Source organism: Glycine max, chromosome 5 (genome assembly GCF_000004515.6).
Source record: "Glycine max cultivar Williams 82 chromosome 5, Glycine_max_v4.0, whole genome shotgun sequence".
Classification (NCBI taxonomy): Eukaryota; Viridiplantae; Streptophyta; class Magnoliopsida; order Fabales; family Fabaceae; genus Glycine; species Glycine max.
The window spans coordinates 6,936,236-6,996,832 of record NC_038241.2 but is presented as its reverse complement, the minus strand read 5'-3'; the positions used below and the strand labels follow the sequence as shown (position 1 = coordinate 6,996,832).

At 32.1% G+C, this 60,597-nt stretch overlaps 8 protein-coding genes and 2 long non-coding RNA genes across 12 annotated transcripts; 5 read left to right on the top strand and 5 right to left on the bottom strand.

Annotated features, from left to right (window-relative positions):
- Positions 1-1,246: 1,246 nt before the first annotated feature.
- LOC100814347 (uncharacterized) lies at positions 1,247-2,873 on the bottom strand. The gene is made up of 4 exons (XR_414232.3): positions 2,726-2,873; positions 2,503-2,594; positions 1,944-2,048; positions 1,247-1,866 (listed from the first exon to the last, which is right to left on the bottom strand). It is a non-coding gene; the product is annotated as an uncharacterized lncRNA (long non-coding RNA).
- Positions 2,874-12,948: 10,075 nt separating this feature from the next.
- On the top strand, positions 12,949-14,264 carry LOC102669349 (protein MAIN-LIKE 2-like). Its single transcript, XM_006580604.1, has 5 exons — positions 12,949-13,113; positions 13,218-13,298; positions 13,392-13,595; positions 13,705-13,836; positions 13,935-14,264. Exons 1-5 carry the CDS (start codon positions 12,949-12,951, stop codon positions 14,262-14,264), a joined length of 912 nt encoding a protein of 303 aa, XP_006580667.1.
- Positions 14,265-19,441: 5,177 nt separating this feature from the next.
- LOC100305403 (NAK-type protein kinase) lies at positions 19,442-22,045 on the bottom strand. The gene is made up of 4 exons (NM_001251752.1): positions 21,722-22,045; positions 20,681-20,941; positions 20,321-20,443; positions 19,442-19,867 (listed from the first exon to the last, which is right to left on the bottom strand). Exons 1-4 carry the CDS (start codon positions 22,043-22,045, stop codon positions 19,442-19,444), a joined length of 1,134 nt encoding a protein of 377 aa, NP_001238681.1.
- A 6,393-nt stretch (positions 22,046-28,438) lies between these two features.
- On the bottom strand, positions 28,439-37,311 carry LOC100796579 (novel plant SNARE 11-like). 3 transcript variants are annotated; one of them, NR_183197.1, is made up of 10 exons: positions 36,994-37,311; positions 36,806-36,898; positions 36,352-36,445; positions 36,197-36,234; positions 35,913-36,001; positions 31,294-31,373; positions 30,385-30,441; positions 30,204-30,288; positions 30,032-30,106; positions 28,439-29,287 (listed from the first exon to the last, which is right to left on the bottom strand). NR_183197.1 is itself a non-coding variant. In NM_001319728.2 (10 exons), exons 1-10 carry the CDS (start codon positions 37,068-37,070, stop codon positions 29,198-29,200), a joined length of 786 nt encoding a protein of 261 aa, NP_001306657.1. In that variant the 5' UTR covers positions 37,071-37,311; the 3' UTR covers positions 28,439-29,197. The 3 variants fall into 3 exon arrangements, 1 of the variants encoding a protein (NP_001306657.1); NR_183196.1 differs by having other exon boundaries at positions 30,196-30,284; NM_001319728.2 differs by having other exon boundaries at positions 30,196-30,288.
- On the bottom strand, positions 31,753-35,855 carry LOC102664891 (uncharacterized). Its single transcript, XM_006579595.4, has 3 exons — positions 35,191-35,855; positions 32,519-34,045; positions 31,753-32,433 (listed from the first exon to the last, which is right to left on the bottom strand). Exon 2 carries the CDS (start codon positions 34,041-34,043, stop codon positions 33,012-33,014), a length of 1,032 nt encoding a protein of 343 aa, XP_006579658.1. The 5' UTR covers positions 34,044-34,045; positions 35,191-35,855; the 3' UTR covers positions 31,753-32,433; positions 32,519-33,011.
- Positions 37,312-38,032: 721 nt separating the features above from the next.
- On the top strand, positions 38,033-41,787 carry LOC106798712 (uncharacterized). The gene is made up of 3 exons (XM_041015344.1): positions 38,033-38,349; positions 39,495-41,021; positions 41,107-41,787. Exon 2 carries the CDS (start codon positions 39,497-39,499, stop codon positions 40,526-40,528), a length of 1,032 nt encoding a protein of 343 aa, XP_040871278.1. The 5' UTR covers positions 38,033-38,349; positions 39,495-39,496; the 3' UTR covers positions 40,529-41,021; positions 41,107-41,787.
- Positions 40,666-41,680, top strand: LOC113001647 (uncharacterized). Its single transcript, XM_026128542.1, has 2 exons — positions 40,666-40,910; positions 41,107-41,680. Exons 1-2 carry the CDS (start codon positions 40,666-40,668, stop codon positions 41,678-41,680), a joined length of 819 nt encoding a protein of 272 aa, XP_025984327.1.
- Positions 41,788-41,964: 177 nt separating the features above from the next.
- On the bottom strand, positions 41,965-47,737 carry LOC106798766 (actin-46). Its single transcript, XM_014775938.1, has 4 exons — positions 47,639-47,737; positions 42,496-42,532; positions 42,355-42,418; positions 41,965-42,241 (listed from the first exon to the last, which is right to left on the bottom strand). Exons 1-4 carry the CDS (start codon positions 47,735-47,737, stop codon positions 41,965-41,967), a joined length of 477 nt encoding a protein of 158 aa, XP_014631424.1.
- Positions 47,738-51,772: 4,035 nt separating this feature from the next.
- On the top strand, positions 51,773-54,098 carry LOC102664807 (uncharacterized). The gene is made up of 2 exons (XR_414231.3): positions 51,773-52,333; positions 53,598-54,098. It is a non-coding gene; the product is annotated as an uncharacterized lncRNA (long non-coding RNA).
- A 3,737-nt stretch (positions 54,099-57,835) lies between these two features.
- On the top strand, positions 57,836-59,018 carry LOC100305661 (60S ribosomal protein L37a). The gene is made up of 5 exons (XM_003524211.5): positions 57,836-57,982; positions 58,081-58,120; positions 58,450-58,538; positions 58,662-58,744; positions 58,824-59,018. The coding sequence occupies exons 1-5, from the start codon at positions 57,980-57,982 to the stop codon at positions 58,885-58,887; spliced, it is 279 nt and encodes a 92-aa protein (XP_003524259.1). The 5' UTR covers positions 57,836-57,979; the 3' UTR covers positions 58,888-59,018.
- The last annotated feature ends 1,579 nt before the right edge of the window (positions 59,019-60,597 follow it).

Sequence of the window (60,597 nt, the reverse complement as noted above, 5' to 3'; positions counted from 1 at the left end):
AGCACGATTTTGGTTGGTGGAAGGCGACGAGTGGATCTCACACTCCAAGAGAGGCGACGTGGAGAAGTTGCGCGAAAGACGCCGTAGGGAAGCAACGCGTGGCAGACTTTTGGAACGCATGACATGCAGGGATAGGTCGCACTCACAGAGGCACACCAAACCCTGGTTTTGTCAGAGTTATAGCCAGTGGCGATGACAGACTGACAACGGACAATGGCACTAGTGATAATCAGGCAAAGCGAGATCATTCCCGCTTTAATACCAACTTGAATGTAACCGGAGATGATTGAATGGAAATCCTCTAGTGTGTTCGCCACACGTAGGCTTTATTATATTAGAAAACTTAGCTATAGAACATGTACAAGTATACAAATGACAAATAAAATGTAAGCTACTACTCTAGGTACATCATGACCTATTTTCCAACAAAAAAAAAAAAGTTGTAAATAATTTTATGACTTCAGTTAAAAAAATAAAAAGTCATAACAGATGGTGCGACTTCTAAGTTAGAAGTCGTAACACCTGTTACAACTTTCTCCATTTTGGGTAATTTTTTAAAATATACTATCCATTGAAAAATTGTTCAAATTTTTACTCCTATTTAGTAAAAAAGCCCTCACTAATGTCATTTGTTTCTTTTATTCTGTAACAGCTGTACAGAGCAAGTAAATGCCAAAATGCTCAAAAAGAAAAATATCTCAATAGCCAATTTTGTTTAAACATTACCTACAGTCGTCTTTTAAGATTCAATTCCCTGACGAAGATCTTTGCCACAACAAAGATAACATTATGCCAAGAAACCAGTAAAATAGCAAGAGTTTAACATAGGAGGAGGAGGAAAACCTTTTCCTAACTATTCAGTATTCAGGAAACAATTCATAATTGGTTTACCAACATTTTTGGGAAGACAATCAGATTAGTCCCAAGAAAAAATCCTATCGCATTGAATTTTCACGTGACATTATCTTATGAAAATTTTACAACTATCACCCTCGTACTAGATTTTAACAAATTTTAATAGGGCATTAAGGAGGGAAAAAATAAACATTTTTTACACAATCTTGTCATGTGAAAATCTCACACAAGAGAATCCATCTCAGGCATAATAACTGCGCCAGCCATTTCGTGTCCTTAAGATAAGAGGATATATGACCCTCTTGAAAACAAAGAAACACAATTTTTTAAATTATTTTTTTGTAATATAACTAATAATACATCTCATAACACATCATAGGAAGACCTTGCATAGTAAAATTTGCATCTTTTCCTCTGCAATGCAACCACATTAGGATAGAATCCATGAAAACCAACAACAGAAAAAAGAGTACATGAAGCAACAATTAGGTAAACAACCCTATCAAATTATCACTAAGCTGGAGTTATAAGATTGGTTTGGTGGTAAATGGAGATGCGAGGGAGAGAAAGGTAATGGATTCGATTCTCCCACTAACAAAAAAAAAAAACTAACCATTAACAACTAACATTTGCCGATTAAGACAATATTAGTGAGCCAAAGAGGTTTAATAAAAATTACAATCCGGGCATTAGTTTTTCTACCTGATTCTCTGAAAATGAGATAATTCAAAACCATAATACAAGGAAGCTGCATTGATCGAGCTAAAGAGTTGAGAAGCAACCTCAACTTCCAGATTACAAAATTGTTAGGGAAAAAGGAAATGGGTGGGGTTTGGAAGAGACATATTATAGTGTAAGTAACGATGTTAAAGAAATTGAAAGAGAAAGAGAAAGTTGGATTAAGAATGGGAGGAAGAGGAAGAGGGAGGGTTTCCGCCACCGTGACGGAGATCTTGGATTAGGTCAGAGAGTTCTTTGCGCGATGACTCTCTGCCAAACATGAACCCATACCTAAGCAGAGAATGAATGAATTAGGCACGTGACCACAATTATGATATAACTGAATTGAATCAAATGAATTGAATTACCAGAATGAAATGGCAGAGAAGACGCCAGCAGTGGCAATAGTCTGAACCAAAGTGATCTTCTTCTCCATTCCCTTTCTCACTCTGTCTTGTCTTTTTCAGTCACCTCTGCAAAATTTTATATCCCTAGTTCTAAAAATCGTATTTACATCAAAAATAAAAAACTCAGACATTCCAATCAAATTCCAAAAGAAGCAAGTTAAATTGATTTTATCTCAACTTTGCCAAAAAAAAATTATCCGCCAAAACGAGATATTTATTAAATTGGTACAAGCAATACCAAAAACAATCATATGCCAATAATGCAGTGTACGGTGTACTCCATGACAGCAAATGGATCATGATACAATCATTCCCAAAATAATCTCGCCACACCCTGTCAACCTTCTAATCCCAACTTTTCCAATGACCACAAAATCTTCATGTAGAACCTAAAATCCCCAAACTGAAATTGAAGTCTTGAAAGGCAAAATAAATTTGAACACGGTGTGCCAAAAACTAACGAAAACACAAAGTACAAAGATGTAGCTTTAAAGGCCCAGAAAAAGAGAGAAAAACTCACATTCCACGCAACAACAATCAGTTATTCCCCTTGATAGACAAATTTAATTTCAATACCACCAAGGTATCTCACTAACAACACTATTTCTGCCCCTGCAACAGCATTGGGAATTTTTCAGATAATGAAACAGAGCAAAAGTTGAAGTTTTTTTAACGGAACTGTTGAACCGGAAGAGATTTAACATGCACTCATGGAATTATGTTATTTGTATGGATTACTCTACCTTCAACGCTCGCGGCGGCATGGCTAATGGGTGAGGTGCTTGGGGGACGCAGAAGGAGAGAAGGAAGAGGAGTCGCTAGGGATTTGAGCGCAGGAACATTTATTGTTACCATGGGGTGCAGCAAGCGATAATAGGAGGTGCAGAATTCTGTCACACACATCAATCCTTCCACCTGGGCCTTCAACATTGTCAAGCCCAGCTTCATTTTCTCTAAATTCAAAAAAAGAAATAGAAAGACCATTGTTCAATACAGTGTCTCAAAAATTAATTTGCTGGGTTCTCACAAAAGATTGAATTCTGTTACCCGACAATAGTGTCTCTCATATAAGATTGTTTTTAAGGAAGTATAAAAGGAAAATTGTGTTTTTTTTCCTTAATTTTAAGTCAAACTTAATCTTGATTCTTGTACTTTTAAATTGATGAATTTAGTTTTCTAATTTTAAAACTATGTTAATTCAAATAGTCTCCTTAAATTCAAACATAACATTTAGTGACAATTTTTGTGAGTCACAAAGTCAAAGGAAGGACTAAATTCACTATTGAAAGCATAGAACCAAAACTAAGTTTGACCGAAAGTTTAAGAGGATTTGGTTTGTAAAATATTTTTATAAGTTTAACCGAAAGTGTGAGGGGAGTTGGTTTGAGATATTATTATTTTTTTTTATTTTCTATTTTTATTTTGCTGAAAACAATTTTCATTGTCAATTTTTTTATATTTAGAAAATAAGTTTAGTTTAGGCTTTTTTGTGTTTTTAAAAAAATGAAAATACTGAAACAAATAAATTCTTATTATTTATTATTAATATTAACATAAATAAGTAATATATAATATCAATACATTGAATATCAATATTATGTATTGCATTTTTATTCATAATACCTATAGAATTGTTTGCTTTTCATTCTCAAGATAAAAATCATATCAACAATAGTGATCTTAGTAACATTTTTTATATTTAATGAATTTTTTTATAGTGGTGATAGCTGTCAAATAGTCACAACGTTGCTTTCACGATAAATATGCTTAATATGAAATTATCAATCCTTCTCAATCCCGTGCATAATCCACTCTTATGTGGAAGATGTAAAATTTTAAAGGTTTTTTTTACTAACAATTATAAAAAATCAATTGAATCTTAAAATCTATGATTCTGACAAATAATAAATAAATAATGCGTACTTTTTTCCATAATAAGATTTCTCTCTGATGCACTTTGATTTCTTGGAAGAGGAGAAAAACAAAATTTCACTCCCTTGACTATTCTTTCTATCTCTCTATGTTTGTGATGGTAAGAGATTAGAGAGAATATTTTACTGTCAATAAGAGAACTTTGTTTTACATTAGTGGGTATTAATCACTTTTATAACCATTACTCTCATTAAGTAATAGTTACCTTTAAAAACTTCTCTTATTTAACCCAATTACAATTTAGTCACTAATTATTAATTATTTATTTATTAGTCCCTACATGAGTCACATGTCTCTCACATGAAACATTAATTCTAACATTCTCCCACTTGACTCATGTGACATTACTAAACATTATGGACTAAAAAAATAAATAGATTAAACTAACATAATATGTATTAAAATGACTAAAATGTTCTATACATTTGGTACATCATAATTTCATAATTAAGAATAGAAACCAATTCGAGTCATGGCGGTTGCACATCACTTAATCAACATAGTCCCTTCCATGTACTATAAATTAGTTTTCTCCTTAATATGATCATTAGTTAGGAGTACATAATCGATCCAACATAATGTCTTTATTCAAGACAAAACTTGTTAACATTACTTTAATACAAATATGCATGCAAACACAAAGAACAAGTAATAAGAAACATATCATAAATGAGCTAAGAGTGTCAATAAAATGAATAAGTTAAATTACACTTAATGATCATCAATAACAATAATGTTCATACTTTCAACATGTTCTATAAATGTCGTGGGCGGTAATCCCTTTGTCAAAGGGTCAACTATCATAAAGTTTGTGCTAATATGTTCTATTGAGACTTTGTTCATGAACTTCTTCCTTCACAACAAAGTACTTTAATTACATATGCTTAGTACCCTTGGAGTACTTGTCGTTCTTAGAGAAAAATACTGTTGCAAAGTTATCGCAATACATTTTCTAAGTCCTAAAATAAAGTTTTACAACTAATTTAGCTTGAATTATAATCTCAAAACATGCTACAAATTCTGCTTTCATGGTAGATGCAACAAAAACTGATGCATATAGAATTGCTTCCATTTGTTTTTGTTCCACATCATCTCTAGGATATTGTACAAGACTAAATTTGTCTCTTTTCTAAATTGGAACATGTGATGTTGAACACCTTTTCATCTTGAATCTCTCTAGTACTTTATTAATATATGCTTTCTGAGATAAGCCTAACAATCCTTGTGATCTATTACGGAATATTTCTATTCCTATCACATAGCTTACTTCACCCATATCTTTCACTTCAAAGTTGCTAGAAAGAAACTACTTAGTTTCATGAAGAAGACCAAGATCCTTAATTGTAAGCAAGATATCATCAACATACAGAATTAGAAAAATAACCTTAATCTCACCTACCTTCATATATATACATTGATCAACAATATTTTCCTTAAATCTAAACGAAACAATGATATCATTAAACCTCAAATACCATTGGCGGGAAGCTTGCTTAAGACTGTATATTGATTTCTTTAATTTGCACACTATGTATTCCTTTCCTTCAACTGAAAATCCCATTGGTTGGTCCATATAAACATTCTCCTCTAAATCTCCATTAAGAAAGGCAGTTTCACATTCATCTGATGTAGCTCCAAGTCATAATGAGCTATTAATGCCATGATAATACTGAAAGAATCTTTTCATGAGATTGGTGAAAATGTCTCTCAATGTTATCTTTTTGAGTAAATCCTTTAATAAGAAGTCTAGTATTGTAACATTCAAGGTTGCCATGAGAGTCATGTTTAGTCTTAAAGACCCACTTACAACCAACTCTCTTACAGCCCTTTGGCAATTCTACAAGGTCCTAAACACCATTATGTTTCATGAATTTTATTTCTTTTTTCATGGCATTTAACCACTTCTCAAAATTATCACAGCTTACAACTTGTGAAAACGAAACTGGATCATTACCATTAATGCTTAAGTCTATTTTTGTTTCATGTAGGTATACCACATAGTCATTTGAAATAGCTAGTCTCTTTTCTCTTTGAGACCTCCTTAATGCTACTTCTTGTGGCTCTTCCACAATAGGTTCATTATGTGTCATGAGTTCATTATTGTGTTACTCTTCTTTATTATTATTTTAAACAACAACAAAAGGAGCAATCACCTTACTGCTAGAGATACAAGTTAAAGGGAATTGTACTGTAACTTCTTTAATTTCCACATCTCGTGGGATTGTACTCCCACCGATTTCACCATTTTCAAGGAACTTTGCATTTCCAATTTCGACAATTCTCATACTATGATTAACACAATAAAACATATAGGACAATAAAACATATACCCTTTTGACTTTTCTGGATAACCAATGAAATATCCACTGATTGTTCTTACATCCAATTTTCTTTCTTGTGAATTATAAATCTTTATTTCTGCCTGGCAACCCTAAACATGCAGGTGCTTTATACTAGGTGTCTTATTCGTCCACAGTTCAAAATGTGTCTTTAGAACTATCTTACTAGGAACCCTATTCAACAAAAACACATGGCAGTTTTCAAGGCATACATCCACAAAGATACGGGTAAAGTTGAATTGCTTAACATACTCTTAACCATATCCATTAAAGTTCTATTGTGCCTTTCTGATACACCATTTTGTTTTGTTGTACCAGGCATTGTGTATTGTGCACAAATGCCACGTTTCTGAAGAAGTTTAGCAAATGGACCTGGGTGTTGTCTAGTTTTATCGTATCTTTCATAATACTCACCATCTCTATCAAATCTAATAACTTTCACCATTTTGTCTAATTGTCTTTCTACTTCATTCAAGTAAATTTCTAAGACATCTATTGCCTGAGATTTCTCATGCAGTAAATAGACATAACCGTAATGTGAATAGTCATTAATAAAGGTAATAAAGTATCTTTCCTTTCTGAAAGAATTAACATCAAAAGGTCCACAAATATCAATATGCACAATTTCAAGAAGCTGAATGCTTCTTGTAGCTCCTTTCATTATATGTTTTGTTTGTTTTCCCTTAATACAACTCACACAAATATTCAGATCCGTAAAATCTAGATCAAGAAGAATTTTATTCTCTATTAATCTTTCCATCCTTTCTCTAGAAATGAGACCTAAACGTTTATGCCACAAGATAACAGATCGTTCATTCATTAACCTGCATTTAGTTCTAGCATTATGATGCAGAGTTAAAACAGTTTCAACATACAAACCATCTAATTTCAATATATATATATATATATATATATATATTAAACCATCACAAAGAGCACCAATACCAATGAGATGATTATGCTTAACTAAATTGAAACATCCTTTACCAAAATTAAAATGATGCTAAATTCCAAGATACACTAGGTACATAAAGAGTTTCTAGTAAATCTAAATGATGCTAGTATTGAGTTTTAAACGATAACTCTTGACTGCTTCTAGGGGTGGAAATTGAATTGAATACGTAAGGCTTGAGCTTGACTCATTACCTGTCATAGGCTTTTTTTAAAGGCTCGGCTCGGCTTACATAAAAGCCTGGCTTGGCCCACGAGCCTATTTAAAAGCTTGTTTAAAGACGTCTTTGATTAATTAATTATTTTAAAACCTAGTGAAATACTAACTAAAAAAAGAAACTTATAAAATTTCGTATAAGTAATTTACAAATCCAAAAATAATTGATAAACAAAATCATATTGAATTCAAGTCGTTAAAGCACAAAGTATATCAAAAGAAAATAAAAAGAGCATAATATTAAAAAATGTATGGATTAGGTCCTCAGCCCCAAAGTTTACAAATTTATTTTAAGTCCAAGCCCATAAACGAAATAAAATAAAATCTGGATAAAATAAGATAAGATTTGATGAAATAAAATCTGGATGAAATAAAATCTAGATGGAATAAAATCTGGATAAAATAAAATCTAGATGGAATAAAATTTGGATAAGATAAGATTTGATAAAATAAAGTTATTATTATTATTATTATTATTATTATTATTATTATTATTATTATTATTATTGTTAGTTAAACAGGCCGGCTTGTCAAGCTTAACAAGCTTTTTTTATAGTTTGGGCTTGGCCTTTTTATCTAAAAAGGTTTTTTAAAAAGCTTGAGCTTAGCCTTTATAGTAAACAAGTCGAGCCGAGTCGAGCCTTACATAGGCCGAGCCAAAGGCCCTTGACAAGCTGCTCGACTCATTTCCACCCCTAACTGCTTCCACTGGAGCTTTCACTTTATTTCCTATAAAAATGAACTTCTCATTTGGGCTTATGGTTTGGATTGTAAGGAATCTCTGCATAGTATTAGAAACACGAGTTGTACATCAAAAATCAATTCACCATGTATTATCGGGAACTTCAGTTAAGTTTAATTCAAAACATACATGAACATTAAGCTCACTTTTCTTCTCGAACCAAGACTTATATTTTAGGCAATCCTTATGAAAGTGTCCAAATTCCCCATAAAAATTGGCAATTATTGTTGTTTGATACCTTCTTCTGGATTTGCAAAGAATCATCATTGATCTTTAATGACCCTTTGCCTTTATCATGCTTTTTCATAAATTTCTTTTCAACTTCTTGATTCCCTTGGTGGCTTACATAATGGACTGAGTGACTTCCTTGATTCTTAAGCTCTGTTTCTTCTTGAACTAACATATTGTACAATTCATGCACATTCCATTTACCTTTCATGGTATTATAGCTCATTTGGAACGGGTCATACTCAGACGATAATGAGTTCAAAATAAACTGAACAAGGAAGTTCTCATTCACAGTCATTCCAAGGTCTTAAGTCTTGCTGCAATGTTTGTCATCTCAATGACATGTTTATGCATAGTACATGAACCATCAAACTTCATGTTGGTCAATGTACTCATTAATGTCCCAGTAAGAGACTTATTAGCTGTTTGAGAGCATTCTCCCACTAACCCCATAAATTTTTTAGCACTTTCGATCTCTGGGAGAGTTTTCTTAATACTGTTTGCAACAGTCATTCTTGTGAACATTAGACTGAGTTTGTTAGATCTTTCTCAAGCTTTATAATAGACTTTCTCTTCATAATAAAATTCACATAAGTGTTTTGAGACATAAAACATATGTCATACATATGATTCGTTCAGTTAACAATCAATATATATCGGTGCTCTCCTTTGGGTGATACACCAACACACAACATACAAACATAACAATGTTAATAAAACTCTTAACATTATTTGACAATTAAATATGCACCAATTAATAGTACTTATTACCTTTGGGTATATAAATAAAACTAATGATACACACAAATCATCTACAATTATATTCATTAATTATAAGAACAACTAATCAACCTTTGAGCGATCCATAAATGCCTTATAACAATGAACTTCAATGTACCCATAAACCAATAATCATATAATTTAGTACTCATTATTCTATGAGTAATCGAAATAATCATTAATTTAGAATTAAATAATCTTATAGATTTAACCACTTTGGTGACTAACAAATCTATCATACACTTAATTCTAACCAAATATATGGTATGCACATACTTATTGCTATTAACAATTTATAACCATTTTATTAATTTTATTACATACCATAAAATAATATTCACATTTTATTTGCCTTTTGCATTCAAGCACGTTCAAGCAAATGTGTAGCATATAAATATTTATTGCTACCAACAATTTTAAAGTATTCACGTTAATTTAATTCCAGGACATAAACTTTAAATCCTTTAATGACATTCAACAATAATATTCAGGAAAAAAAATGAGCATGTGGGATTGAGAATATCAAAAAGTTGACTGAGAATAGCAATTCCAAAAGGATTCCTTTACCCCTAGATGAAATAGAGACATACATGTCGGTGGTAGAAGGAGGACTTTCACTTTTCATTTCGAGGATTCCTAATATTGACGTACAAGTCGGCTTTCGCTTTCTTTCTTTCAATTACCATAAAAAAACATACATGCTGATAGACTCCCGCTTTTCAAAGAATTGGAAATAAAAACTTATAGCAAATAAAGCATGATGGGTTCCACACGTGCAGCGGAAATTAGAGAGACATGCCAATTAAATTGTAAGATTCATACGTGCATCCAAAATAAAATCCCTTTTCTCCATTGAGACTTCTCTTCGGTGCACTTTGATGTCTCGGAAGAGAAGAGAAACAAGATTTCACTCCCTTAACTATTCTTTATGACTCTAAGTTTGTGATGACAAGAGAGATTAAGGAAGAAGACCTTATTTCATATTAGTGGGTATTAACCCCTTTTATAACCATTTAAAAAAATTTCCTTTTCAATCCAATTACAATTTAATTCTTAATTATTATTTATTAGTCCCTATATAAGTCACGTGCCTCTCAACCTTAATTCTGACAGAAGAAGAAAGGCCTGGTTCACCTTCCTAATATCAACCATCATGGCACAAATCCTAGCCATCACCACTTGCGTTGGAAGAAGGGTATATCATCAAACATCTTACTATTCCTACTCTTCCAAACATGTCAGATAGTCACCAAACGGAATGTTCCATTCTTTGGCACCCATATTCTCCCTAGTAGATGAAGATAGGTTAGTGGAGAACCAAACCTAGAGATTTCAATTGAAGAAGTCCATGGTTAACACTTGAACCCACAGAGCCCTAGGTTGGTCAATCAACCCCTACACTTATGCATTCTCTCCACCCTAATGCATGGGTTGGCACTTAAGGGTCACTCCCTCCATTGGGGTTGTACATTTTTTATATGGGTGTTGCTAGGTGCACTCACCCAACACTTTAAGCAAAAAGACTTAAATATCCATGTCTTATTTTTTTAAAAAAATGCTTCACTCTCTCTCCTTCCCGCTGCTTCTTCTTCCTCACCGGTTCCTCTTCTTCCTCACCCGCGTTTGGCATTCTGCTCTTCTTCCTCACCCGCGTTTTGCATTTTGCTTCTTCTTCCTCACCCGCGTTGCCATTTCTTCTTCTTCTTCACCAGCGCTTGAGTTTCCTCTTCTTCTTCACCCACCACCGTTGTCGTGAAGAGGTTTTCGTGAGGTGCATTGAGGAGGTTGCCGTGAAGAGCTTTGCCACATCCCACCGTCGAGGTAAGCGCCATTTCCCTTTTTGGTACTTCTGCCCCGCTGTAGATAGGTTGATCTGCTAGGGTATTTAGGTTGATCTGCATGCTCTGATGAACCGCAAATGATGACCCGCATTTGATTTTGGTGTACACAGATCAACTTGATTTGCGTGCTTCATGCGGAGCAAGCTTAAATTTAAAGATTTTAAGGCAATAAACACCACTTGCCATCTTTGTTTGTATGTTATCAAAGTTGCTCTGATGAATATTTTTTGAAAATTGCCATGTTTGTCTTTGACTCTTCTTTCTTGGATCTTGAGGAGCTATTTAGTTAGCTAGATATGAGTTTAGGAAACCTAACAAACAACACATAACTACTTCACTCACTTGTGTTTGAGCCTTTCCACCATCAAAATGTTGAGTGAAAGTTCCAACACTAAACCACATGCTAAATATAGGGTTATTGACAATAATCAAACTGAATTGAACTCACATATTCAAAGGTGTATAGAAACTAAACCAAATATTGAGATTGATATTATGGAGTTTATAGGAAATGGTTTTTCAACACATGTGATATATTACTCCCTAGAAACCAAATAAAGCATACAACTCTAAGTTGATAAGAGAATATCCTATAACCAAAGTCAGTCAATAATGTTTGCTATAATTTGCAACTATTTAAGATATTGACACAATAACCAACTGCCAAAGGTGTATAGAAACTAAATCAAATATTGAATGTTTGCTTCAATGGTCTTAGACAATTAACTTTGATCAACATTGTATTAGACAATTTTGATCAAGGTGGATAGAAACTAAATCAAATATTGAATGTTTGCTTTAATGGTCTTAGACAATTAACTTTGATCAACATTGTATTAGACAATTTTGATCAAGGTGGATAAAAACTAAACCAAATATTGGAACTAGCTATAAAAGAGAGCAACTTTGATCAACATTGTATTAGACAATTAACTTTAAAAAAACATGATATAGCATGAAAGCATCTTAGCATAACAAATGTAATACAAGGGCAATCCAATTAAAATATGTTAAAAATAGATAAAAATCTACACATAAATAAAATTTCTAAATTTCTAAATTTCTAAATTTGCAAATCATGGTTAAGACTATAGGATTAGGCCGTGCATTAGGTAGGGTTGGTGCCATAGGTCTGGGGAGAGGAGGGGATGGTGATGATACTGATGGTGCTCCCCAGCGCCAAAGGCCGACCGCATCAGCACGCAGGCGACGGGTACCAGTCATTCTTGACGATGATGTTTCTGTGGTACCTGCGGACTCGCCTGCGGTACTAGAGGCAGAGGCTGTTGTAGTTGGGGATGAGTGATGTGATCCTGACTAGGAACATATCGCTTGATACAGGCTACGGAGATTTGGATGACGCCACTTCCAGTGAAGGAAGATAAGTCAGGGTAGACGCCACAAGGATTACCTTGATAAGTCTGAAATTTGTTCAACAAGGAATCCAGAGAGAAGCTCTCACCAAATTTTATGAAAATGCCAAAAGTTCCTTTATTGAAAACAAAAACCAATACTTATAGTGTATCTGAACAAAAAGATAAAAATAGACATGAGCCTTCTAAACAGTTTGGGCCAAAATTACAATAAATAAAAATTATAACTAAAAAACATATTTAACTTGGACCTTCAAATTAGTTTGGGCCTTCAGCAACAATTAATAGTCTTGGTAGTGCCTCTGCCTCTGGGCCTTCATCTTTCTCCACTTGGGCCTTCAATCATCATCAATGGCAGCTATACAAATGACCAGCCTTGTCTCTATGACGTGTTGGGCCTGTTTAAGTCTGCCTCTGGTCATGGGTCCTTCAAGTGCTTCATGGTCCTTGCCCTTAGTTGTGTCCTCATCACTGTGTTGGGCCTGTTTAAGTCTGCCTCTGGTCATGGGCCCTTCAAGTGCTTCATGGTCCTTGCCCTTAGTTGTGTCCTCATCAATGAGCCCATGGTAGATGCTGCCGCACAAGACACCGGTGCAGAGACTGACGCACAGGATACCGGTGCAGAGACTGACGGGGACGAGTCTGTGGGATTTCCTGGTGGACCCAAGGACCCATCAGTGCTTACAGAGTATGCTGACCATGTTGCGGGCAGTATATGGTCTGGACAGGTATTTATAAGATTAAAGTTAGTTAACTTTTATTTTTTTTTAGTTTTTGGTTACTGATTGAAGTTATTTGAACAAATTGTGTGTTCCTTTGTACTTCAATTCAGAAACGTTCTGAGTTGAAGTTATGCTCCCATGGGAGGAAGGTGCATAAATTGGGCAGGCCTGTTCCTGTAATTGAGGACATGGTTATTGGGACAAGATTAAATCCTTTGATCGCGTGTTCGATAGACACCGGTGATCGAGGACTTATATCCTCCTTTGTGGAGAGGTGACACCAGGAGACTTCTAGTTTCCATCTTCCTGTGGGGAAGGTGTCGATCACGCTGGACGACATCGTGTCTCTTCTCCATTTGCCTATCATTGGCGCATTCCATGACTTCCAGCCTCTGCGCACCGACGAGGTGGTGGTGTTGTTGGTTGAGTTACTGATGGTCTTAGCAGAGGTGGTCTTGGCCGAGAGAGGCCAATATGGTGTACCATATGTACGCCTGCAGTTGCTGCAAAACATATACCAGCGCAGATGTCAGACGCAGCACTGGACAGTTGTCGCTCGCGCTTATCTTCTATATCTTTTGGGTCTCACACTTACAGGCGTTCCATGACCTCACTCTTGTTGGGAGGTATGCATGGGGAGCTGCTGGCCTCGTCCATATGTACGATCAACTTAATGATGCCAGCCTCAGCACCAGCCAACAGCTTGTTGGTTACATCACCTTGTTACAGGTAATTAACATGTATTTCATAATTTATTTACAACAATGTTTTAATGAGTGTATATTTAATTAACGTGTATGATTTTCGTGTAAACCCTGTAGTGTTAGATATACGAGCACTTTTCGTCAGTTGCAGAGTGCAATGCTGATCCGGACTATGATGAGGTGTCACCATGTGCGTGTCGATGCATTGCGACGAAGAAGACTGTGAAGAAGGTATCTACAGCGACGTACAGGCAGCGCCTGGATCGTCTGAGGATCCCAAATGTTTGCTGGATGTCATATGCGAAGCACCGACCTGTGCAGGACTTTCATCCAATTTCGTGCTTCTCGGGACAGCTCCCTTGGGGGCCTGTTGTTGTCAGATACAGACCAGAGAGGGTTATGCGTCAGTTCGGTTACGTCCAGTGCATTCCTACACAACCTGTCCATTCATAGGTGTCATATGATGACGTGGATGATACTTGGACGCACTACTCAGACCATCTGGCGGCAGCAGGTGATCTATGTGTTGTGTCAGGTTAGTGTGTGCCTGACTACATGGACTGGTTCTTCGTCATATCATATCCATTCATGACTGTGCCACAGACGGTTCCTCCTCGAGATGCATATGCGACGCAGCCCAGTCATATCCCTCATGAGGTAGCACTGGCATCGACACATGCGGATCCTGATGCGAACGAGCCTGGACATGCAGTGGTAAGTGTTACTATTTGGTTAGATGTATGTCATTTACTTCAATTATTTTAATACTAATTTGTACAATTCGTTTGTTTTCTATTTAACAAGAGGCTTGTCATGTGATCGTGGAGGCGTTGGAGCAGCATCTAAATGCGCCAGGCACATCCACACATGAAGAGGTCATCCAAAAATGTCTCAGGATTGCCAAGGGTGTCACAGAAGACGTGAGGTCTCGACGTAGGCGCCGCACGGATCAACAATAGTTTATTCACCCTTTAGATATCATTAGTTTTTGACGATGTATTTGACTTAACATTTTGTATATTTTAAGTTATTTTGATTAATAATATTAGTTTATAATATTAGGGTTATTTTGTCAATTATGTTTAAATTACTTGATCCAAAATTTATACCAAATTCATTCGAAATTCATCGACATATTATGAATGGAAGTAAGTAAATTAAAAATGTTAAACTAATATTACAAATGTCATTTAAAATTAAGTTTTAATAAAGTTAAACTTTTTTAAAAAAACTCAGTCTCCTACGAATCAAGTTGATCCGTATAATACTTGCAGATCAAGTTGATCCGTGGAAAACTCACGGATCAAGTTGATCCGTGTAATGCTTGCGGATCAAGTTGATCCGTGTTTGATCCACCTATGTCTCACGGATCAAGTTGATCCGCAGGAGTCTTTCCACGGATCAACTTGATCCGCACAATGAAACATTGAAGGGATATTTCTGGCATTTTTAAGTGATGTTGGGTACACCAGTAATAACGCTAAGTGCACCTAGCAACACCCTTTTTATATTCCTCCTACGAGTAATTTCCATTATGGTATAATTCGATAGGGAGTCAAGAGCTATATAAAGTATTAAACTATAATAAAATAGGATGGATATTGTGCCTTAATGGTAAGGAGAGGCTAATTTTGGGAGAAGAAAGGGTTAAATATCATAATACTAATTAAAGTATTTTTTTTACAATATTACTAATTAAAGTCAAGTCAAGAGGTTTACTGATTTAGTATAATTTATTAATTTATGGTAATCACAAAGACAAAACGCTTTATTTCATTACCTGATCTTCCCGTACACGTGAGATCTTAAATATTCATTTTTTGCATCTTGTGGTAACTGTGATGCACTATTAATTTCATGTGGGCAATCGTCAAAACTCAAAACTAGTGACGAGGGTCAGATCTACGGGATATTTAGATTAAAGTTGATTAATACTGTATTAATTTGATTGGGAGTTCGGGTTAGATCAATTTTTCCAAAAAAAGAAATCATAGTTCAAACCGAATCAACTTGGTTATATTAGAGTTAGATTGAGTTGGGTAATTGAGTCTATAGATAAATTAAAAAAAATAGAACAAATAAGAAACAAAAAATAATAATAAAAGAAAAGAAAATTGATAAATAATTTTAAAAGTCAAAATTATAACTTATACAACATTTTTTTTAAATAGTATAACTTTGGGTTGGTCCGATGAAGTCAATTTTTTATATATTTGGATCCAACATCCGAATTGCTATCATCGAATTTACAATGTTAAAATTTAAACCAAGGTGATAGTAAAACCAATTCAAAAGTTTCCCTTCAATTTAATTTGAAATTATGACATTGTATCCACGCACACGAGTGCCTACCCCAGCTAAGAAAATGGGAAAAGTGTAGGAGAGGCAAGGTCCACCACCTTACAGTTCAAGTGCGCATTAATGTTTCTTATCTGTGACTGTGATCTTCCCATCGGTCTATTTCAATTCAAGTCTCACATTCACATTACACTATAGTAGTGTGGATGACAAGAATGCTTCCTTTTGAATGACGTTGGCATCAGGGTATTGTAACATATATATTATTTGGATATGAAATAAGAATTTAGAAAAATAAAATGTGAATAAATTTTTTTATTTAATCAAAAAATAAAAAATAACTTATTTTTTTTCTCTTTTTTGAAAAAAAAACCTTCATTTCCTTTCCTCTTCACACCAAAGAGAGAGAGAGAGAGGATAGTTTGTAAGGGGTCTTCAAAATCAAACCAACCGTTTGTAAACCACCAAACTGATGCAAAAATCCAAAAATTGCAAAAATAAAAAATCTAAAAAATGACATGTTTTTTTAAGTTAGATTTGATTTTCAGATCTTATTATAAAAAATCTAATCAAACTGAATAGATCACATATTATAATTATATTGATTTTTATCATGATAATTAATGAAATATTAAATAATCTATTAGTTTTTCTTTGCTTTATAATGTATATTTTACTTTCATATTGATAATTGTTATGCATTCATAATTTGTATATTTAAATTACATAGCAATTATCTACTTTCCTCTCTTTTAATGCTTCTTTTGAGTTAAAAAGTTAGAAATTTAGTTTCTTCTAAGTTTTTATCCCATAGATGCTAAAGTTAGTTAATTTACCGTGTTTTGGATATTTTTTTTTTTGTAGAAAGTGGCATAGTAGGAGGCATGTAAGATGGTTGAAGAACTAGAGCAGTACGCTAAGCGCAAATGCCCTACTCAGCACGAGGAGTTATACTCAGCGTGAGAAGTCAACTTGAAAACCAAATGTCACGTGCAAGCGCGCATCTGGTGGCTTAGCGCGTGGTCACTTAAGCCAATTAAACTTTGCATGTGCGCTTAGTGCGCGCATGCAGGCTTAGTGCATAATCAATATCAAAAAATATGTTTGTGCATCATTTTGAAGATAAAAAGAGGGGATCACTGGGCTATTTTGTTTTTATCACCTAAAAACAAAGCTAAGGCACGAAGGGAAGAAGATCTCACTCATTTGGAGCATCATTCCTCCCATTTTCTTCCACTTTCTTCCATTTCTCTTGCCTCCTTTTGTATTTGTAAGCCTCTCATGACAATAAAAGGTTAAACCACCCATTATTGGGAGCTTAACAACCAAATACTCTTAATGTAATGATTCTCACTATTTATTTAATATTATTTTGATATTATTGTTTCTTTTCTGAGTTTATTGTCATGTTTGTGCCTTGATCATCCATGCACATGTAATGTTATAAGGTTTATTCATTGAAATATGTTTACATCCTAAGAACTTGAAAAAATCATCTAAGTAATCCATATCTAGAGATAAAATAATATTATTTAGCCTGAATTATGCATCTTTATTCTTAAAGCAAATTATTTGACGTAGCTCTTATGAGATTATGAGTGAAATTAAGTAATTTAAACAATTTCACATGACGAATCATGATTAGAGTAGGTTAGTGGATGAAGGTAATATTCAACATAATGTTAAATGACAAAAAAAAATTAATGTTGCGTCAAGAGTAACTAACTTCGATAGGCTGAGCCCCCAACATGTTTCATAATTCTACATCTACTGACAACCCACCTCTCCTAGTGTTTGTGTTCTCTTTCTTGCACATGCCTTGCTTCGTATTTTAAATTACTTTGAATTTATATTTATGCATTGCTGCTTAACAAATATCAATTTTAGTTTATTATTCGCTTAAAATTAGAAATATACAAACTCTGATTATAGTCAAAGTCTCTCTAGACTCGACACTTGAACTTATCTTTTTAATATTACTTTTACAAATTGATATACTTGTCAAGAAGTTAACACATATGTTAAAAAAGAATGTATTAATATTGTTAAATATCAAGTAATGCACAAATTATTATTATGTTACAAAAAGAGTTGATAATAATTTTTTATATTAATGCTAAATAAAAGTAAAAATAATATTTTTTTAAACTAAAATATGTTAAACAAAATTTAATAAAAATAGAATTTATTTTTAAAATAATATTGCATATATAATAATTATGTAAGTTTAGTTGATATATTTAAATTACGATAAAAGATTAAAAAATAAAAATTGCAAGATTAAATTAAATCAAATTATAAAAGATTAATTTGGTTTAGTTTAAATTTAATTTTATATTTAAATCAAATCAAAACGAACCACATGTTTGATTCCAATAACTTTTTGTCTAAAAATCAAATTAATCCTTAATAGGAAACACCAGTTTGTAAACTTGCCCAATAATATGTTTCAAAAACGAATTTGTTAACTAATTCCCCAACAATTTTTCTACGAACTAGACAACCATATAGATAATCCAATATTTTAATCATTCAAGTCAAAGTCGGTATGCCCCTTCAACACAATTTAATTTACTATTATATGTAGTACTTTTTTTTTCTTTAAGAAGCGAATAATTTATTCCATTAACGTCCACGGCTCCCCAATAATAATATTGTAATTGATTAGGACATAACTTCATTGATTAAGGCTCTAATTTTTTTCTAATGAAAAAGTTAAAAGGGTATAGTTAGACAATGAAAATCCTCACGCAGCATGCCAACCCCAGTTACACCTATTGTTATAAGGTGCTGTCATATCCAAATGGAATAGACTTTTCAACTGTATACCGTGTGTTGTATTGTATAGTAGTAGTTTTCTTAGTTTTTGCGAGAAATTTGAAAGGGACATAAAGATGAGAGAAATTTTCTTCATCTTCCTTTAAAATATTGTAATTTGATCTTACAAAACATTTTCTATTTATTATTAATTATAAATATATCACCTATTCAAATATTTTCTTTTCTAATTTAACTTGGGTAACAAAAAAAAAAAAATCAATTTCAGTTAGTCCTGCTCTTCCTTATGGGAATGGCCAATAGTTGAATAATTTAACTTAGAAGTAAAGAATAATTTTCTACAATGACATCTAAACTGTATTAAAAGCCAACAGTTGACAAAATAAATGACTTGGTTTTGTTTGAACTAGGCCAAACAAACAAGTAAAATCCTCAAAACTGACTTCCAAGATTGACCAGAAAACTACCTCAATGGAATACATAGATGATCTCATCAACTTATGCCTTAAACTGCTAAATTTCCCAAAAGTCCTTCAAAAATAAGAACTCAATATTTACTTTTTTCGGACCAATTTAGACCGAGATGAGGAGGAGGAGGAGGATTCAGCAATGTCTAGAGAAGTGTCTGAATATTGCAATGCTTGATTCAAGGATTCCACTATCTGACTCATGGAGGGTCTATCTTCTGGATTCTTCTTCAAGCAGCTATCAGCCAACTTGGCTATTTTGCGAGCTGCAGGAAGAGAATACTGGTTTCTGAGACGAGGGTCCATTATGATGACGAATCGGCTGGTGTCAGCAGGGTATTGTTTGACCCAATCTAGAAGCTTTTGTTCTGCTGTGGGACGGTTTCTTTCCAATGACCTCCTTCCTGTGAGGATCTCATATAGTACTACACCAAAACTCCACATGTCACTCTGAACTTTCAGGTGGCCCGTTTCAATGTACTCTGGTGCAGCATAACCCTGTGTTCCAACTACCTGGTAACAATTGGAATACAAAAATAGAAGAATAAATAATTGGTGTAAATAAACTCATGATTTCATAACTTCTATAATTGTTGTAATGAACAGATTGGACAATGTCTTAAAAGAACGGTGTGTGACCACAATTTTGACTACAATATAAAGGTTTATGGGGGTGTCTCAGGCCACAATTGTGGTCGCATGGGCTGTATTTGTCCACAATTTCTCGCAAAATCAAAAAACGCGACGAAACTCTGACCACGGCCACAATTTAAAACCTTGGATGGGATCATAGCAATGTTGCTAAATTCACAACTAAAGGGATTGGCCATGGTTAAATCATGAAAGTGGCTTTAGGAGTGGTGCATTATAGTAATGTATGCATGTGAAGTCCCTATGATTAGGTGCTTAAAAATATGAAAGAGACATTAAGTAGCAATTGAGAATATGTATGTGGCATGAACTTACCGCAGTAGATACATGAGTCTGATCACCCTGAGGTCCTTCTCTAGCTAGACCGAAATCTGAGAGCTTTGGGTGGAAATCCGCATCTAATAGAACGTTTGAAGATTTGAAATCTCGGTAGATCACCTTCCCAACATAAAAATGAAAAGGATTACCAACCAAAATTGGTATTCAAATTTCAAATACACAATTGAAGTTAACATAGGAAAATGCTAAATAAAAAATGACATGCACTAAAGCTAATTAATGATATATATATATATATATATATATATATATATATATATATATATGTATGTATGTATATGTATATACGGCAACAATTTCGTTTCAACTTCTGGAAAGTATGAACCTATGAGGTACCTGAATTTCCAGTCCCTCATGTAGATAAGCTAATCCTTGTGCAGCACCAAGCATGATCTCCAATCTTGTTTTCCAAGGCAGGGTTGGCAATTTTTTGTTGAAAAGGTGATCCTCCAAGCTCCTGTTGGGCATGAACTCATACACTAACAGCCGTTGGATTCCTCTTTCTCCATCCACAGAGCAGTATCCCAAAAGTTTAACCAAATTTGGGTGATTAACAATGCCGAGAAATTGAACCTCAGCAAGCCATTCTTTATGACCCTTTACAACAAAAGAGAACAACCATAAGATTGCAGGTATATTTTGACAATTCAGTGACAAACAAAAATAACAATGCCAAGAATTTGATGTGCTTCTGGATCATTTAAATCATACGCAGAAATGTAATAGTGAATAACTTCCGACATTTCTCATGCCCATTGAACAGAACTGTAAATTAGCCACTTAAGTAACTATCAATTATGGATCCCAAAGCATGAAATGTTTCCTTCACGAGATCAAAGTACTGGAAGACAAACAAACAATGAATACTATTTACCCGCGATCAATAAAATAAGCTTCACAATGGTCCAAAAGCAACAGTAACGATCATAGGAGCAGGAAATTTTCATCAAACAACTCCCAATGATTAATTTACGTTTATTTAACCGCAAAAAAGAAGAGAAATTGAAGAGGGAAAAAAAAGAAGCAAAACAAGTATATCATATATTACCTCCGTCCCTACTAATAAGACACAGTTGATTAATTTACGTTTATTAAGAAAGTTAATTAATTTAGTTTTTAAAATTAAATTTGTCAATAATTATACTCCAATCTTTAACTTTCCAAGAGTAATATTTTTTCAAATTTATCCTTAACTTTATTGACAACCTACTCATCTTCTTCAATCATCATAAGACGGAAAAAAAGACAATTTATGAAGTTTCAGTAAAAAAAAAAAAAATTAATAGAAGAGAAATAAAATGAAGTCTTATAACAGGGACAAAAAAATTTGTTGGGTATGTCTGTCTTATTATAAATAGGGACGGACGGAGTATATACCTGGAAGCCACGAGTGTTGAGCCTTTTGATAGCAACTGGAATTGGATCACCTTGGCCATCAAGTTGCGCAATGGATCCTTTATACACACTCCCGAAACCCCCTTCTCCAAGCTTGAGCATCCTATTGAAACCGTTGGTGGCATCTCTCAGCTCCTGCAAAGTGAAAACTCTGAAGCTGTGCTCTTTCTCTCTGTACAAGTCCTTCACGCTCTTCGGTGAAGACACTGAGCCGGTGGAGTTTGCGGCGCGGTTCACGGCGGGGGTTTTCTTCTTGTGCAGTTCCGGGGCGGATTTGCTCTTCTCCTTAAAGAAGAAACACTTCATTTTGCAACCATGAAATCAAGTTGCAACAACAACAAGGTGGAGAGAAACTCAGAGGGAAAAGCAATTAATTGGATAGAGAACAAGAGAGAGATGATTAAGTTGATGACCCAGATGAGAAAAATGGGACCTTGAATATATTTGTAGGGGGTAGTGAATTGTGAGGAACAGAGAAAGATGAAGAGAGAGAAGAGTTTTACGTTTCCATGAAGTGAAAGAAATATAAATTGAATGGGAACCCTTAAGAAGAAGAAGAAGGTGGTGTGAAAGTGAAAGATAATCAATCACAATTTCACAGTTTCACATAGCCGCGTGTGGGAAGAGAGAGAGAGTTGGAGAACAAAGACCAAAAGAAAACCAAGATGACCTTTCAAAGGTGTGAGCTGGATGGAGTATGTTGCTTTCACTGTTCACGAATATGTAGTAATATTTTTTCTGTTTCGTATAAAAAATATTTAATTATTTTTATTTATATTTTTTATAATATTAATTATATAACTAAAATAATTAATTATAATAAAATTAATTTTATAAAATTATTATTGTCTTTTATTAATTTATTGTTTTTTTCTTGATCTATATAAAAATAATTTAAGATTATAATTATAATAAGCATGAATAAGTATTTACTTATCCAAATCTTAATATCTCCAATAATTAGATTTTTTTTTCTCTTTTAAATTATAGGGATCTTTCACCGAGACAATTTTGTTCAAGTTAAAATGAAATGACTGTGACAATAAAATAAAATAAATATAATTATGACTTGAATTTGAGATTACTTATTATATTAAAATAATTTTATACAGTTTGATTCACCGTTGGATAGGGTTTTATCTTTTCTTGATATATGTATATATTTTTAAAAATAATTAAAATATACTGAAAGTATAAATTTGTTTTATATTAGTATAATCTAATAATAAATTATTAAATTATTTATTTTTATATTAATTACTTAAAAAGGTATATCTAAAAAAAATTATATTTTCTGTAAAAAAAATATTTTTTGAATAATTAACTCAACAAAACCTCTATACAGATAATGTATTCAAAGTAAACATTTTTCCAACCTTAATTACGAATAAGGGAATATGTTTCATACATAAAATTTGAATTACAAATCCAGATTTTATTCATTGTTCCACATATATTATTTGAAGCATAGAGTTTCCCTTATACTTCATTTCAATAAATAATTATTTTTTTTATTATTTAATGAAATTAAAGTAAATAATTTTCTTTAAAACGATTAAAAATTTCTTTTTAAATTAAAAATTTTCTTTATTGTCCTCCTTTCTTAAATTTTTTTCTTTAAATTAAGAATGAGTTAGGTTCTATTTGTATTGTGCAACGTTGAACAGGTGTGATTTTCAACGGCAGCGGTTGAATGGTGCACAACTTTCTATATACATGATGAATGAGAGCGATAATTTTTGGTTGCTTGGACATGGGAGAATCAATTTTGCATTTATATAAACGAAATCTGTGTGCATATTTGATACCGATATATAAATAAAAATAATTAAATTTATATTAATTAAGAAAATTAGTTTATATTATTTAATTTTAATAATATTAATTAAAAAAATAAGGTTATTTTTAAAATATTATTCATTAAAATTTGATATCATAAATAAAAAGAAATTATTGAAAATAAAATTAAAATTAAATGAAAAATATTTTAAAAATAATAACATTAAATAAGATAAAATTAATTAGATTTACTTATATTATTTAAGTTCCAAATATAAGATTATAAGACTATTTTTGAAAAATTATATTAGGAATCATAGTATTAAATAGGATAAATTTAATTAAATTTATTTATATTATTTAAGTTTTTTTAGGGTTATATATAATTCCAGAGAAAACATCACTTAAATTTAGATAAAATAACAAAATGGTGATAGACTCACACACAGGTTCTATTCAGGAAGTAGGGCATTGAAATTTTCATAGTATTATGGATGCCACGAGTGACTTTATTAGTAGAATTCAACTTCAACTATTTTATTATTTAAAAAACATTTGTGGATAGCAGCTGCACTGTTGGAGAATCAGTAAACAACATTTTCTGCCGCATAATAGTAGAGCATTATTAATGTTAACATTTTCAATTAATTGATTTATAAGAGTGAGTATATACTGCAAATTGCAATCTAAAACATAAATCCCATTGTTTTACTCTTTTTTTTAATAATTTTGATAATTGTTAGGGCAAATAAATTTGATATTAATTCTCTTTTAGCTATAAAGGGTGATACTATGCGAATTGATTTGGAATCATGTTATGAGGAAAGCTAACCAGGTAAGGGATGGCTTGGCAAAGCATGTGTTGGATCATTGGGATAGTTATCATGTGCTTGAGTTTGCCCCTAGCTGGGTGCTGTAAGAGTTTATTCAACTCACACTTTGTGTCCTAAGAGGCTTTTAGTCCTCCTTTAATATATTTCAAAAAATAATATTGCATACGATATTTAAAAATTACATATAATGAATTTTACATTATTAATGAACTAGTAAATAATACTACTTCCATTAAGTGTTATATTTTAAAAAAATTCAAAATAAGTATGATATTTGACTTTTTTTAAGTAACATTAATTTTTTTTCACAAATATTTCTAATAAATGTTATTTTAGATTTTAAATTTAATATTAATACCATTTTCTTTCGTCTATTTATTTAATAAGGTTAGTTTTATAAAATATCAATCTCTTTTATCATTTATTAGTTTTTCTTGTATAAAACAACCTAAAATAGACGGAAAAAATATTAATTTTGTAAAATTAAAATTAATATTAATGTTAGTTTTACCTTTTTATTGGTCTTCTTTCCATCTTGCTATACATGGACTTTTTTGTTTTACGAAGTTCCATCAAACTGAATTTTGGATGATCAGTTTGTACAAAATTAAGTTTTCAATATTTTTAAATAATTTTATAAAATAGTAATAAACAAAATATACATACTTTACTATTATTAATATTTACCAGTTTTTAATAATTAAGAAAATATTCCATTGTAGAATGATTCACGTTCAAAATAATAACAAAATTTGCTGGATTTTTTTTTTCACTTTTCAAGAATGCCGTGCACCTAAAAATAGCAAAGCCTTAGTATTCAGTCAGACAGCCATTGTTACGCTTTTTATTATTATTAAGGAATCATAGAGTATTTGATAGGCTTTTTGACGTCCTTATATATAACTGAACTTTTCGAGATATTTTTCTTTCATACGCGCATATAAATAAATAAATAAATAAAATACTAAATACGCAATATTTTTATATTAATAATACAAACATTAATTACATAAAAAAATCATTTTTAACTCCTTAATTTATACATTTAGTACACAAGATACAACAATTGTGTTGATGTTAAAAATTTATTTCGAGATTTCTAAGAGTTGAAACAAATTATCAATTTTTCCATTAAAGACATTTTTACTTTCAATGAGGTGTTGCTAGCAAAGTGGAAGTGAGCTTTCTTTCACCAAAAATATTTACTTTGGTGTAGAGAGGGTGGAGGTGGTTAGAGAGGTGTGAAGGGTCAATATATGTTTATTTAGAGAAGGGATTTGAAAAGCCTTTTTAGGGGGGAGGGAACTCGAGTTGTTGGTTTAATGAGAGGGAGATATGGGGAGTGGGAGTGGGAAACCCTATTAGCTTTTGGCATGACACTTGGGCGGGTGGAGAAACATTGGCACAAAAATATGAAAGGATATTCCTAATTAAACTCCAATTAAAAAAGATGATGTTTTGGTAACATGGGGTAGTGGGTGTATAGGTCATAGGTTTGGTCATTAAATTGGATAAGGTGTTGGTTTGCTTGGGAGGAAAATCTGGTTCAAGAATTTATGCAAGATATAAATAGGATGCAAATATTTTTTGATGAACTGGAAAGATGGATATGATCAGATGACTCCTCAGGCTCATGCAAGATATAAAGAGTATATTAAATATATAACTTAATATTCTATAACATATAATAGTATTAATTTAACAAAAAAATCCCGTGCTAAACTTTAAACCAATACTTAAATTCTGGTAACAAGATGAATGCTCGCAATTTCCAGTTCAATGACAAAGTAACGAGAGAAAAAAAAAAAAACAGATTCAATAAATTGGCTAATTTTATGTCTACCAAAATAGAAATAGACATAAATTAAATTTAAACATGACCTTATTATATTAACAAAACAGCACAAATCTATTCCATTTTATTGTACATTGAACCCCTCCGCTGTAGTTCCATTAGTTATGATAAATTCAATGTTACTTTTGGAGGTTAACAGTAAAAACCTAAAAGTAATAAAATTGTTAGACATTAATGGTTGGACACTTGAGTCTTTTAATTATGATTTGGGTTCAATTTTTGGCTTGACATGAAATCCCAACTAAAATACTACTTTACTCTAAAATGAACCAACATGGTGGGAGAAGATTAATTGGGTGTCAAATAAGAAATCCAAGATACCTCTTATTAAAAAAAATAAAAACTCGAAGGAAAAAAAGTCCCATCTAATTATTTATTTTGGTAGCCTTTTCTCATTATTAATGAAACTTTGCGTACTAGTCGTTAATTATTCGTGGAGAAAACAATTATGTTTCTCCAAAAATTTGGTTGAAATATTGTAAAATAATTTTTATATTATAAGTTTGAGTTTTTAATAGACTTTTTTATTATAGTTTTTTTTTCTCTTTGTAACATGTTACTTTGATGTTATTTAGCATTTTTTAATATTTTAAAAATTTACAGATTATTAAAAAAAATATTTTACTTTTGCACTGATATTTCTTTTTTTATAATTAAATATTCTTTTGTGCTAAAGTTTTAAATTCTCAAGTTTAAATTTTAATTATTTTTAAACTTTTGATCTTAAATCTTAACTATTTATACTTTAAATTTACTCTTTTCTATGTAAATTTAACTACTCAATTTTTTCACTCAAAATAAAAATTACTCATTTAATACAAAGAACACTTGTTGATACTGAAACAAATAGTTACCTGAATAGTTTGTTCAATCACTAAGTAGCTATGTAATTAATGTAGGTTACCTACAGAAATAGAATGATTTATACAAATACTATGTGTGTTTGTTTGGCGTCAGGTATATATGTTAATACTTAATTGGACGTCAAAATTTGGAAAAAAAGATGTACCGACAGTGGCAAATCTAACATCCGATAGTGGGAGAAAATTATTTTAAAAAACAAATCTAAGATATAAAAATGAGAAAATGATTCGGTATGAAAAAATAAGTGTAGAATATAAAATTTTAAAATAAATATTTATGATTTTATTAGAATAAGAGACTGTAGTTTGCTTACTCTCAAATGATAATAAGTTAGGGAGTTCAAACACATAAAATTAAGGATATAAAATATAAAATTTTAAGAAAAATACACATGAATTATTAAAATAACAGGATACATTTGTCTATCTTCAATCAGTCTGTGTCCGTACTGATGTTTGCCTTCACGTTTCATATACCCTTTAACATTACAAAAGGAATAAACATATGTTGAAGCAACAAATGGTAGCTTCTCTTGGACATGGATCCAATTCTTTTTGTTCTTACATTAGAAACATCAGGTTAAAGTAATCTTTTCACTTTTTCCTCTTCTTCTTTTTTCCTTTTTATTCATCCAAATCTTTTTATTCAAAAACATATCTAATTCATTTTATTCAAAAACAGCATGTGAAAAAAAAATGTAGTCAAGCACATTAAGAATAAGGGCGTTATTCCTGAGAAGTTTTCATACCAAAAAAGATTTATGATGAAGAATATGATGACATATTCCACATGGGTTGTAGGATCTGCTTGGTATTTAGTATGAAAACCCAGGGACTAAAGAAAAGGGACTTCAACGGAAAGAACCATTTAGGACCTGCACAATTTTCTATCAATACTATATTTTAGTAATTAAATTAATAATTAATAAAAGTATAATTATAAATATATATTATATTTTTAATTAAACTATTATACATATATAATAGGTGGGAGTATGGAGCAGATTGGATCCTATAATAAGTACTTATATCCTCACTCATCTCCCCTAACATTTGTAGATAAATATGACTATGGATCCATTTTGATCGAATGGGTATTAATCCTAGCTATTTGTGAATTTTTTGCATATAAACTCAGAATGTGGGATGTTGTTTCATGCACTCTTACTTTTGTTTCCTTTACTTATGATATTTCGAAAAGTCTATTCTAAAATATAAATTTGCATTTAGGAATCATGTTTTTGAAATGTAATAGGAAATACAAGAAATAATAGTAGAAATACAGAAAACAATTGCGAAGAATGTGGTTAGAGTTACCATCCCAATCGTATTAGGTTCCGAGAATATTACAGCTACCAAAAATGTAAGATTATATCACTTCATCTTTATTGCCAGCTTGAAACAACAACTAGCTCAATCACGAGTAGTTGGCACATGAATAAACACTCTTTACACGGTAAAATTTTTTGTCACCGTCTCTCCAAGAAAAAAGTTGTCCAACTCATGACCCCAAATGGACCACAGTCCACGGTCTCTAGTCCCTACAAGGATCCTCAGTCAACGTGGAAAATTACCATATACCTCTCAAAAAGTCATCCTAGGAGCCACTTTTCTTTAGTCCCTGCGTCGCCAATCATGGGGTAACGGGATCTCAACCAATATAAAATTATTTGTAAATTAAAACAACATAAACATGTGCTTATATTATAAATTGATAATACTCATGATACCAGGTAGATTTTAAGAACTGAAGGTTTACAGTAAAAGCGAGCGTATATTACAAAATTGACAACAAATAATCTCAGAGGGCTCTTTTGTTTGGCTTTCCCTATGATTCGATAGACGGAACCTATTTAGAAAAATGGTTCAGAAAAAATCAAATGTGCATGCTTAGAGACCCACGTTCTATATCATGCCTCAGGCCAACCAACCCTTCTCTTTTATGTAATAACAAACTCAATTGTTGGCAACCCTGTTTCTAGCAACAGCAGCAGCCAATGTCATCACCATCAAACCAAAGAGCATCAAATCAATTTGATGAAGTCATAAACATGTTCATTTTAATCTCTAGTGTCCCCAACGCATTTGTCATAAGCTCATCAGTCATCACTATGTTCATTTTAATTCCTCAATTGTGACTCCAAAGCAGTCTTCGGTTCTGAACTGGAGGAGCTAGTCCTGGAATGTCGCGAATGTCCTTGTTGTCTGGGTGCACAAGCTGAAATTTTGAAAAAGTTATTACAGTAAGTCATAATAATCCGAGCACTATCAGAAGATTTAATCAGTAAAAATAAACAGCTTGGCAATACGTAGCAAAGGCAGCTTCCAGAGCTTAGTTCTACTATGCTGTAAAACGAAACCTTATTACACAAGAAAAATGGCATTTATAACTGTCACATTCATAACTATATTCGATTTTTAGAACTTTCTTTCACCATCTGTTAAAAACCCCGAGGATATGTTCGTTTAAAATTTACAATGCCACTGGCATTTCGGAGGATGAAGTACGAAACTCCTTTCAAATAAAGTGCACTGGGACTAGTTTTTTTTTTTTTTTTTTTGCACTGTAGTGGTAAAAACAATCTTTTCCAAACATACTTCAAATAGATTTTGAGAGTAATTTCTTATGATAATTGTGACATGGCTGCATGGATCAATAACAAAAAAATGAACCTTGCATGACATCAAAAATACAAAAACTATGAAGCTATAGATCTGTAGAAAGGCATCAAAACCTGTATCCAGTGAAGACTTGGAAATGGAAATTTTGTTTTTCATGGTTAATCAATAAATACATATATTATGCTCAGTAAGCAACATAAATTTTAACATACTGTCAAGGAATTTCTACCATAAGAAAAAAAAATCACTTGGACCAATAAATTCACCTAGAAATACAACAACAATAGAGGATAAGAGTTCTGAACCAAACCATAAGAATTAAAAAGTAAACTTCTTGTACCTTTACAATAATGATTGCAATTACTCCAATGACGATAAGGAAAAGAAGCGCCATTATACACTTGTCAGTAGCAACCTATTACAAAAACACCTTTAAGTTAGATGAATGGTTCACAACTATTAACTATATTGCAATGGAATGATGTGGATTCTGTAGAAATCGACCTGCCTACCAATTTCCTTGACCAATTTAGAGGCTTTCTTCATAGAGAAATGGATTGAATCCAGCTCATTGACAACTCTACTCATTTGTTCTGTCTAGACATAGAAGAGTGTACCCTTAGTTCACATGGCAAATTCAAGCTTTTTTTCTCAGTTGATTCTGAGGTGTGGGACTAGGCATAAGATTCATACCTGAGCCTTAAGAGCTGCTGCAGTATCTGTACCAACATTTATTGTGTCTTGAACTACCTATTAATGCAAAGGGATACACAGCAATAAACTTTCTGTTAGCAAAATTTCCCTTTTTAACCAGAAGGGCAGCAAAAGTTAAATGTCCAGAAATCTTCAAATTAAACATCATCTAGAATGTTTCATTTCCCTTTCACAACTTCCAAAGGGCATGGGACAGAGAGTTCAATTGGAGCCATAACGTTAGTTACACATGAAATTCACATCTTTTCTATGTCAAATCCAACAATGTACGTGGATAACTTCGCTAATTGCTACACTTGGTCTAAGATACGTCATATAAAACCTTACAGCATCTTAAAGACAAAAAAGATATGCTTCTTTTGAACATGAAAAATGATTAATATTCTTTCTCCCCCACACTTTTTCTTCTTTCGTTTCATTGATCTTGTGATTTTACAATACCCTGAAGAACCAGAAGAATTCAAACAGAGAAGATGATAAAGAAAATGTGAATGGACAAAAGCAAGATTCAAGGCATAATGTCAATTTAAGACACCCAACAAATTCAGAATGCATATGTCAATTAAATTGAGAAAGAACATGTAGTGAAGATATTATAGGAAGCAAAATACCGAGCAAGTATCACATAAACATAAACAATAGGAAACAAACAAGACCACAGCAGGACAGAAAATAAGAACACAAAAGAAAGATGTAACAATGACTTAGTGTCCCAGTATTTTTCATAACTTTCTTCTAGTTATAAAGAAACATGTGGAACCTAGTCATTTCAATTTTCACTCTGGGTTCCTTTACTTCCTTGGACTAGAAAAATCAATAACAAACTATAAACAAATTTGTTGAACACTGCATATTTTAAAAGAAGTAATACTCAAGAAATAAGCCAACCTTTTTCCCCCTTTCAATGGCTTGATCTGTCTCATCCATCATCCGATTCCCATGATCCATTAGCTGTTCATTTGTCATTGCTGTAATAAGTCATAAATGGTCTACATTAACCACACCGGTAAAAAACTTAATTCTATTTGGTCATGCTATGAAATCCACAACAGCTTGTTTTTTATTTTACTTTCTTTATAAAAATGTTTTTGACGCTTTTTAGCTATGAAGCACCGACACCGACACGGACATCGGACACGACACGGACACAGACACGTGGACACCTGTAATGTCCAAAATGTAGGACACGGACACGGCTATATATATATATATATAAATTAAATAAAATAAAATTACATAAAATTAAATATGAGTGATATGCATAAAAGATCTAAATTAAAAATCAAGATTTATATATTCATCATCATCTAAAAAGAACTTTTCCTATGATAATGAGTCACAAAAAAATACTAAAAGACCTCATTATACAATTTGTACGCTTTGTTTCTTTACAAAAAAAAATTATAAAGCAAGATGATGAATTAGCAACTTCAAGTCTTCAAGAATTCCACAAACTAGCAATCATCATTGAAAAAGACACTTTCTAACTCTGGTTCATCTAAAGACAAACTAGCAATTTCAAGAATACCACAATCATTAAGTGATCCAAAATCATCTCTGGCTACATCCCACATTTTAGTTTCCTCTTGATGATATTGTGGAGTATTCCTTGAGAGAAGTCGTAAGTTGCTATGAACAAATACTAAATCTTCAGCTCTATGTGGTGCCATCTTGTTTCTCTTTAAAGAATGGATGAATGAATATGTACTCCAATTCCTTTCACAACATGAAGATGAACAAGGTTGCGCAAGTAGCTTAAGGGCAACCTTTTGAAGTATTGGAGCATTAATGCCATGAACTAGCCACCAAGCTTTTGGATCCATTTGACCTCTATCATTTAAAGAATCAAGATCATCAAAACCTTCTCTTCCATCCGAGAAGTTGGCAAACTCAATATTCACTTTCCTCCTTACATCCATATCAAGAAAGAACCTCTTGAAGCATTTTAATCTTTCACGAGTGAGTTCCAAGTCTTGATGTGGAGGAACTCGATTAGAATCTTCACTTATCCATTCATGACTATAATATCTATAAGTAAAAAGAAATATATACATGATTAAAATTTATGTAATTCTAAAAAAAAAGGTAAGTAAAAAAGTATAGAGTTAATTACCTTGGATTTAAGGAATGAGCTAAACAATGGAGAGGAGTGCTACTCTTAGTCCAACGGTCAATTAATATGGAGTGCACTACCTCATAAAAGGTTGATCCTTCACTCTCCTACTTTCTCTCATATTGATATATGACATTCTTTACCTTTTCAATCATTGAATCCCACATTTCATATACTAGATGGAGAGATGAAGCTTCTGTATCAGTTCTTCTAAGAACATCATAGATAGGGCTAGTGAAAGAAAGAATATAATCAACCTTATCCCACCATTTATCATCCAACAAAGTATCTTTTACAAATTTAGCCTTTGCAACATCATCTTCCTTATAAGAAGACCATTGGTCACTAATGACCATCTCTTGGAGTCCTTTCTTCAATTGCTTGAATCTCTTGAGCATTACAATAGTGGAGGAAAATCTTGTTGGAGCAATGGATAGTAATTTCAATGAATTGAAAATTGATAGTCTCATAGAGTGACTCATGACAAAATTTTTCACAAACATTGCATCATCCGCAATTTGGGTGATCCAAGAACATTCTTCATAAATAACATTGTTTTTTTTTCTGTATTCTTGGCTGCACATATGTTCTTCAAAGCAAGATTTAATGTGTGGACAACACATGGAGTCCAATAGATGGAAGGAAACTCAGCCTCAATTATTAAACCTGTTGCTTTATAAACGACTACATTATCCGTCACTATTTGCACAACATTTGAGTGACCAACCTCCATAATTACCTCCCTCGTAAGTTTGGCAATGAAATCATTGTCTTTGATCTCATTTGAACAATCGATGGCCTTTAAAAACATAGGTTCACTCTCTGTGACAGCCATGAAATTAATAAGAGATCTTCTTTGCGGGTCACTCCATCCATCACTAACAATGCTCACACCCTTCTGGCTCCATGCATTTTTAATTGGTTGTAACAAGTTCTCCACATGTCTCCTCTCATTTTGAAGTAATGTTGTCCTTAATTTATTATAACCTGGAGGTTGGTAACCACTAATCTGATTGTTGGCGGCATAGGCAAACGCCTTCCTATAATGAGGATTTCTTGCTAAATGAAAAGGCAGCCCCGAAGAGTAAAACATCCTAGCAATTTCATGATCAAGTGTCTCTCTAGCTTGCAAATTAAAGGCGTTTTCTACAATTGATGTCTTTCTCTTTTTTGGATCAACACCAAGAGTGTTTGTATCCATTTGGTGTTGAGTAGAAACCGGAGGCAATGATACAAATTTTGTTTTTGACTTCTCCACCCTTAATGTTGCCTCATTGTTTATCTTCTTTAAATCTATAAGTCTGTCAATTGTTACCTTTTGACAAACTCTAACTCCCTTTCCAGTCATCTTCAACAAGTGTGCCCTCACTCTAGTGTAAGATCCATTAAAGGTAAAATCACAAATATTGCATTTTATCTCATAATTTCCACCACCACCTACACTTTTTATCTTTGTAACATAGGTCCATAAAGGTTTGGTATCATCATCTTGTTCTTTAGCTTGACTAGGACTAGAAGCACTCATCTCTACAACAATTTAAAAAAATTAAAAATCAATGTAAACAATTTCTAAGTAAAAAACAAACAACAAAAGCAATTTCTAATCAATGTTGTTCTTGTCTTATTGGCCATGTTGTAGCTTAATTTTATTCAAAATAGGACTATTCAAAATAATTTTAGTTTTTGTAAATTATATTTGTTTTATTTTTTATTTTTAAACAATTTAGATACTTTTTTAGCAAATAATTTTTTTAAGAATAAATAAGAAAATAAAAAAATCACAAAACTCAAGGCTTTATTTTTTATTTGCTAACAAGCTACAATAAAATAATAAAAGTTAAGGTAGGGGAAACTGAATAGTATATTTCAATTGATGCCCCACACCTACTTGGACTTGTATAATAATAATCTTTGTGTTGTACTTTAAAGCTCCATTATTATTTGTGTTTTTATTTTCCATCTTCATTTATTATTTTTAATATTTTCTGTATAATTTTTTTAAAACCAAAAAACAGATTTAAACTAATGTGACAATTTTATAATTAAAAAGTAAATAAAAAAATAAAAACACAAGTAAACCCTTAAAATTTTAATTGAAGAAAAAGTAAAATTTCAATCCTACAAAAATATGTTAACATCCACCCATTTATTTTATTTAGAAAATATGATAATTGTTGTAAAGTGCTTGAGGCCACTTTTAAACGTTTGATTCAAATGGCACAACTTTTATTTAGAAAATATGATCATTGCTGTAACGTGCTTGAGGGCTGAGGCTACCTTTGAATTGAATTATTAAGATAACGCTAATAAAATGAAAAAGAATGATAAAAGAGGAACGTATTTACTATCTTCATAATTTATATCAAATGGCACAACAAAACAAAAAACTATCTAAATAAAATAATAAAAATAAACTCTCTTGTAACCAGTGCACATGGCATTGGGTATTGGGTACCACTGCACATGGAAAGAGAAAGGGAGAGAATACCATAAAATCAGAAACCATACAGCACAAAAGCATCAATTGAAATTAGAAATTTAGAAACCATAAAACCAGGCAAAAGCATCAATGGAACGGGGAAACAACAGAGGCTAGAGAGAAAACTCAGAAACATGGAGGCGATGGAGCAGATGAGATCATGAGAAAACTCAGAAAAGAAAGAAGGGCTTACCTGCAAAGGGGGAAACGGAGGCGGCGACGTGGAGGTTCGCTTGCGGCAAAGAGAAGACGTGATTTTCGTTTTAGGTAAGTATTTTTTAAATAAATAATAAAATATTTGGTTGGGCCGCGTTTGGACGCGCGTGTCCACTTTTTGGGCCGCGTCCGATCACGCGTTTTCTGCATCCAGCCGTGTCCGGCGACAGCGGCGGCAACGGACACCGCGTCGCACCGGAGTCGCACCCGTTTGTGTGTCCAGTGTGTCTCCGACGCGGGACGCGGCACTTCGGCGGCGTGTCCGTGCTTCATAGCTTTTTAGGCAGTTGACCAAAATATAGATGTGCTTTTTTGTGACAGAAAAGGCAAGAAAATATGCCATTAAAAGAGCAGCAAGAAATTAGTGCTTCTCTTGGGAAACAAAAGTACAAGCAAAAATGGTTGGGACATTTCTTTCTAATTATGCTTTCTATCAAAGCTTTGGAAAAACATTTATCAAAAAATGAAAAAGATCAAAGCAGGGCCAGACAGGAACAGAAAACATCTTCAGCCTAGAATAAGAACTATAAATATGTATTGGTTGACAAATCATATACTAAGGCTGTTCTATCAAGAATGTCCCAGTAAGTAAAACAAAAACAATTATTGACTTCCATTTATTTGACTGCAGAAAACGAGTTTAGAATTAAGATACATGAATACCAGCACAACCGATTATGAAGAAATCAGTATGCTTACAGGATGCTAGCAAGCCATTTTCTTCTGTGTAACCTTCATTGGGCCCCTCAAAGAGTTCAATTCGTTTATTCTCAATATTTGTAGCATACCTGCATTGCAATACAACACATTCAGTAATCGGTCAATGATATCAAGGAAAACATCCCACTCGTGCAAGAACATAATGATTTTGATTTGATGATAATTGACATGTTAAGGAAGCTGAAGGTATATAATACAAGCAAGAAATATCCACCCCTGACAAACAGGCAAAGATCGATAACTAATATGATGTTTTCACTTACTGCTTTTTCAAACCAACATATGAGTTCAACTCTTTGATCTGCAAAAATAATGGAAAATGCTTGTTAGTAAGGTTGATATGGAAACCAATAAACCTTAAAATATGAAGCAGCAGCAATTGAGATATCAACGGAGAAAACATCTATAAACATCTCACCATTGACTGCTTTTTCTCATTCAACATTTTGTTGGTTTCTCTATCAAAGCTATTCTCCAATGTTTTGACTTCTTTATCGAACTCCTTAATAAGCCTGCAAAATTAGATCCAACCAAACACACACTCGAGTTAGCAGTGACGGCAAAACCTCAAATCCGAGGTACGCTTCCAATGCCAAATGCTGTTCAGGAAGATCACATAACCAGGCTTTGAAACACAGATCAAAATCGCACACCATACAAAGGTTTCTGGTGACAAATTTTCATTACAGATCTGAAAATGGTGACACACGTTGACCAACCTACAAAACGAACAATCTACGGCTCTCTTGCACGTAATTTGCACCAATGGGACACAAAAACGCAATATCAATACGTGATTCATGAACAACAACATCGAAACTCGTTTATAATTTTGTTAAAATAAAATGTGGGATGTGAAAGGTGAGAATTACCGTTTACATTCTCGCAATTTCTCGGTGAGGTCTTCCAACTGCCTGGTCTGTCTATTGGAATCCTTAATTTTCTCCAACTTCTGAAATCCATTTCTGCAACCAACAACATTACACCGATCAGAAAACAACAACGTAGGAATGGAACATGAAAACGAAATGAATGAGAAGAAGAAGGTGAAGATTCTGACGATAGGGCGCGGAAATTGTCGGCGATGTGTCCGTCGATCTCGGCCAGGTCCTCGCTGATCGCCGACAACTGATCCATGTTCTCGAGGCGAGATCTGAGGCGGAGGGGTTGTTTGGATGACACAGAGGAATGCGGGTTAGATTTTGCGTTGGTACCAAACAGCGCGCTGCTGCTGCTGCTGCTGCGGCATTTGGTTTGGGTGAGAAGGATCTTCTTCCTGCACAGTTACTTACGGGGAACAAACCAAAAACATTGGGTCGTTTTCTCTTCTTCCCTCTTATTCCCTCGATTCGTGATTCGTGATTCGTGATTCGTGATTTTTTAATTTTTTTTACAGCAACAACTTTGTGAGTTGTTTTTTTCTAATTATTTTCTAATAATTGTTTTGTTAACGTGTTCTGTCACCTGTGATTGGTTCATTGCTGTTATTGCGGTGGGGGTGTTGATAAGGCTGGTTGTTGTTGTTGGGACATAAAAAAAAAATATATATATATATATATATATATATATATATATATATAAGTATTGGTTTTTGTCTTTATAGTCATTTTATAAATTAATTTTTATTTTATTGAAATGTAAAAAATAGTCATATCTTTATATTTGTTGTTCAAGTAAGTTTCTATTGTTAAAATTTAATTTACACTATTAGTCATGTGTTCATGTGACAAGTCTTTGTTGTCCCCGTAAATAAATCCATGTGACAAGAGATAACCAAGGAGAAAAGGATGCATCGCTGTTGCATTGGCTCCGAGACCTTGAGGTATGAATGTTTTTCAAACTATTTAGTTAATTTATCCATCATTGCATTTGTTAACAATACCATTCAAATGAAAAGTGTTCCGTTTGTTCAATATGCTCAGTAACGAGAGAAAAAGAAGTCCTTGTCCAAGGATTTTTTTTATTTCTTATGATGCTAAGCTGTTGTTGTTAGCTTGCTCTTTCATGTTTCTAGTCTGAAAGGTTGCAGCAGTATGTGCTAAGCAATTCATAGCTCTTTTCCATTGCAGAACAACTCTTAGTAGTCTCCATTTCTTGTTCAAAATCAAGGGCCACATACTATGAAGCACGGACACGCCGCCGAAGTGCCGCGTCCCGCGTCGGAGACACACTGGACACACAAACGGGTGCGACTCCGGTGCGACGCGGTGTCCGTTGCCGCCGCTGTCGCCGGACACGGCTGGATGCAGAAAACGCGTGATCGGACGCGGCCCAAAAAGTGGACACGCGCGTCCAAACGCGGTCCAACCAAATATTTTATTATTTATTTAAAAAATACTTACCTAAAACGAAAATCACGTCTTCTCTTTGCCGCAAGCGAACCTCCACGTCGCCGCCTCCGTTTCCCCCTTTGCAGGTAAGCCCTTCTTTCTTTTCTGAGTTTTCTCATGATCTCATCTGCTCCATCGCCTCCATGTTTCTGAGTTTTCTCTCTAGCCTCTGTTGTTTCCCCGTTCCATTGATGCTTTTGCCTGGTTTTATGGTTTCTAAATTTCTAATTTCAATTGATGCTTTTGTGCTGTATGGTTTCTGATTTTATGGTATTCTCTCCCTTTCTCTTTCCATGTGCAGTGGTACCCAATACCCAATGCCATGTGCACTGGTTACAAGAGAGTTTATTTTTATTATTTTATTTAGATAGTTTTTTGTTTTGTTGTGCCATTTGATATAAATTATGAAGATAGTAAATACGTTCCTCTTTTATCATTCTTTTTCATTTTATTAGCGTTATCTTAATAATTCAATTCAAAGGTAGCCTCAGCCCTCAAGCACGTTACAGCAATGATCATATTTTCTAAATAAAAGTTGTGCCATTTGAATCAAACGTTTAAAAGTGGCCTCAAGCACTTTACAACAATTATCATATTTTCTAAATAAAATAAATGGGTGGATGTTAACATATTTTTGTAGGATTGAAATTTTACTTTTTCTTCAATTAAAATTTTAAGGGTTTACTTGTGTTTTTATTTTTTTATTTACTTTTTAATTATAAAATTGTCACATTAGTTTAAATCTGTTTTTTGGTTTTAAAAAAATTATACAGAAAATATTAAAAATAATAAATGAAGATGGAAAATAAAAACACAAATAATAATGGAGCTTTAAAGTACAACACAAAGATTATTATTATACAAGTCCAAGTAGGTGTGGGGCATCAATTGAAATATACTATTCAGTTTCCCCTACCTTAACTTTTATTATTTTATTGTAGCTTGTTAGCAAATAAAAAATAAAGCCTTGAGTTTTGTGATTTTTTTATTTTCTTATTTATTCTTAAAAAAATTATTTGCTAAAAAAGTATCTAAATTGTTTAAAAATAAAAAATAAAACAAATATAATTTACAAAAACTAAAATTATTTTGAATAGTCCTATTTTGAATAAAATTAAGCTACAACATGGCCAATAAGACAAGAACAACATTGATTAGAAATTGCTTTTGTTGTTTGTTTTTTACTTAGAAATTGTTTACATTGATTTTTAATTTTTTTAAATTGTTGTAGAGATGAGTGCTTCTAGTCCTAGTCAAGCTAAAGAACAAGATGATGATACCAAACCTTTATGGACCTATGTTACAAAGATAAAAAGTGTAGGTGGTGGTGGAAATTATGAGATAAAATGCAATATTTGTGATTTTACCTTTAATGGATCTTACACTAGAGTGAGGGCACACTTGTTGAAGATGACTGGAAAGGGAGTTAGAGTTTGTCAAAAGGTAACAATTGACAGACTTATAGATTTAAAGAAGATAAACAATGAGGCAACATTAAGGGTGGAGAAGTCAAAAACAAAATTTGTATCATTGCCTCCGGTTTCTACTCAACACCAAATGGATACAAACACTCTTGGTGTTGATCCAAAAAAGAGAAAGACATCAATTGTAGAAAACGCCTTTAATTTGCAAGCTAGAGAGACACTTGATCATGAAATTGCTAGGATGTTTTACTCTTCGGGGCTGCCTTTTCATTTAGCAAGAAATCCTCATTATAGGAAGGCGTTTGCCTATGCCGCCAACAATCAGATTAGTGGTTACCAACCTCCAGGTTATAATAAATTAAGGACAACATTACTTCAAAATGAGAGGAGACATGTGGAGAACTTGTTACAACCAATTAAAAATGCATGGAGCCAGAAGGGTGTGAGCATTGTTAGTGATGGATGGAGTGACCCGCAAAGAAGATCTCTTATTAATTTCATGGCTGTCACAGAGAGTGAACCTATGTTTTTAAAGGCCATCGATTGTTCAAATGAGATCAAAGACAATGATTTCATTGCCAAACTTACGAGGGAGGTAATTATGGAGGTTGGTCACTCAAATGTTGTGCAAATAGTGACGGATAATGTAGTCGTTTATAAAGCAACAGGTTTAATAATTGAGGCTGAGTTTCCTTCCATCTATTGGACTCCATGTGTTGTCCACACATTAAATCTTGCTTTGAAGAACATATGTGCAGCCAAGAATACAGAAAAAAAAACAATGTTATTTATGAAGAATGTTCTTGGATCACCCAAATTGCGGATGATGCAATGTTTGTGAAAAATTTTGTCATGAGTCACTCTATGAGACTATCAATTTTCAATTCATTGAAATTACTATCCATTGCTCCAACAAGATTTTCCTCCACTATTGTAATGCTCAAGAGATTCAAGCAATTGAAGAAAGGACTCCAAGAGATGGTCATTAGTGACCAATGGTCTTCTTATAAGGAAGATGATGTTGCAAAGGCTAAATTTGTAAAAGATACTTTGTTGGATGATAAATGGTGGGATAAGGTTGATTATATTCTTTCTTTCACTAGCCCTATCTATGATGTTCTTAGAAGAACTGATACAGAAGCTTCATCTCTCCATCTAGTATATGAAATGTGGGATTCAATGATTGAAAAGGTAAAGAATGTCATATATCAATATGAGAGAAAGTAGGAGAGTGAAGGATCAACCTTTTATGAGGTAGTGCACTCCATATTAATTGACCGTTGGACTAAGAGTAGCACTCCTCTCCATTGTTTAGCTCATTCCTTAAATCCAAGGTAATTAACTCTATACTTTTTTACTTACCTTTTTTTTTAGAATTACATAAATTTTAATCATGTATATATTTCTTTTTACTTATAGATATTATAGTCATGAATGGATAAGTGAAGATTCTAATCGAGTTCCTCCACATCAAGACTTGGAACTCACTCGTGAAAGATTAAAATGCTTCAAGAGGTTCTTTCTTGATATGGATGTAAGGAGGAAAGTGAATATTGAGTTTGCCAACTTCTCGGATGGAAGAGAAGGTTTTGATGATCTTGATTCTTTAAATGATAGAGGTCAAATGGATCCAAAAGCTTGGTGGCTAGTTCATGGCATTAATGCTCCAATACTTCAAAAGGTTGCCCTTAAGCTACTTGCGCAACCTTGTTCATCTTCATGTTGTGAAAGGAATTGGAGTACATATTCATTCATCCATTCTTTAAAGAGAAACAAGATGGCACCACATAGAGCTGAAGATTTAGTATTTGTTCATAGCAACTTACGACTTCTCTCAAGGAATACTCCACAATATCATCAAGAGGAAACTAAAATGTGGGATGTAGCCAGAGATGATTTTGGATCACTTAATGATTGTGGTATTCTTGAAATTGCTAGTTTGTCTTTAGATGAACCAGAGTTAGAAAGTGTCTTTTTCAATGATGATTGCTAGTTTGTGGAATTCTTGAAGACTTGAAGTTGCTAATTCATCATCTTGCTTTATAATTTTTTTTTGTAAAGAAACAAAGCGTACAAATTGTATAATGAGGTCTTTTAGTATTTTTTTGTGACTCATTATCATAGGAAAAGTTCTTTTTAGATGATGATGAATATATAAATCTTGATTTTTAATTTAGATCTTTTATGCATATCACTCATATTTAATTTTATGTAATTTTATTTTATTTAATTATATATATATATATATAGCCGTGTCCGTGTCCTACATTTTGGACATTACAGGTGTCCACGTGTCTGTGTCCGTGTCGTGTCCGATGTCCGTGTCGGTGTCGGTGCTTCATAGGCCACATATGCCAATTTCTCCTTCATATCACGAACAATTTCCTTTTCGGCAGAGGTGCTAAAGGAGTATCCTCTCTCAGTAAGGATTTTCACCAAGTACTCTGTTAAATCACGGCCAGCAAGGTCCAACCGAAGAATTGCACGAGGAAGAACATACCCTTCATATATTGGAACCGTGTGGCTCACACCATCACCAAAATCAAGCACAAAACTTGTTTAATGTCAACATAACAAAGACAAGAAAATAAGGAAATAATACCGATCGTTAAGAATTAATGTGGAAATACATGTATATCCCACTCATGTATATGTGCCACATATAACCTTGAACACTGTCTCAAATCAAACCAGAACTCAGCCAACATATAACATTTATTCAAATAATAAGCTGACCCAATCCAATTGAAATCACATGACCACAGTATAGTAAAAATGGTAAATCCAAGATCAATCACAAAAACAAACCTGTAGTTCGTCCACTGGCATACAGAGACAAGACAACCTGAATTGCAACATATATGATAGGCACATTGAAAGTCTCAAACATAATTTGGGTCATTTTCTCTATGTTCGTTGTTTGATGTCCGAAAGAGACCATTTAATTTCTTTTCTTTCCCAACATTTTCCACAATAGTCTCGCATTGCGTGGGATAGGTTTATCCCGAAACCAAACGCACCCTAAACGGCGTTGTCCAAGTCGAAAGTTCATTTGCATTTGAGTTTCATTTCACTCTCATTTAGCTCTCTTCATTGAATATAAAAAGCTTCCTTCTTCACTGATGCTCTTTCACGAAACACTCTCCTTGTTGCCGTTGCTCCACAACCTAATCACTTCCCCTATAAAATTGCGTTTCGTTCGCGCAAGGTGCGTTTCGTTCACCGATTCTGCGATTTGCATTTTCGTCTGATTTGTTTGGATGAATTTTTGTGCTGCGGATAAATTTCAAGAGATGACTGCTTTGGCTTTGTTTAATAGCGGAGATTCAAATGTCCCAGGCAAGGAACCAAGGTTTCTTTACGGAGGACGGGGCAAGAGAATCTTCCTCGGAGCATATAAAAGTTGCATATGAGTTGGCACAAAAGGAGTACGAGAAAGCATAAATGAGATAGTCGTGGCACTAATGGCAAGGACTATTTTGCAACACTTATGTAAAGATAGAGACTATTTTTTTACATTTCAAAAAGATATATACTAATTTGCAAAATGGGTATAAAGACACGGACCAAAATGCCTATTCACTCAAAAAAAACTCAAAAGGTTTAAGGTGTGCAATCCAGTGCGCTATATTTCGGAACGAAGATTTTCTATAAAATAAAAATGAATATTCTTTTAACAAGAAAATCAAGTATTTAATATCAAGTTATTTCATAAATAAAAATTAGGCAAAATTCTAATTTTAGTTTGTTCTAATTTTAAATCCATAATTTTGATGATCCTATTTTTAAATCAAGTTATTTAATTTTTTTATTTCATCTTACCAGTTGACCATTCAAAGTAAAATATATATGACGTGTTAATGTATTGACGCTGACATAATGTTACACTTATGCAGGTCACTGATATTATACTTAGGTGATAAGAGATTAAATAAAGTGAAAAAAATAAAAAAAATGATTAATTTTATAAATCACTAAGACACTTAATTTATTTAGTTAATTTTATGAATACTATTTTACATGTATCATTAATCAAAAGTTATTAATTTTTTGGAATAATAAAAATTTATAAATTAAAATAATATATTTAATATTTAACTTTACATGTATTTAATATAATATTTAACTTTACATGTATTTAATTTATATTATAAAAATGTATTTTAATATAAATTAATAATTATTATATATAAATTTTTTCTTATTTTATTATAATTTTAAAAACATATAAAATGATATAAAATAAAATTAAAAAGATTTATATTTTAAATATTTTTAATTTATAAATTTTTATAATTTAAAAATAAAATAATAACTCTTAACCAGTTATACATATAAAATAGTGTTTATATAATTAACTAAAGAAAATAAAAATTTATTTCATTATCCTTAAATAAAAGGTCATGAGTAACTCCATCATAGGAACAAAATTACAAATTTAACCTAAAAATTACTATCATTTATTAATAAGATTAGTTAATATTATATACTTACTTAATAAGTTATAATTTGACTTTTTCTAAATTATTTTTAAGAAAAATTAATAAATTAAAAGCAAAAATAGTTATTAAAGATTATAAGGTTTATTATTTTTTATCCATGATTTTTTTTGAATTTATGTCTTTAGTCTTTAATATAAATTTTGACCCCTTAAAATTCTTGAACTTTTTCTCAACATATTTTTTGTTACTACTTTTTAGGGGTGAAAATAGGTCAGACCAGACTTTGAAAGACCTGAGCCTAGTCTACGATTGATTTTTGAGGCCTGAGTCTAGCCTATCAAAGGCTTTTATTTTGGTTCGATCTGGTCTTTTTAAAAGCTTAGTTTGACCTGATAACCTTTTTAAAAGTTTTCTTTACATTAAATATTTAATACTCCTTTGCTCTGGAGTAGGAACGTAATAGGAAAGTTAAAGGAAAAGAAAAGCCAATAAAAACAATAAGAAATATAAAAGGGCACATGACTCACACATAAATTGTAATTAAAGTCTTACTTGATTATAGGAATAGAAGTTATGTTGGACAAGTGGCCTCAGATATCTTAAGAAGGGGGGGTTGAATTAAGATATTACAAATTATTTTCACAATTAAAAATTCTATTTAACTTTCTATTCAAGTTATAAATTCCCTTAATAATGAATTTCTTAAATGTTGATTCAAATAGAACAATTTGAATATGAATATAAAACAATAATAAATAAAGGAGTTTAAGGGAAGAGAAAGTGCAAACTCAGATTTATACTGGTTCAGCCACACCCTTGTGCCTACGTCCAGTCCCCAAGCAACCCGCTTGAGAGTTCCACTATCTTGTAAATTCCTTTTACAAGTTCTAAACACACAAGGACAATCCTTCCTTTGTGTTTAGAATTCTTTCACAACAAGAGACCCTCGGTCTCCTAATCCCTTTTCAGAATGAAGAAGAAGAAAAGAAGAAATCTCTCTTGAAAGAAATAGATTAAACAATTTGAGCACTCAATTAATTCCTTATTGAATCACAAGTGTTTTGGCCAAGAAATTTGTAAGAGGATAAAACAATTTTGCTTGTTAAGAGGATAAGACCTTTTTGTTCTTCAAAACTCTTGTCAAATTCGTATCTCAAGTCACATATATATAGGCCTTTGATAGCCATTCAAGAACCACACAAAAAGATGTGACTGTTGAAAATGTTTTCTGAAAATCTCCTCTGGTAATCGATTACAGTATGTGTGTAATCGATTACACGCTTTAAAATTTGAATTAAAATGTTCAGAAACTGCTGGTAATCGATTACACAGTGCAAATTTTGAATTCAAATTTTAATAGCTGTTGTAAATCAGTTTTGGTCACTGGTAATCGATTACATCCTCTGGTAATCGATTACCAGAGAGTAAATTTATTGTAAAAGACTTTTTAACTTAAATTTCTTGGTCAAACCTTTTGCTACTTCAATTGGAATTCCCCTCCTATTTAATATACCCTTTCTAAGACTAGAGACTTGTCTTGATCATTCATCTTGAATATCTTTAATTTCTCTGTCTTGAATAAAGCTTTGAGACACATGTGAACCTTTGGCATCATCAAAACATTCAGCTTGATCCTTCGTCTACAAGTTATGGAGCAATAATGTGTAACCAAGTCTAATAGTTTCAAAAAAAAATTAATTGTACCCAAAAAATAATATAAGTATATATATATATATATAGGCCGACCTATAAGACTTATAAGGCTTTTTAATAAGCCTAAGTCTGGTCTATTTAATTTAATAGGCTTTTAAAAAAGTCTGAGTCTAACCTTTTAATTAAATAGGCCAATTCAGGTCAGGCTTATGTAGGCTAGGTCGTAGGCCCCTATAGACCGGCCTGACCTATTCCCACCCCTACTACTTTTGGTCCTTACATTTAAGTAGGAAGTACAGTCACATTTTACTTTTTGGACAGAATGTGTTTTTAATCATACTAATTGAAAATGTTGAATTAATGGCAAATTATTTATCAAAAAATTATATATGACTATCTTATTAAATTTTTTGATGACTTAAAAAGTTATTGGACTATCAACATTATTTTTACATCATTTGTTAATATTGTTACTTAAATGAAGAAATTAAAGGAAAAAAATTAAAGGCCTTTAGAAGATTAAAATTTAAACTAGAGACTAAAAGCACAAAAATCCAAAATAGTTTAGGAATAAAAATGAAGTAAACCTTTAATTATAATATTTAATATTCCTAAAATAGACTAAAATACTTAATATAATAAAATGATATAAAACATTAGTTATACATTATTAAGAAAGAGTCTAATGCTCTATTGCTGAACCCAAGCACCCAACTTATATTTGATGAACAACTAGATTTCAGGCAAAAGTTGATGGGGATTAGGTTAGTTGAACAATTCACCCATAGTGGAGAAATGTTGCTCTTCCATTTCTATATCAGACAACAAAGTTATGAAATTTGGTTCGGTCATTGATTCGGTCTAGATAGTGAATCAGTGGTTTAACCGGTGAGTTAGTAGTTAATCCGATTTAACCCGATATATATTAAAAAATTCAAAATTATATATATTGAATGAAAAATTTACATGCTAACAAAATCAATATAACTCCTAAAAAAATTGTTAGAAATTCAACATGCCACACAAGTGACAAAATAGACCATGCAGAGACCATTTCAACAATTACAACTTCAACCTACTTAATACTTTGTCAACCAAAGTCCTCAAACAATACAAAGAAAATTTGAAAAATAAAAAAACTAAAAAAAAATGAAAAACCAAAACCTTAGTTGTTTATTGCTTAATTTTCCCCAGACCGAAATTATAATGTCATAGCCTTATAGTCACACAACACACATGTATTATTCACAACTTTCTAATAGCCATGAACTTTGGTTATAATGTCATGAATCCAAAAAATTCTCCACTGCAACTTATGATGCACACACACCTATAACTAGAACTAACAAAGCTAAGAACAATTTTGCGAACTACGCCTTTTTAAATCATTACTACTCTTCCATCTTCAAAATCACACAAACTTAAATTTAATTCACTAGTGTGTCCAGGGTATCCACCATCTTTTTAGTGTGTCCAAGTTATCCACCACTCAAGAGTAAAATTCTAATCTTTCAAGGTAAAGAGATCTATTTAACGGATCGATTCTCTAAACAAATGTTCTTCCATACATAGAGCCTTATGGCTCAAACTCCTAATCACATGCTTAAGGAATTGACGCTTGTATTTGAAAGCCTAATCACATGCTTAAATATTACAAGCCAAACAAATAAAATTGAAAGAGAGAAAATGGAAACGCACTTTGGTAGGGGATGCAATTTGCGAGAGCTCCTCGTCAGGGGTGACAACAGGCTAGGGTTCCCTTGCTTCGCAGAACATTTGCTCCGTCTCGAGGTGCTGAACTTTTTCTAGAATCAAGTTTTTGTATGTTGAGTCGGCATCGTTGTCGCATCAATCACTTCCTCAACGCTGTTAATGAACGTCACCATTATCTGCAGTTCACCCTCTTCCTTCACAAGCTTCACCTTCACTTCGCACGCTGGGTTCGACCCCTTCATTACAGCTTTCTAATAGACCCTTAAACCCATCCAATGGCTTCCAAATTGCCCTAATCCTCTAATTACATCAATCTTCACCATGAATTAACCAGAAAAAAAAATCTTGAATGCGGTGGCACGACAATCTTCCCCAAATTAAATTTTCTCAAATTCCAAGTGCAGAAGCAGAAAACTCACCGGAAATGGGATCCAAGTGTGGTGGCAGCCAGCAAGTCACTGACTTGGTGCGATGGTGCAACGAGCTTGCAGTGGGTGATGTGAGGACGAGCGTGAAGATGAAGAGAAAGGAAGAGCGCGACCATGAAGATGAAGAGAAGGGTAGTGAAGATAAGCCATGAGCGTGAAGAAGAGAATTGACTGAGATTTAATTTCTTTTAGGGTTGATTCAAAACAACGTCATTTTCGAGCATTTTTTTTACATGAAAAACCAAGTTTGAGTATTAAAAATCAGTCGGGTTTACTCAAAATTGGGGGGTTTGATCTGGTCATCCTAGGTCAGATGCATAGTCGGTCCAATAGTTAAATCGGCCCGATTATGCCACTGGATCTTGGTTGAATTGATCTGACCGGACGGGCTTAATCAGATTTTTCAACTATGTGAGGGAGTTTCACTCACTAATCTTTTTTCATGAGATCAGTCTATTTTAAGATAAAGTGATACCTCCATTTATGATTTTAAATTGACAATGGAACCTAAGACCTTGATTAAAAGATACAAATATTAAACCACATGTCAATAACTTTTGGTAGATTGAGTAGCTTTGGCCAAGCCGTTGGTGACCAGTAATGATTATTTTTTAAAATCGTTCAGTTTAATATTCTAATTTCATACGTATATTTTTATAAAAAAGTAATTGTAATTATATTATTATATCTCTTAAATATCTCAAGTGTCACTCTGTAAAGTTTTTATTATTACATTAATTTCTGACTAATTTAATGTTAAATAAATTTTTAACAGATGAACTTAGTTACTAAATCTTTTAAAAGATATTTTTGTTACAGTAAATCTTTTAAAAGTTAAAACACACAACAATTGCTTAACAATTTTAAATAATTGATTTGAGAACTTACAACTTTCCCCCTGATCACAGGCGATGATCTCGCATGCTTCTTGTCACACTAGAAAAATGTTAGCATATTTTTTTTGGAGAAAGAAAAAGAAAGTTTTTGGTGACCCAAGGTTCAAAACTTTATTGGGTGAAATGCTCATATTTAGTGCTTCACCATGCATCAATTTTTTTTTTTTTGAAAGAAGGATACATGTAGAAAATCAAATAACTTTTAGGTATAGAAGATTAAATAAGTAGATATTTATGGCTATGAGGCCTCATTTTAAATGGCAAAGAACTTCGCAAAGGATATATTTGAAAGAGAAAAAAAAAACAACAGATGAATTTATTGGAAGTTAAAAATCTAGTTGCTAATTGAAAGTTGTTAAGCTAATTTATTAAATTATAAGTATTTAATAAAATTATTTTTTGAAGTAGATAATAAATTTATGACAAAAATAAACTTGTTTAATATAAATTTTATGGATAAAAATATATTTTTGAGTAATTATAATTATAGTTTTTAATTAATTTTTAACTCTTACAATATTTAAAGATCAATTACTTTGATTACATTTTTTACTTTAAATTATTTTTAACATTATATTGGGAATGTACGACAGAGACCAAGAAATACAAATATGGAAGAATAAAAAATAATGCTAAGTTATCTTATTATATCCTCCCATAATTACTCCTACAATATTTTATGGTAAGTTTTTAATGTGTTTTATGCTTTCAAGATAATAAATATTTTTATTTCTCGTTCAATACTTACCATAATAGTAAAAAGATTTATAGAAGGATATAATAGGAGAATTTAACATTACCCAAAAACTAAAATTAACTGGAGCAATAGCAAAAATGTCGAGCAAGAAGGAAGACGATCAGCTGAAGTGGGTCACAACGTCAAAACGTCTAGATGAATGAAAATAGAAAAAATGTTTAAATATATTTTTCATACATATGTCATATATCTAGTTTTCAGTTTATCACCTAAAAAATATTTTTTGATTTAATTACTTGATATTTCCAAAAGTTTGCTTTTGATACTTGCCGGATCAGCTAAGTGTTAAGATGATAAATTAACATTGGCTATGTGATTATGAGCAAATTTTAATTTTGTTATAATTGATGTAATGTGATAATATAATAAGCTAACACAAAACTTAATAAATATAGACTAACTGTAAATATCAAAAGTAAAAGTTTGAAAATATTAAGCAGTAAAATAAATAAATAAAAAATTAGGTAGTACATTGAAAAATGAGTATATTAAATATGTTTGAGAAAATAAATTATAAAACATTACCTCATGTAAAATGGTAAATAATAAATTTAATAAATATTTTAAAAGTAAAAAAAATATAAGAATTAGAAATTAGAAGCTCAAATTCTACTTAAAGTAGTGTCTCAATAAATGATACAAGCTATTAAAATATATTTTTTACCAAAAAACACTAATAATATAAAAAAAAAGATTTTCAACAAGTTAGAAAGTAACTTAAAATGCTTGTAAACCATATATTGTAAACAAAGTAGCAACTGATTCACACATTAGTCAAATATATGTTTTTAATTTAAATAGAATTTTAAAATTATACATTAAGTTAAAACATTTATAATTATTAAAAAATATACCTAATTAATTTAAATGAAATATACGTATTTTAAATTTTAGATCATATTAATAAATTTTTTAAAAACAATTAATTTAGAAATATAATTAAGTATAAAGATTTGAGGAAAAAAAATAAAATCCTAAAATAAATAAAAAAACATTTAAAGCTTATATTTAAAAAAAATAAAGACATATTAACATAACATAAAAGTTTAAAAATACATAAATAATTTATAAATTATAAGTCTTAAAAAAACATAAAATTGACTTTTAAATAGTAGTGGATTTGTATTTCCTAAGAAGTAAGAAATATTTTTGTATTGAAGAATAAGAACATAAAAGTATTAATTGGCTGAACGAGGATTGTATAAGTAGTTTTAATGTTCCCGTTGTTATTATTATTAAACAATCGTACATAAATTATTCCTTATTGCTTTATTGCATCTTCTTTTTTCTTTTATATGGCTATCAAAATCAATTAACAAAAACATAGCTGAAATTACATAACGTATAAATTGGGTGGTGTTCTTCGCTCGTTACCCAAGACTAGAACATGTCAAATTGCTACCTACTGAACACCAACATCGTTACAATAACATTTTTAAACGGGAAGGAAAAAGAAGAATAAAAAAATTCATCACATTACACCAGTTATAACAAAAGGTCTGTTTCATTCTTTTCAACGTATGATAAAATAAATAAACAATCTAATGACCTTGACCACAAAATAATGAATCCTTTCCACTCTAAATTCAATTATCACAACTTTAGTCCATCAATCTATATTGGATTAAAAGTAGATCCTTACCAGATACAACATCAAGCAGGCTACAAAATTCAATGATCCATTATAAGTAAACCAACGAGGAGACCCTGATTTGTGTGGCCCAAAATTTGGGGTTGTTGGGCGAGGAGCTGCCAATGTTGGAGGATTAAGGTTGTCCCTAGTACTAGGAGGGGAAGCTGAAGGGGAAGAAGATGGAATAGGAGGTGATGCCTTACATGAAGGTTCAGTGCTATTAACACATGGAAGTAGAGGAACACCATAGTTACCTATTGATGTACATGCTTCTGACAAAATCCCATCTATGCCGTGGCATCGAATTGAGGATCTGCTACACATAAGTTTGGACTTATAATTTTAACATTGTTTAGAACATAATTCTTCCTACCATTGTTAGAGACTCTTAGCATGCAATTTGGCAGTGCACACTACTAAAAAAAAGCATTTATTAAGATACGTTAATTAAGACGGTTAGACTAAAAACCGTTTTAGAAAAATACCAAGGGCAGGATTGTAATAAATTTATTATAAATGAAAGTGAGTTTAAAAGCGGTTATTTGAAAAACCGTCGTAAATGAATGTTACAATTTTTTTTGCTTTTTTTCTCTCATCAGTTGTACCTTAATTGGCTTTTATTGTGACTTTCTCTCTCTTGCCTCAGGCAGACACATTTCCGCTTTCCCTCTCTGCCTCTTTCTCTTCCCTCTACCTCTTCCCCTTCCTTGCCTCTGCTTTCCCTCGCTCTGCCTTTTTCTCTTCCCTCTCTCTTCCTCTTTCTCTTCCCTCTCTCTGCGAAGAGTCACAGCATCTTAGGAAAATCTTCCTCTAAGCTCGGTCGCATGGCCAAGCCCAGGATTCTCGCTCTCTCCAGTTACCTAACTCTTCTTAAATATCTCTCTTTCATTCACCATTCAACTATTATTACCTATACTCGCCGCTACTTCGATTTGAAGAACCGCCAACTCCGTCGTCTCCGGCGAGATCATGCTGTTCGGCGTCAGAGTCGTGGTAGACTCCATGAGGAAGAGTAAGTATGAACAACCTCTCGCAGTACAAGCTCCCTCGCGACGCCGCTGGATACGCCTCAGCCGACGACGCAGCTCCGATCGACTCCGGCAAGAACCGCGACCGCAAGCGAGGTTCAACCAACGCCTTCTATAACTCTCTCTGCCACGCTTTGTTATTATTTTAAATAAATAATTGTTTTATTTTTGTTTTTTTACACATAATTGATTGGTCACTCCGCCAAAAATTATATTTTTTATTTTTATAATGTTTTTTTGATAAATTATTTAAATGTTTTTTCTAAGGAATATGAATGTTTATATCCGTAATTAGTGTCGATTTTGATTATTCAGACCTAAGTAGCTATTATTGATGGCGAAATGATCATTTGGGGTAATTTTTTTTTTCAAATTTATCACTTGGGATAAAATTTAAATTAATAGTCCGGATAAATTTGAAAAAAATTTGCTGGCAAATGGTTGTTTGTCCAATTAACAAAGAGAAATAAATTGGTATTAATTGGGGCCTGCTACGAAATTATAGTACTATTTATACCATCCACTATCAATTCTGCTCTGTTACCTTTTATGTACACAATATTACTAAATTTATTTTGTTTGCAAGATGCGATATGATTTATCATATTCATTGAATCGTTTATGTCATTTGATAGTCCCTTGAAAATGGGCTGTTGTTTCCTCATATTGATTGGAGTCATTATAAACATATAAAAATTAATTTATGAAATTAGATTATCCAAATCAACAATTTTATTGGTCAAATGCAGTTATACAAGGGAAATGAATATATACTTGATTCCTTTTAAAATAATATATATAGTCTTAAAGTAATTTTACGGTGTTGTGAATGTTTTTAATTAAAAAAACATTATAAAAATTTCTTTATAAAATAATATACCGATGAACTGGTGCCTTTAAGTTGTCAAATTTTTCTACCTTTGTTTTAGCTAGAAACATTTAAATTGGTGTAAGGCGAAAAAAGAATCCTACGTTTGTTCTTATCCTGTCATTGAGGCATTGATTGAGAAATTCATAAAAATATTCTTCTAAGTCAGGAGCTCATTTGAAACTCTAATTAGTAAACAGTCATATTGCAGTTACTCAATTAGTACTTAAAAATATTTAATGTAAATTTATTTTTTTACTAATTATTTTAATTAAGATACATAAATGTAATAATTATCAAGTTGTATATTTTTTTTAATATAGTTTATATTTAAAATATTATATTATTATAATAACGTATAAATGAAATATTTGCGAGTGAATTGGGCGAAAGAAGATGGTTACCAAAGTAGAGGAAACTCAACTGAGCAGGCTAGAAAATTAACTATTTTATTCAATTTGACTTTTGACTAACGTTTGTTTCGCTGTGCAGAATGGACCTTGTATGAGTAGGTTGCAGCAAATTGTAATGGATACAGTACAGCAAATTGCAAAATCTTAGCCTCCTTTTGGAGAAACATTAACCTTATTGGATTATTCCTTGAATCTCGCCTCTTGTCACTTGTGTTGTGGAGATGCTGATGATGCACCTAAGATGGTTGATCACGAATTTCTGCAGGGGATTATAAACTCGCTTGAGTCTTGATGCATTTTGTTTTAGGGTTTCCATAATACCTGTATTTCATTACTTAACTTGTAAGGTTATCATGCATTTTCTTTGGTTGCTCTTTGTCTTAAGATTAAGCCTTTTTTGGTCCTATATTCTCTATTGGTGGTGGATGGGGAAAAAAGGTTTTCTGATCTGATTATGCCATTATTCTTTCACAATGTAAGGTATCATTCATTCATTCTTGTTAAAATTTTGTGGCAAGATGTTTGATCTTATTTGCTTTTGTAATTTGTGAGCCTGGAAAGTAATATGCTGTTGAACTTTTATGTTGTCCATCATGTTCATTATGTTGCCAAAATTACTGAGAGGGAGTTGGACAGGGTTAGTGATTGAAATGCTCAACTTGTCTCAACTTGTTTTTTCATTACAATTTAATGAACAGTACTTTTAGATCGTTTTTCTGCTAAATGTATATAGTATCCGTGTTCAAATTTGATTAATTTTATTTTTTTGTTCTCTCTTCGTATGAACAATTTAGTTTAATAATTATTAGTTAGTCTGTAGAAATATTTTTTAATGAAATGACTATGCCACCAATTTTTATGTCATCATAATTCTTGTTTCTAAAAAGTAAAAAAATTAAAAATAATTAATAATTCTACATCGGTTCAGGCCACAACCGATGTAGAATGATGACTTTCTACATCGATTTTCAGGACAACTGATGTAGAAATATGGCATTCTAAGACGGGTTAGGACAACCGATGTAGAATGTCAAAATTCAACATCGGTCGCTCAACTATCGTTGTGTTTCAACGACACCGGACTACAACAACGCGTGATAATCGATGTATAAAGCTTATTTTCTAGTAGTGGCAATAGGAATAGTTGTCCCTGTGGGGAATTGTTCCAAGACATCAAATAGCAATGGTGATGGGATTGAATGCCTAAGTAAAAAATTAGAAACAGACCCTTCCTCTAAAACCATGTTATCCAACATTCTATCATTGGGCATCAAGAATGTCACATTCCCCTTAATTGTGTCAAGTGGAGACATGTTGATGAGCATTACAAATGTAGAGTAATTTGCCCTTTGCATCTCCTTAGTGGCTGCAACAAGTTCTGGGTTCTTTGCATCAATTTCTGTTGGGGTGGCTGATGAAATCAACATCAATATGAGGAATACCATCGTGAACATGTTATTTCCCATGTTGGATGTTTTCTGCATGTTGCTTGCTTTATTTTTCTCCTCTATTCAGCAAGTTGGTTTTATCATGAAATTGGTATTCTAGGTAGATTCTAAGAATTGAATAAGGAAGGGTAAATTTTTTGTGTGCACATGTAAAGATGTTGTTTCACCTAAGTTCACATGCTTCCTGCATGATTGGAAGATCAAACAAGTAGTGATTGTTTTCATAACTTGGGTCTTCGGGGTGATTCAGGTATATAACATTAGATTTTAGGAATATATGTTTTTCCCCTCTGTTTTTGTTTATTGGAAAGTTTTCCTTGAAGGATAAGAGGGATCCATTGGACTAATTGTTATCAATTCAAAATTATGCCGGATGGATGCTAGGTGGAGGATACTAGTTGTACGAATAATCACTGTTGTTTGACATGATAGGATAAGAGCTCATCTTTTCCTCTATAATAAATTAATATATATATATATATATATATATATATATATATATTATGCATTAATGTATTAATTTATACCATATATATTATATTTTTTAATTAATATATTATCTTTTATATAATATAATAATAATCTATTTGACACAAATATACATTAAATTATTAATTTAAATATTAAAAATTAAATAATTATTATTCAAATAAAATTATTTTGTATAGTTTAGTTAAAATTATTTTTTTATTATAATCTTCATAGTTGATAACAAATTAAATTTGTAATAAAAAATTAAAACTTTATTGTTAGAAAACTATAGATAATCTTAATGAAACGATATTTTTAATTTGAGCATATCTTATAGTTATTTGGTGTGCATTGATAAGTATTGCTAATCATGGTCACAATTAAGCACCAAAGTATGATATCCTTTCATGCAATTAATTAATACAAGAAAGGAATTATGTTTCTCGGCTGGGTTCCTGGCCCACTCTAAAAGAGCCGCCCTTGTGTTTCTACTATAGATTTATGTTACTCTTAAAGACGAAAAAAAACGAACTAAGAACAAGAGTAATAGGGGTCGAAATAAATGAAGTTACACAAGTTGAAAGAAGGATGATTATATTTTTGGATTATTAATTATCTTATTTTTACTTTAAGTTTCTAATTTTTTTATTTGATTTTTTGTCCCAATAAAATATATATCTTTATCCATCTTTCTTACCAATAGCATGAAATAGATGTGTCTTAACATCCTTCAACAACTGCTTTCAGATGAAAGGTAAGAAATGAATATAGATGCATGTCGCATGTCAATAATACTAAGAATATTACATTAAAATTTAACTTGTTGTCTTGTTTGGTTCCTTTATTTTGCTCACCTCCTGGATAATAATTGTTCTATTTGCATTATGGTCATTTTCATCATTCTGTTTTGATAGTTTTGCTTCCATCTTTTACGATGTTGTTCTCATTATTGTCAAATATTTATATATTGCATATTATTACATTATATGTTGAAGTAACAAAATTAATACACATATAAATATAGGTTTTTTCTTTAAATAATTCATAATTTGATTAATTAATACAATATCATTTAAAGTGTTTACTTAAGTGAACTATTAAATACAAAAAAAGGAAAAAGAACAAAAAAAATATCCCTTTTTAATATTTTATAGAAAGACTCAATTCCTGTCCAAAAAAGAAAGACAGAATTAGAGAACAAAGAATCCACATCAAATAAAATAGTACACATACATATTGATAAGAAATGATTCACTCGTTATCATGCATGGTGTTATGCTAAAAAAAATTAAATGTAAGACAAAAAGGCAACATCTTTAATCTTCCTATAGTATGATTTAAAATATTTGTTAAATGAACTACTAAAAATCCAAAGAAAAAAAAATTGTCATAGCATGTGAATAAATAAATTTTCTAATATCTATGGATTCTAAATCACATCGAGAGTAACAAAATCAATATATTGACCGAATACTTTTTTTTATCTGGCATAGGATTTGACACATACAATGTTAGCAACAACAATAAATATCATAAAATTCAATTGAGATGCATCTTTCACGCATCCTTATATAAGAATCACTAATATATCTTAAACTAAGAAAGATATAAATAAGCCATAAAGGAAATTTGAGAATACTCTAAAATTTTGCACACTTAATCTCCACATATAAATTTATTTCGAGTGTCAAAATTCTTGTAGTCACATTATCGAAGTTCGGCTCATGCATGTCATTGTTACAGTTAAACCTTATTAATTAATACAAATACGTTCAGAAATTAGTAAAAATTATATATTATTATATATGTAATTATGTACGTGTAATATTAAAATGAGAAATAAATTATTTTGAGGTCACCATTAAATTTTTATGATATTAATATAAAATAATAAAATTGAACGTCTTGATAATTATAAAAGGGCCTATTTAATTTTTTTTCTACATATAAGATTAATTAACTTTAAAAAGTTACCAAGAAATAATTAAAACTTAATTAAAATCACAAATTAGCAAATTTAAAAATACAGAGTAAAATCATATATTTTTATACCATATTTTATAAAATATTTTAAAAAATAAAATTAATTTCTTGTGTATATAAATTTAAGTAAATAATATTTTTTTACTTCCTACAACTTTTTAAAAATATAGTTATTTCTTAAAAATAATATGAAGCAAACATATATGTTTTCCTATTTTTTACTGTATACAATACAAGATTGAACTATTATGTTATTCAACATTAATACAATAAAAAATAAAAAAATCGTAAATTTTTTAATTTTAAACAAATATATTTACTGCACTTAATAAAATTATATCTATAAGTATATATAAAATTATTAAAATATTAGTAATAATAAGAATATTACTGGTAATTCTTATCGAACTTCAATACGAAGGAATAAAATGGACCCGTACCCGACCCAAACCCAATGTGGTTCTCTATAAATTTCTGAAATCAGAATTAGGGTTTCAGTGTGTGCTACTTTCCATTCGTTCACCGCCCCAATCTCTGCAGCGCCTTCGATCTAGAAAACATGGTACTCTCTCTCTCTCTTCTCTTTCACTTCCACCATCACAATTAGGGTTTCTATTGTACGTCGTTTTATGTTGACACTGCCGCGTTTTGTTTTTGCAGACTAAGAGAACAAAGAAGGCTGGCATTGTTGGAAAATACGGTATGTCCTGTTACCTCGATTTTTCCCAAATCCGATATTGTTTTTTTTTTTTTTTCAGTTTGGTTGTTAGGTCAGTTGTTATGCCTGTCGTACGTGTTTTCGTGTTTAGAGAAGAATGATTATTGACTAATGTATTCTTCAAGAGTTTTAGAAGAATGATTACTGATTAATGTATTGTTCGTAAGATTCGGATAATTTGTTTTGGTAGCTAAAACACTTTTTCACAAGTCGTGTATATGTTATGTATAGGTAATTGAAAATGCTGTTGCATGATTTTGTTTAATTTGGTTAACTCCTGAGAAACTATTTTGCTTGTTTTATTATATCAGGTACCCGTTATGGTGCCAGTCTGCGAAAGCAGATTAAGAAGATGGAAGTTAGTCAGCACAGCAAATTTTTCTGTGAATTTTGTGGGAAGGTAGCTAAAACCATGTGTTATTGTGTATTTATGACTTCAGGTCATGTGTTCTTGTATGTTTAGTTTGGTTTAACCTTCTGAAAATGCTTGGATTCTGATGATCATTTTTTTTATTTGTGGCAGTATGCTGTGAAGAGGAAAGCTGTAGGAATATGGGGATGCAAGGACTGTGGTAAAGTGAAAGCAGGCGGTGCTTATACTTTGAAGTAATGATCTTTGTTCTTTCTACTTGCATGTTTTATTTTCCAAACCAGAGACCTGACATTGTTCTCATTGTTTTGACAGTACCGCAAGTGCTGTGACGGTACGGAGCACCATCAGGAGGTTGAGGGAGCAAACTGAGAGTTGAGCTTTTTGTTGATGTTATCAATTACTATTAGACTTTGCGTGATATGCCTAGTTTGTGTTCACTGAACTGCATTGGTTGTATTCAAAGTAAACTCCTTAAAGTTTAATTTTGAGATGACTCTTTTAATTTTAGTTGTTTGGAACTCTTTGTCAGAGTGATTTTGCTTCATAGTTTTATTTTATTGTTTTCAATTCTAGTGGTTCATTGTTTCTCTTCATGCTTGTTAAGATGGATCTTAGCTTACCTCGCAAAAGCTTTTCCTTAAATCTTCTAGGGCTATTTTATGCCTGATGGTTTACTTGTGTTCTTGATGGTGTATGTATTTGTTAACGATTCTAGCGAATTAGAGGTTGCATTAAAAAGCATTAAAAATTGAATGTGAAGCTTTCGATCATGTAGTTTTTGATATAGAAGGTAGCATTTATAATACCATTTTGAATTGGATGTGTAAAGATTTTAGGGTTTGTATCACGGAGATGGTTTTTGGTTTAGTCTTGGGTCTTTTTGGTTTTTGTAAAGCCTCTAATTTTGCAAAATGTTATTGTGTGCTATAGACTATAGTGAATATTTTGTGAAGAATAATTCATAAAATTAAGAACTAAAGTGATCTCAGGTGCGGCTGCTGCCAATCTGCTATTTATGAGTAGCAACTAGAAAGGTGTATAACAATTGTCCTTTTGTTCATATTTAGCCGTCTGATTTTGTTCAACGTTTGCATCATAGATTTTACCTTACAATAAACCTCTACGTTGAAATATCTCATCTTCCAAATGAACTTTTGCTTGGGCATATCAAAATAATGATTTGGTATTTTTTTCGGTTTTGTACGATCATATAATACTATGTGCCTCTAGACGCTGACAGGGTGATTGCCTTTTGATTAGTTCAATGAAAGTTTTACACTTGCGAATGTATAAACGTAAAAGCAAGGGAAGTGTAAGAGGTCTTGCATTCTCCAGTGTTTAAATGTAGGTCAGTGTAAGATTGACGCTCAGACGTGTGTTTATTGAAACCGACTAGTATTCAAACACACATGATGGAGAGCCCAATGCTTATTGTGAGCTCAATGACTGGCCGTGATAAAAAATTTCAAGGTTAAATGCATATTTGGGGTATGTATCCAACATCTGAAGTCATGATGGGTTCCTTTTTTTGTCTTGTATTTCTCATCGAAACGCAAATCCGCTCTCGCTCGTCGCTACTAACGGGGTCTGGGTTGATTTCCCTTCCTTTAGCTACTAAGATGTTTCAACTCGCTAAGTTTTAAAAGTCCAAAGAGTGCAGACTAGTCGCGAAGCTTGGATACGGTTTCCTAATTGGAGATCCATGGATCACAAACGGTATCTCCCCATGGCCTTTTCCCTCTGAAAGTGTTCTTTTAGGTTGTGTTCGGTTTGCACGACAAAATTAATTGACGAAAGACGAAAATGTTGCTCACGAGTTTGGTTCGTGGGGGCCCAGAGGTTAAATTTCTATCTTTTGAGTAGGGGGGAACTCTCATCGTTAGTTTAAAATTTTATGTAAGAAGATAATTTTAGGTTCAAAATCATATTTTTAGGAAAAAGATGATTTTCATTAGTTATTATACCTACTCACATAAGGGTACATTGGTATTTTTGTGAGGAAAAATGAACATGTTTCTCACGAGTTTGATTTATGGGGCACAAAGGCCACATTTCTGTCTTTTGAGTAGGGGGTGACACTCATTGG

Bases quoted from the DNA above. Each gene is read 5' to 3' on its own strand.
- LOC102664891 (XM_006579595.4), bottom strand. From the start codon at position 34,043: ATGAGTGCTTCTAGTCCTAGTCAAGCTAAAGAACAAGATGATGATACC.
- LOC100305403 (NM_001251752.1), bottom strand. From the start codon at position 22,045: ATGAAGTGTTTCTTCTTTAAGGAGAAGAGCAAATCCGCCCCGGAACTG. The intron at 20,444-20,680 runs GTACCTCATAGG...TATGTTGGGAAG, and splicing joins ATGAGGGACTGGAAATTCAG to GTGATCTACCGAGATTTCAA. The intron at 19,868-20,320 runs GTAAGTTCATGC...AATTGTTACCAG, and splicing joins AGACTCATGTATCTACTGCG to GTAGTTGGAACACAGGGTTA.
- LOC106798766 (XM_014775938.1), bottom strand. From the start codon at position 47,737: ATGAAGGGGTCGAACCCAGCGTGCGAAGTGAAGGTGAAGCTTGTGAAG. The intron at 42,419-42,495 runs GTTTGTTTTTGT...GGATTGGGTCAG, and splicing joins TGCCAGTGGACGAACTACAG to CTTATTATTTGAATAAATGT. The intron at 42,242-42,354 runs GTTATATGTGGC...ACATTAAACAAG, and splicing joins GATTTGAGACAGTGTTCAAG to TTTTGTGCTTGATTTTGGTG.
- LOC113001647 (XM_026128542.1), top strand. From the start codon at position 40,666: ATGGTCATTAGTGACCAATGGTCTTCTTATAAGGAAGATGATGTTGCA. The intron at 40,911-41,106 runs GTAGGAGAGTGA...TTTTACTTATAG, and splicing joins ATATATCAATATGAGAGAAA to ATATTATAGTCATGAATGGA.
- LOC100305661 (XM_003524211.5), top strand. The intron at 58,539-58,661 runs GTAGCTAAAACC...TATTTGTGGCAG, and splicing joins TCTGTGAATTTTGTGGGAAG to TATGCTGTGAAGAGGAAAGC. The intron at 58,745-58,823 runs GTAATGATCTTT...TTGTTTTGACAG, and splicing joins GGCGGTGCTTATACTTTGAA to TACCGCAAGTGCTGTGACGG.
- LOC100796579 (NM_001319728.2), bottom strand. From the start codon at position 37,070: ATGGATCAGTTGTCGGCGATCAGCGAGGACCTGGCCGAGATCGACGGA. The intron at 36,446-36,805 runs GTAATTCTCACC...CTAATTTTGCAG, and splicing joins AAATTGCGAGAATGTAAACG to GCTTATTAAGGAGTTCGATA. The intron at 30,107-30,195 runs GTCGATTTCTAC...TTTTTGTAATAG, and splicing joins TCAAGGAAATTGGTAGGCAG to GTTGCTACTGACAAGTGTAT.
- LOC106798712 (XM_041015344.1), top strand. From the start codon at position 39,497: ATGAGTGCTTCTAGTCCTAGTCAAGCTAAAGAACAAGATGATGATACC.
- LOC102669349 (XM_006580604.1), top strand. From the start codon at position 12,949: ATGGTAGATGCTGCCGCACAAGACACCGGTGCAGAGACTGACGCACAG. The intron at 13,114-13,217 runs GTATTTATAAGA...ACTTCAATTCAG, and splicing joins GCAGTATATGGTCTGGACAG to AAACGTTCTGAGTTGAAGTT. The intron at 13,837-13,934 runs GTAATTAACATG...CTGTAGTGTTAG, and splicing joins GTTACATCACCTTGTTACAG to ATATACGAGCACTTTTCGTC.